Consider the following 72089-nt stretch of genomic DNA (forward strand, 5'->3'; position numbering starts at 1 on the left):
ACAAGTAGCACACTAGCACCATGCTCCTGATATATTTGGGGCATGCTCCCGACATTATTCCCTTTTTGGGTCATGTTGAAAGTTTGAAGGCACGGGCTCTAATTTGTTTTCAAACTTGCTAAAGCAGTGAAGGTTGGACTTAGTGGTGCCCTTAAATTTTCCATAACTGACTTGTATTCTAGAGGATGTCTTGGTGAGTATTGTGAAACATAACCCATTTGTTTGTTCGATGACTGGTGTAAGTAATCGAAAATACAACATTGTGTCCACCACTTCTTAGTGGAATAGTTGGGACCTCACTCAGAAAATTCGGAAGTCAAACCTGAGACTTAATGAAACCGTGTAAATCTTTATCTTTAATCATTATAATGACATTGATATATCAATAAAATGTGATAAACACGATAACTGTCAAATTTGATGTCTTACAAAACTGGACCTAAAGGCCAACTAAATTACGGCCTAAAGCCAATTAGGTGACGGTTTTATAGCCAGCTAATTACTTTATTTATATCTTTAATAACTTGAGTTCAATAACCATAGATTCCACTTCTTCAATCGAACCAGGGACATCCAGAGTTTTGGAGTTAATGTCAACATTATAAACCATTTGAGCAACCAGTTCTATAACAATTATTTGCACATTCCATATTGGTATAATTATCTTGCATAGAAGCATCTTGAAGATATAAAAGAAAGGAAAACTGAGAGATTTAATATGGTCTCAAGTCTCAACAACCAACTGCTTTAATTTTCATTCATTTTTCTTCATTAAATTGGGATGTCACGTACTAAAAATGATCCGGGGAAAGAGCATCCAATTGCGAGCCTGAGTACGAACCCTACTTAAATTGGGATGTCACGTACTTAAAATGTTCCAAGCAGATAGATCAGGCACCATATATCTGGACCACTTTCAAGATTATCAAAATTTGAAACTTCCAACTTCATTTACCTTGGGGGTGAAAGATGAAATCAACACAAAACACAGATTCCAGGATGGTCAAAATCCTCGGATAAACATCTCCATCATAAGCACCCGAGATCATGGTTGTTGATGATAATTTTCGGTTGATTTTTTCCAACTTTTGTTTTGTTTGTCTATCGATATTTAACTAATCTAACGTATAAAAATAAACATATAATTGATAAAATAAGCATAGAAAATACTTCACTTTTTTAGATGACTTTTGAGAGTAAAAAACCCCGAACTAGTTAAAAACCACCCAAAAATGATTCCAGAATGTAAGATCAAAAGTCTCACCTCAATAACTTTAATTGTATGAAGAAGAGATTGTTTATGGAATTCCTTGTTGTTTTTAGAATGGGAAGATGGTTGGTGTGGGGAGAAAAATAACTTTTCAACCAAGACAAGCAAAGACAAAACCAGAAATCACAATCAAGGGGGCCAAATGTACATAGAAATCTTATCTGTTTTTTTTTTTTCTTTCTACTTTTCTTACTTGGAACGCATAACTTATAGCTATAAATTGTTTGCATTAATTCATCTCTATAATACAACGACAATATGAGGTTTGATATTTTTACAAGGATGATCATCCCGTTGTACCGATTACTCTAAATGTAAATCATTATAATGTCTTAACTTAATGATTATAAGAATTTTTACAATTTCAAGTAACTAATATTAAATTACTCGCATTTAATGGACTTTTCATGAGTGGTTGACTCTTAATCAATCCCCTAGAAATGAGTGGCTTCTTAATATGAACCTAACCAACCCACACACCCCCTACTATCCTTTAATCTATTTTAACTCAGTTGGCCCTCTACAAATTAATGGCTTCCATTGATAGCCCCTCCTGGCCTCAACATAGAAACGTCCCTGAAGAGAAGCACACAACTATTCATCATCACATATTCTCTCTAAAAATTTTTGATAGGAAGCCTTCTCATACGTCATCTTACCTTGCCGGGGAATAACTTGATTGCTTTCAAACTCATCTTGTCTTATCCTTCGCTTAGGTAATGAGGTAAGGTGGAAGATAAGTTAGGAATGACTACATCATCTTTGATTCTTTGTTCTCTCTCATGCAACCAAAATTTAATCACATTGTATTACATATAACATTAAAACTCTAGAAATCTTTGGAGGTCCTAGGTTCGAATCCGAGAGAAGGTTGAATACTTGGTTATTTGAATTGGGATTATGTAGGTATTAATAAAGTTGTTGGGCTTCATGCCATTGTCTTTGTTGGACTATAGGCCCGTTGTTGTTAATGTTTGAGTGGGCAGTTATCGAGCTTATCACATCGATGATGTATCAAATGTCAAATATTACGACGTACGTAGATCGTATTTGCCTTCCAAAAAAAAACATACGTTAATAAAATTTCCTAAAACAGTAATACTAATGAAGTTTCACAATAAAATTAAACCCAACCCACAAATCTACAAGGCTAATAATAAAATCCTTAAACCCCACCCCCCCCCCCCCCCCCCCCCCCACAATGCCTACATTATTAGAAATAAAAGGTCTTATATCTAAATCACCATATCAAGTAGAGTAGAGAAGCTAGCTTAATTGAAGTTAGAGAGAGAGAGAGAGAGAAAGTAATTAATTAATACTAGGTAGTATAATTATCGCCTGCAAAGAGTGATTTTAGAACAACCTCTAGTGTAAGGATGAGCAGGGCCTCTAGCTCTATAACAGTTTTGTGTATAGTAAGATCTACCAGAACGAGGTGGACATGGAACTCTATTTGCTGAAAGAGCTCCATAAGATATATAACGTAATGTTCTCCAAAACAAAGATCTTCTAGCAGTATCAATCTTGCCTGATACTTCTTCTTCAATACTACTGAATCCTTCCTGATCTTCATATAGATCTGACCTTGATATTGTTGGCCATTCTAGTGAAGCTTCAGTTATTAAACTACCTAAGCTTGATTTATCTATGTGAGCTGCTTGAACAATGGGTGTAGTGCTGCAACTGATTAAGTAGATGATGATAGAGAAAGTGATGAGAAGAAGTTTGGGTTGGGAAGAGGAAGCCATTGGAATGAGTAACAAATCATTTAGAGAGAGGGAGTGAGTGATAAACTATAAAGTGTAGGTTTGATAATAGAGAGAGAGAGAGAGAGGGAGGAAAATAGAGAGAAGGGTTGGGTCGTTAAGAGCCACTCGTACAGAGTACAGAGAAAGGACAGAGACAGGTTCACATGCAAATGAGGTTGCTTCTATCAATCAATCTCTCTGTTAATTGATTTATCTCGAACCAGCATTAATTAATTCTTTGCTCACTTATTTTTCTTTGGTACAACCAACTAGATTAATGGCGTAGTAGCATGTATCAACCACTTGCTGCAAGTCCATAACGCAGAGTCTTTACTGGACAGAGACATTGTAGATAAAAAATGAGGTGTATTCATAAGTTCTTGCATTTTGTTGGTTGATATTTTTGGGCCTTTTTGGAGGGTAAAAATTACAAAAGAAGAAGAGGAGGGGGCAAACAACTTTATTGGCCCCCTTCCATAATTTTAGATGATTTATGTAGGCAGCAGTTTTGGGGAACAAAGAATAATCTTAGGGTAATAAATTCTTTAGAAAATCCATGTTGTTTTTTATATTTTCAGGGGAATATTTTATTTTAGTCTAAAACTCACTTGATCAAACATTGCCCCTAATCTTCATCTTCTTTATCACCTTCACTACAACAACTTCCCACCCCCACCATTCCGACCACCATTGCGACATCTTCTCTTTCCTCTCTTCTCAACTCCAACTCACTGTTACACTCTCCCTCTCTCTCTCGCTCGCTCGCTCTCACTGAATATCTCTTTGTCGTTCTCATTTAGATCCCTCTCTCTCTCTCTCTCTCTCTCTCTCTATCTCATTGTAGAACACTCTCATTATCTCTCTCGTTGTAGACATATCTCTCTCTCACTATTTATCTCTCTCCCGCAATCTTTATTTATCTTTCTCGTAGTCTCTTTCCTCCTCTCTTTCTCGATCTGTATAGATCTCTCTGTGGAAATCGCAGAGTTCATGGCCACGAAACGTTTTGTGGCTACGGAATCCTCGAGGAGGGTTTCACTGGAAACCCTCCCTGATGTCAGGTTCCGACAAAGGGAACACTTCCCTTTGCCGAAGTGGTGTCTGTGTGAGAGGGTGTGAGAAACAATGAGAGATTGAAAACCAATGAGAGTTTGAGAGATAAACAGTGAGACACCAAAAGACATAAATAGTGAGAGCAATAGAGATAGTAAGAGATAGACAATGAAGAATCGAGAAAGAGACTAAAAGAAGAAGAGGGAAAGAATAAGAAAACAATAGAGAGAGATGGTGCGAGACAGTGGGAGAGAGAGCAATAAGAGAGGGAGAGGACCTATACATGATACTTGTGGTTGCTAGTTAACACTTCTCCCTTGTGGGACTATTCTCACCCCCCCCCCCCCCCCCACCCACCCACTTGTGGTGTAGTTAACTTAACACGTGTTTTTTTTTCGAGTGACGTAGAGCACGTGTGGCTTTTAAGGCTATCACGTGTGGGCGTAGCTCTGATACCATGTTATGTTTGTGGTCATCCAACTCAAAACCAATTGATGATGAGGGGAGAAAATCTATACATTATATTTTTGGTTTCTAGTTACCCGTTCTCCCTTATGGGACTATTCTCACACAAGTCTAATTGTCGAAGACTAAATTTCTCAATTAACTCATGATCTTTTTGAAACAATGAGTTTGAATCACAATCTTTCCATAGAAGTATACTATGTTACCACCCAAACGAAGTTTGGCTAACTTCAATAATATTTTAGTTCTTTCGAGTTCTCCCACCGATAGATATAGGATTGCAGTTATACGACGATGGAACAAGCAACGAGAACAAGCAGGTGAACTTATCCAAGAAGTATGTATATAATACTGAACCTTGGTTAATGGAGGAGTATTGGTAGCCTGAGAGCCTGATGCCCGGTCCACAAAGCACGAGTAGGGGTGTACTCGAGTCGAGTTGTTAACGAGCTGCTCGAGTTTGGCTCGACTATTGCTCGTGTTCGACTCGAAAATTAATGAGTTCGAACACTATTCACCAGACTACTAGAAGTAATTTTTCGAACGGAGCCTCACGAACTTTCAGAGTATCGCGATACTTCCAGTACGAAGCTAAGCACCGACACCTCCTCGACAATTCAAAATATACTCTCTAAGTGAGCCACTCACTAACTTAGAGAGTCGGGGACAAACTGTAGTGGCCAAAAATCGTACTAGGCCCACTTCGTCTAAATGTCGCCTTGACCCAACCTACTTCGAATATATGTCACTTGGGCCCAGCCCACTCGCTTACTAGTTGGACATTCTCCATCGTGGAATTCGACCCACTAGAGGTCCAAACGACCCTAAGCCTTTGTGAACGTCCATCTAGACGAACAACAACTCCAAGCACTCCTTGGTCGCCCTCAACCGAGCATGCAGTTATCAATTCAACCTCAACTCCGAAGATTTCTCCACGTGCCACTTGACTATGTCAGGCAAAGACCCCACGTCACCTCAAATATCTCGAAGTCACCTCAGACTACGAAGAGCCTAAAGTTGAGGTGGCGCAATCGCACGGTCAAGCTACTCTAGACGACAAATCGACGACTAGAACGAGTCTCCCTTAGGATTCAGAGTCACCCTCGACCCCAATTATTTCGGATCTGATAGGCTCCACGAGCCCATCAGTCGCCTATAAATAGAGGCAGATTCAGACTCCAAAGGCATCGAATACCAGCTAGAAAACTACTGAATACTCTTATCTCTCCCATTTATTATCTTCTGATTAGTAATCTAGACGACGAGAACCGACCTTCAAATTCCAGTAGACTTGAAGGATAATCTTCTAGGGAATCATTCTAGACGACGATATTATACCTTCAAGCTCCATCACTTTGGAAGTCCTTCTAAAGTCTTCGTTACATCCCACTTCTCCATTACCCAGAATCTCCGATCGAGATGACCTCTCGACCTGCTCCAGGAGATCAATCCGACTAACTATCCCGTAGAGTCGAAGCTCCGACCACTTTACGAGTCGAGCCATCCTCTGACGATACAACACGATGACACCCTCAGCATTCAATCGATTTATATTTATCTCACTTATAGTTTGTTGACTTGACCGTCGGAGTGCCCTTGGCAAGACACCGTCCCGGTGTCCCCAAGACTTCACGATTTCTGCTCGTTTTTGTCTGTCTACAGGTCCAACCAGAATTTCATCCGTCTCGAGGTCTAAAGCCCAAGTTGTCGGTGGCCCACCAATCGACGATCTATTAATTGTGTGATTTTCTACCGTCCACAACGAGCTTAAAACAATGCGAGCTCGAACTCTTTCAAACATATATGAGTCGAGTTCGAGAAAGTGGACAATTACTCGAACGAGCTCGAGCTTGAGCAACAGTCAAATACACTAACCGAACTTGAACACCTTACTACTCGGCTCGGCTCGGCCCGGCTCGATTCGGCTCGAATACACCCCTAACCCTAAGCACGGGTCCGCCTCTCTGTCCTGATAGCCCGAGGGAGAAACTACCCGACAGGCGATAGACAAGGACCAGTGATATCATGGCCTGTACCAACCCAAATGGGCCTTTCAACAAAAAAAAAAAACCCAAATGGGCGTGTACGCCGGACTCCCGCCAAACGAGGTGTGCGTGTGAACATGGCAATTTCAACATAAAAAAAAAGGGAGATGCTAGAGAGCCCAAATTTTTTGGGCATTTTAGTGCCCAGCTGATGTGGAATCACTAAAAGACAAGGTTTTTTCAAAGTTTGACTACGGTGGGGACCGCTTTTATTTCTAAATAAGGAAATATGTCACCCTCTAAGTACCAATTTCTAAGTCACTCTATCATTTCCCAAAAAAAAAAACCACGCAGTCGGGGTTAGAAGAGAGAAAAGAAAGAGAGATTTAGAGAGAGACGAAGCTTAACTCCACTAAAACCCTAGAAATTTGTATTCTTTCAGTTTGATTCCTTCAATCCGATTTCAATACCTATCTCCTTCAATCCTTCAATCTTTCGAAATATCAATCCTTCATGTAATCCTCTTACATTCTTCCTGTTTCATTTACTTATTCATTTCACAATTTCAGCATGACTTCAATTTGATTTTCACTTATGATTGTTTCTGTTGCTATTGCAATTTAGTATGGTCTTTAAGTTATCCAATTATAAGAATCTAAAATTCATGCTTCACAGAAAAGTTAGATGTTTACAAACATCAAAATTTTGGCATTTTTTTTTATGCTTTATCAAATATGCCATGCTTTCAGCTGTGAATTTCGCTTCATATTATGTTTTAGATTGTTCAAGAGAAAATTTGGAGTATGTTATTTTGGGTAGTTGGTTGGTTTTTGTGTAGTGTGTAGCTTATGAAAAGATTATTTTGGGCAGTTTTAGACAACCGATGCTTCAGAAACTTAAGGCTAACAATAGTCTTGATTATTATTTTAGTCTTGGAAGATGGGTTGCTTACTTGCTTCAATAGCTCCATGAAAGAGTAGTAGAAGTTGAGGGTATCAACAAGAAGAACCATGATGAATTGGGGGAGACAAGTGGAACTCAATGAAAAGACGATCACCAACCCTAAAGTTCAATATATAACAAGTACTAGTGCATAGCAGAGACAGCAAAGAAGGGTGTCTGAAAGCGAGGTAGATGATACAGCTCCGTGCGACAACCATGGGGATATCAATTTCCACCTCGTTGGTAAAGAGAACAAGGGTGTGTATAGGATTTGCACAGTGAATCAGGTATGCATGCTTCTGCTGCCTTGCATGTATATTGCCCATGTAAGACTTGCAAGAAGAGTAAGTTCCTCTTTTGTCCATTGTGCCAAACATCTGAGCTTACGGCTATCAATTTTGTTATTTATGTAACTTTACATCTTAGATATGAAAATCTAGTAATATACACCAACATTCTTCATTCTGACAATTCCCTTTGATTTTTTTTACGTTTCTCCTGTAATAACCTCATTATATATCAAACTTCATTCGTGGAGCTCCAACAACTGCTTTGTGAGAATTCTTGCGCTAATGGTTGGTATATCTTGAGTTATCCTTATGGTTTGTGTCGCCCACGCCTTAGCATTTATATTGTCCTGGCTTTAGTCTTTAGACACCAAACCAAAGTACATGGATACAGGGTTGGCAAAGGCTCCATGAGCCCACCCAAAAGGTCTCGACATTGACAAAGACACACGATTCTCCCTACCAATCACAGTACTTAAAGACACCGTAGACCACCCACACATTCGATTTTGTCCTCACTTAGCCACCACCCGCCGTGGTGTGAGGTTTCGTTCCACACCGGGACCGGGAGGCCCCAACATCTACTATGCTTGAGCATACGGCTATAGCCCGGGCTCCAGACTCTTTCACGAGCGATGTGGGACTATTACAGTCCCCCACACACGACGATGGGTCCGTCGTCCTCGGCTTTGATACCGTTTATGACGCCCTAAACCTTAGAAGGTATCTATATCTTCCCCGTTGAAGACAACAAAATTAAGTTCACGGGGATTTTTTTTTTAGCGAGGGCTCCACGAGTCCACCCGAAAAGCCTTGACGCTTACTAAGCTTGAACGTACACCTATAGCTGGGTACTGGACTTCCTCGCGAGTGATGTAGGATTAATATACAAAGTCAAGAGTGTGTATATACTCCAAAATGGTAATAGTGTATACATACCGCGAAATAATAATCGTCTAGCCTAATGAAGTAATGGTTAATATATTATGGTGTAGCTGTTGACTGAAACAAATCTTGCATCTATAACATAAGATATGTGTTCAAGGTTTAGTATGTTCTTATTAGGTCCAATAATTCAAGAAGGAATGCACTTCTTTTTCAATAATAATCGTTGCATTTTTCTTGATCTTTTGGTCTCTTTTGACTGTAACATCTTGAATGTATACAGAAGTACTTAAGTTTCAATAATTCATAAAGGAATGCACTTTTTGTTTTTTTTTTTGTACTTCAGTACAATGATATTAAATTAGTCTGTAAATTATTTTGATGTAATGTAGGAATGTCTAAGGCACACTTACATTCAGCTGCTCTCTGTTACAGTTACTTGTTACAAACTGCCATAATAGGAGAAGAATTTACCAAAGGGGCCGTGTCGGCCCGTCATGGCCAGCTTATTGGCCACACTGATCCAGCACAACCCGCTTAGAAACTATTAAGAATTATTTAGCGATTCATGTCCATAGTTCGCGATGTAATTCCTAGTGTGAAATTGCTGAAAAGGATATTTCGAAGTGGTAAAACGAAACTTATTCTCAGTATGATCATATCGTAATATCTCGTAAAAGAAAAAAATGGAATTTCACTGCCCTGTCTAAGGTGTTATATCCAGGAGTCCTTTTGTTCGATTCCGAAGAACATATGTTTCACCTTTTACAGTTATGCGAAACAAAGGAAATATAGCGATTTGCGTGGCGAGTACCAAGTGGAAGAGTCAAGACTTGTAGTTGGAACAGTACCCTTGGCCTGCATTTAAGTTTTTATAGTTGCTGCTTTCTGATTCTAGAAAGAATCTAACCTTGTTAAATAAAATGGTACCCGAACTTGTGTTGTTTTGATTCTTTTGAATCTCCTTAGAAGGTGCTAGCTTGAGCTTCGTACATTTAATTGAAATACTTAGCTTCTACATATGTACTTGTATTTCAATGCTAAGTGACTCCCTATTTGAATCACTGGATTCTAATCCTTCTATTTTTTGAATTCATAAAGGTAGGACTACCATCTGCATCAGAACGAGGCCCTACTTCAGATTCAGGAGCTACAGGTGCGAGGTCAAGCTTCTTAAGTCTTGATCCCTTTCGGGTGGGCTAATAGAGCATTGATCATAAACCTAGTACCCATTGGGCTTGGGTGGCAAAATCGGGAACGATATCAATAACTTTTGAGTTTGGGTAGTCAGCGCTCTCCAGCCATCGCCCCACAATTCGCTAAAGGTGCCTTTCTTTTTCCTTGTTCAGATATTAAGCACAATAATGGACCAAATTAATATCTTCTAATTATACATATCTTTCTAGAAAGAGAAATCTTAGGTAATTAGCAAGAACTCAATAATGATTACACATGCTTTTCTATTACGCGTATTTTCTGCTTTAAATCAAATCCAATATCAGATAGAAATCTAGTGTTCTCTCAGAAACAATTGCATGTTTTATCTCATATTTAGTTTGAACTTAGTAAGATAAAAACTTGGCTTGCAAGTTGTTGTTGGCTTGCTTTCGACAAAAGAAGGAACTGAATTCTTACCAAGATTTCTTTACTTTATCCTCCTTCATCATTCCCTCATAAAGGGGTGACAAAAGTTGAAGTGAATTTGCTTACATGATTAAACTATCTTTCATGTACTCCTTACTAGACCACCACCACTTCCACCGCCATGAAGATCACAATTAATCGAATCCTCATATGGATTTGATTTGTCAGTCACTTTTTATCCAAACTTTGATATCTAAACTTTGTTTGTGTCTCATAAACACTCAAAACTTACTGATTACTCACAGCTTGAGGAAATCTGAAAATCTAGTTATGTTGAAATTTAGTTAAAGAATTCATTCACTGTAATCATCAAACTCTTCTTTTCTTATCAACCCTTTGTTGATGTTGATCTTTCTTGCTAATTCTTTTTCTTACCCCACCTTTTGGGTGGTCAGGTGCTTTACTGTCATTGATAGATCATTTTTGGATTCTTCATGATTTTGTTACAGAACAGTCCATGTGGATTGTTGAAATCATCTTCATTTGGTCATCATTTTGTGTTTGAACCTAAAGATTGCTGGATAAGATTAGGTTTATGCCAAAGGATTTAAGCCATGTTTGACGCGCGGGAATGGAACCCGTTCCTAGTAATGCAATACCTTACTATATTGTTTGGTTTGGTCAGGAATGGATTTGTAGCGAACTAGTGATTGGTTTTGTTCTCAAATGATTTGATTGAGGATTCCAAGGGAAAAGGAATAAAAAAGTTACTAACATGCTCGTACAAAGGAAACGATGAAGAAGTCGTTAACAAATAATGTGTCATTATGTATAGAACCTATACTAATGAAATACATACTAAAAATTTCAAAATTTAAGCCTTTACCCCATCAATAATCATGTAGAATTTAAAAGCAAAATCAAACAAATTAAAATAGCTCATAAACTTTATCTGGCCCTCGCTGTTTATAAATGTTATCATCTAGACGTCTAATCTGGGTCATTGTAATAAAAAAAAAATTAGAGTAAGATCGACGAAGAATAGAAAATTGAAATAGAATTGCTTACGTTGCTCTCAAATCTCAATATGTTGTAGAAAGTGATAAACCTTAATTATAGTATCTTTTATTTTTTCTTCTTTCATAAAGATTATTAAACTTATTTTTCCTATATAAACATTATTTCTTTCTGCTTAACTAATGAAAACATATAAAGAGGAAATTATCAACTTATTTTTCCTATATTTTGGTATATTTAGTTTTTGCTGTGTGGATTTTGCTATTATCCAATTTATGGGAAATGGGGAGCAACAAGTAGAGATTAATGATGAAGATTTATATTAACTCAAGATCATGATGCTAATAATAAGACAAAGATTAGGAAATCCCAAGCTTTAGTAGAAAGATTAGTGGTGGAGTAAATCAAGGGTAACTTTGCTTGGTAAAAAGATAAGGATTTGCAGAAGAATCTTCTAGTTAATAATGTTTAATTATGCTATTAATCATATTAATTGATTAATTTTCTCAAAAATGAATAAGTGCCTTATTGGTTTTTTGGTATGATGAATTATATATCTTTGATTAAAGGATAATTAAACTTTAAACTGTATTAGTGATAACAGTAAACTTTGTAATTTTCATAAAGAAAAGAAAAAACTTTCTTGTAGCCCGAAGAAACCTTTTCTTTAATTTCCTTGAGTTCGAACTTCAGCAATAGTCGTGCATGAAGTATTTCCTTAACTAATTTAAAAATAAGATAAAAAGTAAATTAATTACTTAAATATATAATAAATGTGTACATACTTTTTTGATAAAGCATATAGGTCATATAACGATTTTATTGTAACATTTTTATATGCTTTTATGAAAAGAGAAGCAAACAAGAACTTTGCTTGGACCTCGAGAGGAAAAGAGAGAGAGTGCCCACAATAAAGACCCACACGGTTTCTGTGAGACATTGGGGCCCAAAAGAAGCTGTATAAAAAAATGCGCAGAAATGAAATAACCAACTATCATCAACCATGTCCACCAGCCTTTAGTGTTGTGATCAAGAACTGCTTCCATCAAGATTTACCTCATGTAATTTAGGCTATAAATAAAGTAAATTATGTTTTAAATTTGTCGGACTTTAGGTCTCTTTCATTCATGATTTAAAAAAAAAGACTATCAACCATTTCTTTAGTAGTTTGTATTATGGTAGTAAGGTATGGGGTCAATCTTAGAAAAGTTATGGGTATTTGATATCATTAGATCAAGCCTTTTTCAGTCTTAGAAGCGGCCCACTATGGCCCCATTCATTAGCCCTGTTATCATGGGAAGGCCCGTTACGAGTATATTCCGAAGCCCTCTGGAGTTGGAGTAGTCAACCTAGCCATGGCCAGTTTTTTTTTTGGAAATTCACTACAATACGCATTACAATGGACATTGATGCATCAAAGATGTGATAAACTGGATTATCGCCAAACTTAAACTCTTACATAAACGGGCCTAAAGTCCAACTAATCTACGGCCTAAAACCAAACTAAACTACGAACCTAAAGCCTAATAAAATTACTTTGTTTATATCTTAGTAACCCAAGTTCAATAAACTATGAATTTCACTTCCGTTGCGAATTGAATCTGGAACTTCGAGGATTTTGAAATACAAACTTTATCAATTGAGCTATCAGTTGTTGGCACCATGACCAGTTGTGAAATACTATGCCACCGACCTTACATTTCTAACACTGTTGTTAGTGTCTGTTTTCGTCACAATTCCCTCTAAATTTTGTCTTGAGGGAGGTATCAATAACACTTTGAAGAGACGCCTTTAAAACCAGGGGCGGAGGTGTTGGTGGGCTCACCCGGGCTGCAGCCCGGGTGTTGACCCTACCATTTTTCATTTAACCCTTAGTTTTTAATAACCTTATCCAATAACTGTATAACCCGGGCTCACACGGGACCTAAGGATTAAACTCCCAAAACCTTTAGACTTTTCCTGACTTTCCTTAGTTTGAAGATGATGAAAACCCTAAGTGAAGTTACAGTATCTTTCTTCCATTCTCTTACACCATCAAGAATTCAAGTAAGTTAATTTTCTTTTGTAATCTTTTCAAATCCTAAAACCTTAATTCGAAATTAGAGAAATATGAAAGATTGAAAGTGGAACTAGTTGATTGATGACTATAACCTTCTTTAATTCACACTGTTTATAGAATCGAACATACAAAATTTAGGTGTGAACCCCAAATCCCTCTCATGGAGTAGTATAAAATCTAATATTTGAAATTGATTGAAAATTGTTTGAATAATGGTGTGTTGGCTAAAATCTTATAAATTATAGTATAATATATTGATTCAATTCTTGGCTCCGCCTCTGCTTTTGTCGATTGTTATGTTCAACTAGTTTTTGTAAGCTGTAGACTCTTTTGGATTGTCTCTTTTATTTACTGGATTTTGAAGTTCTTTGTAGATGTTTTTTAGGTTAGAATGTCGAACCATCTTCCAACCCATAAAAAAATTCTTTTATCGTTTTATAAACGAGTAGACGATGACAAATCAAATATTCCTCATCACCTAATATTGATATAACCGCACTTGAAGTCGAGGAAGAACAACCTTATAGATCTCAAAGGGTCGAGAAAAAAAGTGCTTGAAGATGAAAGAGTTTTTATACTATTTTTTGGTATATATTGATGTTGTAGTGTCGTCGACTTTTTTTGAATATTTTTTGCTCTTTTTTGGTGTGCATATCTATCATATGGGGATAGATATGTGGTAGTTATTGTCGATATACATATATATATATATATATATATATATATATACAAATATACAATACAACGATTATTATATTATATAGATAATATTTTCTATTGAAACCTGGTTCAGTTAAAAAAAAAACTTTAAATTTATATGGTTAATATGTACTTAAGATTTCAGCCCGCCCCTCAATCAATTCTTGGCTCCGCCTCTGTTTAAAACTACCTCCGAAATTTTGAAAAGGCAAGTGTCATGTGAAGAGCAAAAGTAAAAAAAGTTTGATAAGAAGAGAAGATCAATTTCTTAGGTGGTGGAAACTGTTTGATACTATATATTTGTGGTCTTCCTTTTCAGTATATATCCATCCACATTTGCTCAGTCACCATTAAAATATATAAAGGTGAAAAGTACAGTGATTCTCGTCGTGCATTTGCAGGAAGGAAGGATGAGAGAGAAACAAATTTGAGTGCAAAGAAAAGACAGAAAGAAAGAAAGAACCTTGTTAGTAATTTGTCCTTATTAAATTTTTATATATAAAGATACTCTATGAGATCTCTACTATTTTCATTTTTAAAAATTCTTGCATCTAAATTTTGTCTTTTTCTTTCAAACCCTAATATGGATCTCTTACTCTCATATGGTTTCTGGAAGCTTACAGGTTTTCATGTGAGGACGATGAGATTGGTCGGTCTACTTAATCCAATTTTATCACAAAAAAAAAAAAAACAAGCCGGGTATTTGTTTTCTACCTCAAATGAATCTAAAATCAATTCAAATCAGGTATTCATACTAATCAGACAAAAATAAACGTATCGAAATCTAAATTGAGCTGATTCATATATACTTAATTAGAAAAACCCAACACTACCATAGTTTTGTCAATTTTTTCTCGGACAAAACCGACTTGGTATTTGAAAAGAAGAAGTGTAAAGATCCTATGTGTGTTATTTCGAATTCACAAAACTTTTCATATGTAAAACAACCGCCAGTTTTATACAGTTCTGGCCCCAAGAAACATGTTGCAAACTATAAATTTAGGCGATCATAGTAGAAATTTAGGTTAACTTTTGGAGTAAAAACTATGAGAGAAGATTTTTGTAAGGTAAGAAAGTGATGAAATGGGCAGAGTGTGGAAGACATGGGAAGCTTTACAACCTTAAACCTAATATTGGGACTTGGAGCTAACATGGCCGAGCTACTTTCCCCCCTCTTCTTTTTCATTAAGTATTGGTATCTTTTTAGCATGTAATGGCTCTCTTCAGAGTTAAATACTGTATATCTATGTTTAGTGCTCAAACAGAACAATCATTATTAAAACATTTTTGAAATCCACCATAGTCCATAGATGCTCAAAAATACCTAATGTTGAGAAAGTTAAGACTTTGGAGGCTAGATTGTAGAATGGAACAAACCTTGGATGTTAAGGGCATTGAGCATCTCCAATCCCAGCCTGTCTTAGGCCGAAAAAACCACTTTTTCACCCAAAATTTTTGGCCTCAGCTCAGCCTCTAAAATTAAGCTGCAACCCCAGCCTCTCTTGAGGCCGAAAATTTGTTTATGTGTGAAATGCGTGTGTGGCGTTTTTGTTGCTGTGCGAGAAACATGTGTGGTTTTGTGTATATACAAAACACGTGTTTTAACTATTTTTGAAATAAATTTCTTTCCCAAGATTGAAAAATTATTCGGAGACCGACACTTTCATGGGATGTATTTTAATTATTAATGTGTAAGTTTTTATTGTTAATGTTGCTTTTAATTTTTTTAGTTATTTTTATTTCTTAAGTCATTTTTAATTTTTTAGTTTTTTTTATTTTACAAAAAAAAAAAAAAAAATTAAAGGAAGATCTGGTCGTTGATAATCCAACGGCCAAGATCAGCCCCCAATGTGACCGTTGGGTCCCAACGGTCACTTGGGGACAGCTTCAGTCGCCCCTAATGTTAGGGGCGACTGAAGCACCGACTCCAGCCTCCGCCCCAGGCGACTGGGCCTGGAGTGCTGGGCGGAGGCCATAAATTTGAATTTATGGCCTCCGCCCGGCTGGGGCTGGAGATGCTCTTAGTATGAAGAAGGCTTCGAGGGCTTTGTTTGTCATTTACTTATTTTTATTTTTAGAGACATTTTCTTAATTTTTTCGACAATAAATATTCAAAATAAGAAGCAAATTTCAAGATGTCCTAGCAAAATGCCGGTTTTGTGCCCTAGCGTGATTAACAATCCTTAGATTTCATAAATTATCTCTTAAATCCTAAAGTTGAAATTTGTAATGTTGGACATTATAGCAGATTACTCTTCTAGGACATCTAGTACTTCTTAAATAAGAATAACACGGTCTTGAATGAACCTGTAAGATATTTTTTAGAACCCAAATAATAAATAATTCTTCAAATTCTAAGAAGATAAAATGTCATGTTTATTTATAATTTTTGAACATTTTGAAAAGGGTGAATTTTTAGATTTCTTTTGCTTATATTTTTTCTTTTGACAAGATATCTTTTGTTACAGGAGTCTACATGATAAGGATCGAAATTCATAACCAAAACATTAAAAATTTAAAATATTTTATCTACATTTTAAAACTACTCTGCTTCTTCTTTTGAACCTAGATCGTTAATTCTAGTACAATTCTACATAAATAAATGAAAACAAAATTTTAACGTCCGGATATACTGATTGTTCATCACCATTTAAATAACTTGTTTTTATTATTCATTACTACAACATAGCTAGTTGTCATTTCTAAAAAGAAAAGAACATCGATGTAAATATAAGTAAAATAAATTTAGGCCAGTGTTTCGGAGAAATAAGAAAAGCTTCCAGGACAATAAGTTTTGGGTGGAAACAATTTTTTTTGTTTCCTCCAAACATCACCATTTTCAATTTTTTTATTCTTTCTTCTTCTCCTCTCACATCAACTAGAACTCCGACGACCTCCACCAAATTTCGGCGACTTCCACCATTAAGTCGGCAACCTCCACCGGATTCCGGCGACCTCAACCAGTTCTCTCTTCTTTCTTATTTCCTTCTTCTCTCTCTCTTCTTCTCTCTCCCTCTTATCCTCTCTCCCTCTCACGAAAGTTCTGGCGAAGGAGATTTCCCTTCCCCGGAAACTCGTCTAGATCTGGTTTTTCCAGATCTAGACGAGACGCCTTCGTCTGGTTTCCAGACGAAAGAACTCCACCTTTGTCTGGAAACCAGACGAAGGTTTCCGGCGAAGGGAAACCCCTTCGTCGAAGTTGCAACAAAAGAAAGAAAAGAGAGGCAAAGAAGGGAGAGGGCAAGAAGAGAGAGAGAGAAATTCCGACCGGCTAATTTTATTCCGGTGACTTGAGGAGGAGGGAGTGTTTGGTTTGAATTTTTTGGGCTTGCACCATCTTCCCCGGAAACTTTTCTGCTTTCCCGAAAGAGTGGCCTAAAATTATTAATTTCTTAAGAATGATTAATATGACAAAAATACTATCTTTGCAAAATTGTTAGTGGATCTGTATGTTTAAGCAAATTCCAAAAGTTAATTCATAAAGCTCTCACAACAAAAAGGAAAATTCATAAAGTTTGGATGTTGATTTATAAGTGGCCCTTCTTCTATAGAATATTATAATGGGCCCAACTTTATAGTATTACAGATATATGGGTCAGACCCCCAGGGCACCCCCACAAACTCATCAGATGGGTTGTTCACCTACACATCACATTTTAAGGAAGGATCATGTCTCATCCCCTAGCTACTCTCAACTACAGAGATTCAGTAGAGAGAGAAAGAGAGAGTAGAGAGAGAGAAACAGTGTATTGTGAAGAATACTATATAGAGAGAGAAAGAGTTCACGGGGTTGTCTTGAGATTCACTCCAAAGACAAACAAAACAGACAGACACATATTCTCTTCTTCCTCCCCCCACTACCAAACCACCCCAAGATATATACACAAAAAACAACTCCCCCCTCCCTCCCATCACCTACCCACAAAAACCCTCTCTCTCTCTCTCTCTCTTCAAAAACCTTCTCTTCTCTTCTCTTCTCTTTTTTTCTGCAAGAAAAAAGTACTTACTATTTACACTCTCATAAGAGTTCAATATTTTGTATCATCTATCTTCTCTCTCTATATATACTAGTAGTAGTTTTTATATATATATATATATTCTCTGCTAGCTAATAAGAATCAAGATATGGCACTTATGCTTGAGAATTGTGAAACTAGTGGTGTTTTACTTTGTTTAGATTCATCTACTTCTACTTCTCCAAAACCAGTACCAGCTCCTTTTCTTACTAAAACTTATGAACTTGTCGACGATTCCGCTACCGATCATATCGTCTCTTGGACTCACCATGATAACTCCACTTTTGTTGTTTGGCGTCCACCTGAATTTGCTCGTGATCTTCTTCCTAAGTATTTCAAGCATAATAATTTCTCTAGTTTTGTTCGTCAGCTCAATACTTATGTAATCACACATTCTTCTCTCTCTACTTTCTATACAGACTAGACTGCTATATAGAAACTGTTGATGTTTGGTTTTACTGAACTTTTGTTTTTTGATTTTTTAGGGTTTCAGGAAGATTGTACCAGATAGATGGGAGTTTGGAAATGAGTTCTTTAAAAAGGGTGAAAAACATTTGCTTTGTGAGATTCATAGAAGAAAAACTTGTTCTTATTCTTCTTCTTCTCATCATCTTCATCAACCTCATCAACTCTCATTGTTCAATAACTTCAACCCTAAAAATGGTAGTTTCTTACCATTTTCAGGTAAAATGAGTTCCATTTCTCAGTCTGACTCAGATGAACAACAAGTTATGAACAGGTATGAGTTGACTGAGTTGTCACGAGTCAACTCGGTTTCTACATTAACAGCTGATAATGAGAGATTAAGGAAGAGTAACTCAATCCTAATGACCGAGTTATCACACATGAAGAAGCTATATAATGATATAATCTACTTTGTTCAAACCCATGTTAGATCTGTTGCTCCTCCTCAACCTTCTCCATTTCTAGGGTTTCAACATTCTCATCCAAAAGTTCAAGTACTTGATCACAATATTAATGATAAAAAAGTAGAAGGAGATAACCCTAGATTTAATACCATTACTAGTACTAGTAGTGGTAGTACTACTTCAACAAGTTCATTAACAATATTAGAAGATCAAATTACTAACAATGACAATCAAATGAAGCTATTTGGTGTGCTACTTGATCATCATCACCCAAAGAAGGCTAGATTAGTATTATCTCAAGATGATTTAGGGTTAAATCTCATGCCTCCTTCTCCTAGTTAAAAACACAATAAATCTATGTCTATTATTAGTAATTTAATTTCTTATCTTGATTCTTTTTGTTTTTTTTTTTGTTTTGGGTTTCATTAGATTTTATTGATAATGATGACCTTGAGAGGATATAATATAAGTAGTTGAATGTTGATGTGTGTTGAGTGTTGTGTGTGTATATAAGTTAGTGCTAGGGTTATGAATTAATGAAGGTGGGTGTGTGTCTTGGTTAAAAAGTGGAGAATGGTTAAAGCTGCAACTTCCCTTTTAGCTACTAACATTCCTTCTTATGAGTTATGATGATGAGAACTATCTCATCTTCAAGTTATGATCTAATTAATTTATTCCTTGGCTCTTTTTAGCTTTCTTCTTCTTCTTCACTATTGCATTGTCAGTTGCTTATTTATGTATGAGAGAGAGAGAGAGAGAAGAAAAGAGTGAGGAGTAGTTTGAGGAGGACTATTTTCTACCATGTGCCTGCCCTTAAAATTCATTATAAATGGTCCTAGAAATTTGTTTGTGGTGAGATTAGTGTCAGGGTCAGGATTCAGGAAGAAGACTTTGGTAGGACCCCCCAATGAGAACAAAAATGATAAGAACTCTGGACCTCAGAGTTGACTGCACAGAGAATACTTTTGACTTTTAACTAAAAATGGTTCTCTTTTTGTTCTTTCAAACGTGTATTTCACATCAAGTTCTTTACTTTTTTTTTGTTTTTTTTTTGTTGAGACACATCAAGTTCTTTACTTGATACTTCTTCTTTTTTTTTTTTTTTGTTAAACTACTTGATACTTCTTCTTGGACAAGGAAAGAAAAAAAAAACAACCCTTGTCTTTGGATTCTCTTTTTATTTCTTTCTCTCATTTAAATTTGAGGGAGAGAAGCTATCTTGACCGTTATTAGATTAGAGAAGATGAAGCAATATCCTGCACCCCAAGCCCTTAAAAGAAGAAGAAAGGGATATGCATATATTTTCCATTTGAGAGTGAAATCTAACGTGACATTTGGATTTCATAATGTTAATTTTATATCGAACTGGTTCCATCGACTAAATTGAATAAGGGGATTTTTTTATCAAGGAAGCGGCTAAAGGTGCCCGCTTAAAATTGTTCTTCCCGCTCTAGAAAAAGCATCGACTCTAGTCGATATCTTTTGACTTCCGACATCTATAGACATTTTTTTTTTCGGACGGGTGAATCCAAGTAAGCTTACTCACAGATAGGACTATGATAAAACACATTTACACTTAAAGTAATAAAAGAAGTTTTTTTCTAGGGACTCTACTTTTCCTCCCTTCAATTATTTATAATTTTATATCTTTTGCTCAGAGATCATAATAGCTATCTGCATAGAAAATAAAAAGAGGATTTTAAGAAGGAGAAGAAGGAAAAGAAGATAGAAGGAAAAGGAGGTGAAAAAGTAATGAAAAAGAAGGAACAGGAAGGGGGCCTTATATATTCTTTCGAGGAAAGATAACTAGAAAACATTAATTAGGGATGTCAACGGGGGGGTTTGGGATGTCAACGGGGCAGGTTTGGGATGTCACGGTCCTTCATTTTAAAGAGTCTTTTGAAAAGATAGATATTTAACAGTCAAAATTAGGGATGTCAACGGGGCGGGTTTGGGACGGTTCATCCTCTTCCCAACTTCGTCTCGTTAGCAAACGGGTTTTACCATTACCGCCCAATAATTAATCGGGGTGGATATTCAATTACCATACCTGCCCCAGTTAAAAATTGCTAAACCATCACCGTCCCGCCCCGTTTAATATATTTTGTTTCACAAAAGTTATTTTAGTTTGAAGTAACATAACAATCGTTAACAAAATTTTATAAGATTTTGAGTATATCAATCATAAACACTACAACTACTTAAATAATATAAAACATAACATAGTTAAATTGATAATATAAAACTAAATTTTTAGAAACATAACCTTAAATAAAACATATATTTAATATATTCGTACTAATCGGTTCGGGGCGGAGTTTACTATCTAATACCAAACCCGCCCCGAACCCGATTATTATTTTTAACTTCATACCAAACCCGAACCGTTTAATAAACGGATCGGTAAAACCCGCTCCATTAGGGGCGGGTTTGGGAAAAAAACCACCGGCTCGGAGCAAATTACCACCCTAGTCAAAATAACTACTCACTCCCTAAAAACTCTCTAACTCTTTTTCTCTTTCCTCTTTTCTCCCTTCAAACAACTCAATATAATCTCGGTTATTATTTTAAATATATTTTTATTACTTCAATATTTGTATAAGACTAAAATATTTGATAATTTTGTATAACATAAATATAGAAATTTTCGTGCCCTACGGGCTATACCCTAGTTTGAAAAAAACAAGAATAGACCAAAATCAAATGGGATGTATGGCACAGGAATGGAATTTGTTATCGAGTCCCAATTAGTCAAATTATTTCTTTTATAAAATATAATTACAAAATTTATCCCATAGAAGATATATGGATAAATGTTAGATGGTTATTGACCAGTCAAGAAATCAACAGATTGAACGAAACTGGACATATGAATTCCGCACGGGCATAAGCAACTCCTCGTAAAATCTATCAGGAAGGTGGATCTAATAGAGCTCCTGCTACCGGAGCCCAACTATTGTTGGAAGGTCAGCACGAGTGTCAGATGCACCTTGAACCTTGCAGGTCCGAGTAAGCTCCACCATGAGCTCTACTTTAGTCTCGAAACAGAGTGATGAGGTCCGTAGAAGTAAGCTCGACACCATGAGCCCTCCACTGCCTCGAAGCAAGAGGAAGGTGGCACCGAGTCAACTTTTGACCCCTGAGCCCTTATCTGACCAAAGCAACAAAGTAGATATCAAGCTCGACACCTTGAAGCTTAGCACCACCTGGAGAGACAACAATGATGCGAAAGGCAGACAGAGTCAAAGATCCGCTTTTAATACACAAAATGTTATGTCTGAATATACTCACTGTTATCTTCTAACCGGTCATACTCATGTGGCTACCATCAGAGGTGGTGCTTACCATTGCATCGTCCAAGCAAACCTGTATAAACATATCAAATTTGCTCAAAATGAGACGATCTTCACTCTCACTTGTTAAATTATTTCTTTAACTACAAAAACATCCCACTGACTTGTTTATCAAAACATCTTCTCTATTTGCTTGCAGGTTCTTTTCCCGCTTGAGATCATTAAGAGAAGGAAGAGCAATCGAATTGAGAGAGATCGGAAGAATTTACCGTTATATTTACTAGAAAGATACTCGAAAAACTACTTTCCGACGTCATCAACTATAAAAAACTTATTCATTACTTTATACTTATAGTTAATTATATGCATTTTGATGTACACTAATCATTTCTACTGAACAAAAATATCAGTTAGACGTGGCGGGAGTGTAGTAGAGTACACAACAATGAAAGTGATTAAATTTCAAAAAAGAAAAAGAAAAGAAACAATGATAGTGAGTACTTCTAAAATTTATCATCATAATTTAGACGCAGAAGCCAGAGAGCCCAATTCCACTTAAAGGAAGGATATTCTATAGGCGCCACCACCTCTAACCGGTTCTCTAAAATCCGGTTGTTGCTAAAAGCGCCCTCCCCTTAACAGATTAAAACATTTTGTTGGTCTCTTCAATTTCGGTTTCAAATGCTACTGGTTTTTCAAAGGGAAAAATGGGCTACTATCCCTCAAGGTTCTCAAGTTGCCTACAAATTGTCATTTTTCTTATATGTAAATCAATGCTTACTTTTCCATACTGGACCTCTATATTTTCAATTTGTAAGCCACAATATGACGTTACCGTACATAATTTTACTTCTCCTCTCCCTACTCCTTTTATTGCTCTTCTAGTTTTTCGCTGCGTTTTAGGACGCGACAGATCTCTCTTGGGTAGCACCTTCATGAAATAAAAAATAAAATTTAAACACAAAGATGAACTAAAAAACTATAACATGAGGATTAAAAGTTTACTTCTTAACATCTTTTTGCAATTTGAAAAAAAAAATCGACTTTGTAACTTGTAAGGGAAAGGAGAGAGTAAAAAGATACATGGGATGGTGGAGAGAAAATAGTGGAATGATGGAGAGAAGATACGTGATATTAACAGATGAAAGATATAATAAGACGTGGTTTCGATTTCCTCCCAACTAATTTCTCTTCCTCTTACGATCTCTTCTTATAGTTGTTGGGTATCAAGTAAATGTGAATAAATTTCAACAAAAAAAAAAAAAAAAAGTAAATGTGAATAATAGTCTTGCAGTTAATTTGTTAGAAGTTGACATATATGACAATTTCTAATACAAATGAGGCTATAAAAGCCAATGGTAGTTTCAGAACTTGCATGGTTAGTATTACGATTTTGGTACATTGAAAATAAAATTAATGATTTATATCAGCCGTTGGATGTGAAGAAGTGACTCTATCAAACTCCTAACAAAAATAGATGGCAGAAGAGACTTATCCCTTCCATAATCGACTGACTTGTTTTATTATAATCATTATCAGTTAGTTCAGTTGTTAGTGTATCATACCCATTGTGTTTATTAACTCAGCTATGGTTTCAATTTCAGACACAATAAACTTGTTGATTGTTAATGAAGAAGTGAGGTGGTGGTCCTTGACAAGTAAAACACATAGAAGTAGAAGAATTTCATCTAAGAGCAAAACAGTTACTTAGAGAAAAGTATAAAACACTCATCCCCAAAAAGCCTATTTGAAGTTACTCTGTCATTGCCTTGGAAATCAGAGAAAACACAGAGTTGAGTTGAAGCAAGAGCTTTTCTCTTTCTCTCTTTTTTTTTACATCACAAATCTTTTCAAGAAAAGAGTAAGCAAGTAAACTTAGGAGTACTTTTATGAGAATAACAAGACAAGAAATGAAAGCCAACAATCTGAAACATGTATTCTTACACTTGACTGCTTATTGGTTGAATTGGGTAAGTAGAAAACAAACACCCTATAGCTTGTTGTGATGAAAACAATGTAGAGAGAGAGAGAGAGAGAGAGAGAGACTACTACTATGGCTAAGGAAAGAGAGAGGGAGAGAGAGAGGGAAATTAAGAGGTAAGGTTAGGGACCACCACAAACATTTAATTTTGATAGTGAAGGCATCTTTGGTATCTTATACATATAAATTTTTAATTTGTTCTGGCACCGCAATTCCCAATGGGAGTTGGGTGAAGATAATGGAAGAAGTTTATTTTCTTCTTCTTTGTTTTATTGATTTTTGAATGTGATGAGGGAGAGAGAGAAAAGATAAGATGGTGGTCTTGTGATAATGTAGGTAAAAAAAGAAAAAGAAATGCCAATCCAACAACAATATCTCTCCCTTTTGGATTCTTTTTATCCAATCAGACTACTTCTTGCAGAGAACATGTCCCTTTATTCATGTCATCTTGAAAATTTATTAACTAATTTAGAGAGAGAGAGAGAGAGAGAGAGAGAGAGAGAGAAAGTCTTTAGAATTTAGATTGCTCTAAGATTAGGGGGGGAGAAGCCAGAAGGGTGGTTTATGTTTATGTTTATGTTTATGGGATTGACATTGCAGATAAAAGGACAGACAATACCACAAATCACATGGTCCCTCCCTCCTTCTCTTTATCTTTCTTTCTCTACCCTTTTTCCACCTCTCTGTACAAGTACAACTGTCTTGGTGATGACTTTGAAATCTAAACCCTTCCATTGAAGTTTAACTCATTTAGATGTCACCATTTGACCCTAAAGCATAAAATCATATAAGTATGTACACATTATCATGTTTGTACATAGACCTCTTACCAGCATATGTTTGAATTTTGACATTTTAAAAAGTTCAAATACACAGCTTGCAAGTATGGTGATAAATGAATCATGAGATTGTTAGACACGGTCGAGTAGCAAATGGGGGTTAGTCTAGCATCACTGTTTTTACATTTTAAAGTCCGGCAGTATATATATAACTCCAAATTTATACATTTTGCAATTTTTGTTACTTATTCTTTGAAACTACCCATAAAGTTAGCAATCGATTAGACCAAAGTAGATTTTTATCTTGGGATTTGTAGTATTGCTACATGTCTAGAGACATGTGTCAGTGAAAAAAATGTCAAAATTTTCTTTGTAAAAGAAAAGAGTTGATATGTTTAGTGAAGAGGTAGAAAAAATTTGAAGAGGGAACATTCATTATCTTATAAGACCAATCTTGTCCTCTCCCTCAAAACCCCTAACCACCATCTAAATATATCTTGGTTACCCTTTATTTCCCTTATTATTTTCTGGAGGTTTGTGTTGGCTAGGGTCCACTTTTGTCTGTTTCTAATAGTATTGCTATTTATTAACTTAAATAGTTATAAAATCAAAATTGTCCTTATATTCCTTAAACTAGGTTTCCACCTCTCAGAGGGACATGCTAAGTGTCTTTCGACTAACGCTTTACGATCACAGAAATGAGAAATTTTATTTATCTCTCCATTTGGTCCCTCCCACAGCCCTCTGTCTGATGTGGCGACATATCACTTGAGCGTAGAGCAACTGGAGAGAGAATGGTGAGAATAGTATATACTCTAGTGATATGTCGCCACATCAGGCGGAGGGCTGGGGGAGAGATCAGATGGAGGAATAAATATAATTTTTGCACAGAATAAGATGTACTTTGAATTAACAACGTTCTAGAATCATATTATTTTCTTAGATCAACACTTTTTGTTGGGTCAATGAAAAGAGACGGTTTGATAAAATATGTGGAGGATTCGAGGAGAGAGTAAATTCAGGGAGAAAATAGATAGTAGTTTAAATATGATTTGGTGTAGGAGTTAGACACACACTCCGTAACCCAGAACTCTCAAGCTCGATTATCATGGAGTGATGACATATAAATAAGCTAACGTAGAAATATATGGACTTCAAGTTTCAATAGGATGATCTTAAAGGTCTTTATATAACTCTAGATCCCAAGATATTTTTGCAGTTGTAGTTATAGAGCTTATTCAATCCACGACGCCAACATATTCAGTATCCGTGTCATGTAATGATCTAATATGTGAGTGAGTCTATATAAAAAAAATGATAATATATAACTAAAGGTTATAATTCCTCTGTTTACAATAAAATTAAGGAAAATTCAAATAACTTTGTAGTAAAACAAGGATAGAAATGGAATAAAAGATCACTAGAGTATTAAAAGTATTCAACCAATTGTTCCATTATTACTTGCAACAAAAAAAAAATGTTCCATTATTATATACTGTAGGATATATTATATATATGGAACCTTCCTACTGGGGATTGGTAGATGGTTCTTCCCTGATCACTGTCTCTACTTTTCTCCCATTTCCCTTACCCTATTTCTTCCCTTTCTCTGGTGAGTTTCTGATCAAACTCAAACTCAACCCATTTTCTCTTTACCTTCCCCCATCCCTCTGTCTCTTACAGTCTTCTTCTTCAGTTCAACAAACACCCTCTTTTTCTATCTCTTTCTTGGAAGTAGCAATGGATGTGGACTTCCAAAAGTCTTCAAAAGAAGATCAAATGGAAGTTATGATGATGAATATGATGATGCAGATGGACTGCAATCTACCAGCTGAATTCAATGCTAACTTCTCCGACGACATACCCGAATTATCATCTACAATACTTCATCATCATAACTTCTCTCTTGACCCCTTTTTAAATAATCACAATCTAACATCTCCTACATCATTCAATCCATCATTTCTTGAAACTAGTTCAATTCAAGAACCAAGTTCTAATACACCACCATTTCCACTAAACTCTAGAACTGGGAATAGAGTTATTAGAACCATTAATGGATCAGAACTATCAAATTCGACCCATACCCGCAGCGGTATATCGCCTTCTTCTTCAAATAATAATAAGCATAATTCAGTAACATCAATGAGAGATATGATTTTTCGAATAGCAGCCATGCAACCAATTCATATAGACCCAGATTCAGTGAAACCACCAAAAAGAAGGAATGTTAAGATATCAAAAGATCCACAAAGTGTAGCTGCAAGGCATAGGAGAGAGAGAATAAGTGAGAGAATTAGGATATTACAAAGACTAGTTCCAGGAGGAACTAAGATGGATACAGCTTCTATGTTAGATGAAGCAATTCATTATGTTAAGTTCTTGAAGAATCAAGTACAATCGTTGGAGCGGGCCGCTGTGAATAGGCCCGTCGGGCTTGGGTTTTCGACCATGAGGTCGGAGATATCGAATTCGGATTATAGTAGTACTTCTTCCTTGGGGAAATGTTACCAGCAGCCTGTTCAAATGTTTAGCTCTACAGAGATGAATGCTTAATAAAATAATTATGGAGGTGATTAATCTTAATTAGTAGCTAGCTAGTTGTATTTTAAGTATATAATATAGATGTTTAGCAATTAAAGATGATGATTTTAAGGGGTTTGTATATGTTGAATCTTATTGTTTTCATATGAATTTAGGTTTATGAGAAGTCTAGTTAATTGGAAAATGTTGCTAAATGTGGACCTTCACATAAATTTGGCCGGACCAGATTTAGTGAGAACGTAAATAAACTTTCTCTCTCTAAATCTGACCAGACCACCTCACTTGACCGGGATTCACTCCAGAGAGGTGGCCGGTCATAGTATCACAAGTTAATTTATGTTACTCTAGATAGTGTAAGTTAATTTAAAGCCCAAATGTTACATCTCTCTGTCTTTCTCTCTTTCATTCTGTCTCTCATTGTCAATTGTCATAAGAACATGAGTGCATGGGAAATTCACGTGAAATATCAGAATTGGTGGATTTCATCCAATAATTGAACATAATATATGACCATCAACACCCTTCATCTAGAAGCTTGTGTGTTTTATGTTCCGAATTAGAAATATTCTCAGCCATTATAATTCCCGATTGGAATAGGAGGCCTTGGTTCTACTTTATTAAATATAAAAAATTGGGACAAAGGTTTAATTTAAAAAAAAAAAAAATAAGTTCAAATGACCAGATATATTTTATTGAGTTAAAAATTCAGTATTTGTATTTTTTGAAAATCTCAACTGATCGAATAAAGGTTAGTCCTTGTGTTGCACTTACAAAAGGAAACTGCAACCACTTATTCTCAAAGAGTCATAGTTTTGCGCCATATATATATATATATATATATATATATATATATATATATTTTTGAAGGGGATTATGTATTAAACTATTAATCAATGTGTTAAATTCACGATTATATAATAATCGGAGATAAACATTGAAAGTAAAGACACGATAGTTTAACGTGGTTCGGTCGGATACTCAAGACCTACATCCACGGAGAAATAACTCTTTATTATAATTCACCACATACAATTGTATGTGGGTTGATCGGTTACATAACTCAATAACTCGATGATTTAAATTCTGTAACCCAACTCATATTTATAGAGTGATTCGGGTTATCTAGTTTCCTAAGTTTCCTAACTAAACTTAGGAAAGAATGCAATATAAGAGATATCTTGAATATATGAATATATCTTCTGATTTTCATATATCTTGGTCTCTTCTTTTATCGTCGGATCTCTTCATCTCGATCCGTCTCATATATTTTGTATCTTTCGATATCTTCCATATCTTGTGTATTAGTAGTAACCATATCCAATATATCTTCCATATCTCAATACAATGTTCAAAGATAGCACCAAAATAATAGATCAAGACTTAAAGGTAGCAAAAAAAAAAAACTAGAGAAAAAGCATATAAAGTGCACATCTTATACAAAATTGTACTTCCAATTTGATACAAAAATGGTCCAAGGTTGTTCTCTAAAACTAGAGAAAAAGCATATAAAGTGCACATAGGCAATGTTGAAGTCTATCCATATAGACCACCCATAACTTTGACCCCATATGAACACTCTTATATTTTGGGCAATAGACTATTTCACTGCCTTAATTACAATTTCGTCATTATTACTTTAATCACCTCTTTCTCCAAACAATTTGAAGTCTTCTTTCTTTCGTTTTTATCTCATCTATGCTCTGAAAGCTTAGAAGGAGTTGAACAAGACTACTAGATAACATAAATTACAGACTTTGATTGCCGTACCATACACCCTTAAACTAAAAAATCTTTTCAAATAGCTAGGGATCCTTAAATTAACAGTATAATTTGACACTCTAGGGTGATTGGAATAAGAAATGTAGCTTAGTTAGTAAAAAAAAACTTATACAAGCATGAGGTCACAAATTCAATACTCATTGCTGTCAGGATTTTGTTTATTTTTTCAATTCATTATTATCTCGAACTATTACTAATTACATATGCAAATTTACGTTTTTAACAATATCAGAGAAATAGCTCTAATTTTTTTCGGCTCCGTACCTCTAAATTCGCGGCAACTAACAAACTTCTTAGTTTTTTAGTTGTTTGTGTGTGTGGCCTCTCTCTGTCTCACTAAATCTTGTATGTTGGTGCATGGTAGTTGGGTTGGGACTTGGGGGGGCCTAAGACTGGCATAGGATAACAACCACCGTCTGATATCATGATAAGATTTGGTAGCTATAAGTGATGATATTGATTTCATCAAGATAACACAACTTGCCTGCTTTTTGTCTTCTCATCATCATCATCATCATCATCATCATCATCATCATCATCATTTGATGCGGGGACTGTGTAAACTTAATCAGCACGTGCTCTTCTAGTCTTCTAGAAGCTAGCCCATGAAAAAACCATATCACGTTTTCCTCTTCTTTTTCTTCTCTAGCTAGGTTAAAGTAATGAAGTCCTTTACTTTAAGACTGGATAACATTTAATTTTGATGGTTCACAAGTTGAACTAGTAGCACCACTAACTAGACCTCATACCTTCTTTTATAGCTGAAATTTTCAACCCCCTACATAGGCTTTATCCTACTCGAACCTTATGTCTTTAAGAAGCTCACAATAAGTCTTATAATTTAGGGTGAAACCCGTCTTTGGACTCTTAGCCCATCTCTCTTTTAGCACTCTTTTTGGGTTCAAACTGAACAGTTTGAAGTCCACAGATTGGGTCAGTCAGGAGACTAAGAGGGTGTTTGATTTTTGCACTTATTAAGTGATTTTCACTTAATAAGTGTGGGCCGGCAATTTTAGGCCGTTTGTTTTTTCACTTAATAAGTGAATATCACTTGTAAGTGAGGTCAAAGTAAGTGCAAAAAAGTAAGCTCCGAGTGAGCTTACTTTTTTACACTTACTTTCTAAGTGCTAAAAAAGACATTTTTATCCTTCTCCGAATATAATAATTATCAATATGATTATAACCCAAAAGAAAATCTCAAACAATTGATAAGTAAAAAAAAACTTTTTATGACTTTAGCGATGACACTTTTCCTTCTCACTCATCCTTCACCTAAGCTTTTCTCTTAAATTTTTTTCACATCTATTCCTTTGATAGTCTTGAAACCACCCAAACTCCATGATGCAACGTAAGTTCTTTCTCCTTCATACTTTTTAATTATTTGGTTAATATTTTCAACACAAAGTATTCATAAACCGTAATTCTCTTGTATCTAAACTCGGGAGCACAATGAATTAGTATGAAATACTAATATGTAAATACTTTAAGGTCAAAATAGACAATTTCTCATTTTTATGACATTTAGAATTAATATAAAAACAAAAATCAAGCACTTAGAAGTGATGGAAAACAAACGCCACAACACTTACAAGTGATATCACTTACAAGTGATATCACTTACTAAGTGATTATCACTTAGTAAGTGGTAGCACTTACGAGTGCTAAAAAATCAAACACCCTCTAAGATTGGTCTGTGTTGTTCAAGTCCACCACGGATTAGGTCCAGTCTAAGTGTCGTACTACCCCAATCCGTGGAGCCCTAATAAAAGAGGAAGGCTCAAGAATAAAAAAAAAAAAAAAAAAAAAAAAAGAGGCGCCTATTAACCAACCCAACTCATAATTTGATAATTTTAACTAACTGGCCACATCTTTAACTGTGTGTTGCCAGGTTCGAAAATGAACGACTAGTCTTGGTATTTGGTTTACACTTTGGTGTGATAAGAAATAAAAATGAAATATTACGCATTTTTAACTGTACCTGTAGCCACGGAATTACTAACCTCATCCCCGCCCGCTCCAAGGTCTTGTATATTGGCGCCCCTACGATGGTGGGAGATTTTCACCCTATCATATTAAGCACCTCTCAAAAGAATTTTTCCTTCAAACATATGTAGATTCGTCCTCAGTCCTCACCCATCCCAATAAGAAGTAGACTACAAAGGAGAAAATTTTACCAAGACCTTCACTTTTGTTTCTCTCGGACATAAGTTTCTTGTCTTGCTACAAAGATAATTCATTCTTTCAAAAACCTTTAGATATAAAAAGTTAATTTCTTTGTTGTTCTTTTTTTGTTTTTCGACAATGGGATGAAAATGTGTCATACGGCAAAGATGGAGTCTCCTTATTGTGAAATATCAAACCAATAGAGATAATATCTAAGCTAATTGACCGGGTCGGGTGACCCAGCGGGTCGGACAGACAGATGTCTATCCTTGACACTAAAGTGCAAAGCTATCTACTCTAATAACTGTTGGATGGTCTTGGGCCTCTCTCACCCCAAAAGCTAGCTCAAGAAGTAAGGCTTCTCCCACACTTATTAACACACTCTGTGCCTCTTCCACAATCAATGTGGAATTATCTAACAATACCCCAGTTTACAAGTAGCTAAAGGCCCCAAAATCATGAAAATGTGGTCTCACGATCAAAACGTCCAAAAACCATAGGTTTCATAAGGTGCAAGTTCGAAAAGTACAAACCAATTAGGAGATATAAAATGTCAAAGTTCCAACCGGTAAAAAGTTATGCATTCAGTGTACTTGTGTATCAACAAGGTTTGTCAGCTTTAATGCCAAAAACCTTTGTATGAATATATTTCAATTTGCATATCACATTTTGTTGGATGCCTTATGCATCTAGCATTGTGTAAAAGTTGTTCACGGACAAAAACGTTACGATGTTTTTTTTACCGATTATCTGTCAAAATCTGAAAATTTATTCATAAAAGTTGTCTTACATTACAAAAATGTCATTATAAAATAAAAATGTGTTTTCAGCAAAAAAAAAAAAAAAAATTGTCGTCGCATAGCACATCTTAAAAAATGTGTTGAGTAATTTAGTACTTTGTATCTGAGATAGCTATGTGCACTTGACATTAACACATCAGTGTTATGACTTTTTGTCCCTAATCTGTTGTTCGACGATTGCCCTTTTTTTTCTTGACATAAACCATTTTTACAAGCTTGTACTCTTCGAGTTGATTCTTTAATTTGCGGAGAAAAATTCAAAGTATTTTCTTTTAATGGGTAAAAATGCAAAGTATTTTCTTTTAATGGGTAATCTCGGATGTATCTTGATGAAACCTTAGAATTGCGTATCCAGACCTAATAAAAACAAAATTGTCGTCAGCAGAAAAAGAGACTCTGTTCAGCAATTTGCACTCCTCTTGGAAAATTTAACTACGACGTTATCAGGCGGGGTTATGACCCAGCCGAAGGCAACATTTAAGAGTTTTTTGTATGGAAGCTTAGAATCCAAAATTTTGTTTGAAGGACTGTCAGGTTTGAAATTACCCAAACCTCCTTCAAGCTTATTTGAGGAGAACCTCTAAATAAGAAATTTGGGCTTAAATTTTGGTAGACTAGCATAATTGCTTATACCAGAGGTTGGGCTTGTCATTATGCACCCTATGTTCTTAATATTTTCGAAAATGATAAGGCCACCCGAAACACAAAGTCGATTTAGGAGAGAAAGCAAGATGAACAGCCGGGATTGAAGGGTCAAAGTTCTCTCTTAATGATGCTTTTAAGAATCCATGAATCTCAACCACCCATCCCAATTTCGGCTTCATTTCTGCCTATGATGGATTTCAGTGGCTGTATCGCGGTTGTAATTTTTTTTCCTTCTTCCAGTTATAACAGAAACAATACTGCAATTACAGCATACAAATTCCCCTAGTAATATTATAATGTAGCAAAACTCAGAATACTGACATATTGTCATTAATACGGTAACAAACACAATACTTACACTCATGAATACGTACATTATTGAAACTATTTAGCCACAAACAAATCCCCATCATGGCGATTTTCCGTTTGCTCTGAAATTCTTTGTTAACAGAACTCTGCACCGAGATTCCCCTCTGTAGATGAACCATATTTATCAGTTGTATACTTTACTAGATAAGTAGAACAACAAACCATGTTCAGAACAACAAAAAAAGAAACCCAAATTTTTGCTCCTGATTGGCCTCGAACTTGGACTCGCTGGGCTCTTATGTCTTAGCGTACCCGTAACTCATAAGCCAATATGTATTCAAGGCTGGAACTACTTAGCCGGATATCAGATGATCCTACGTACTAGAGTTTCCAACTGTTCATGCCATGGCGGCACAACCTGTTTTTTGTCCATGGCCAGAACTCCAGGGTTAAAAAACGGACTCTAGAATGCTCAGCCGTGGTTGTGGCTTGTTCCAGCCACACCAGGTCCATAAACTCGCTGTGCCATTGTGGACATGTGCTTTGCCGTGGGCCCTTGGCACTCAAGGGTGTAGGGACCATCAAATCCATAAAGGTGGTTATATTTTACTTCTCTGGCACCGAATTACGTATGAGCCTTTCATATTAAGTAACTCAGTTGTGCAAAACTGCTTAGGGATTTGGTTAGAAGATTACCTGGTATTAATGGTGAGGAATTTAACGGAGTTAAGGGCTGCAGCATTAGAAGGCAGGGCATGCGAAACAACCACTCAATGAACCAATTTGTCCACGTTTGCGAAACGATTTGATCTTATCGGTATTTTTGGTAACTTGATGAGCCTGATTGTCTGAAACTGAACTCCGCATCTCTTGAGCTTTTCTTTGAGCTGATTTCAGTTTGTTCATGATCTTATCCATCGATGATGATCTCTTCTTCTCCAGTTTCATCTAAACAAGTTCTTTTGGTTAGTGTTAAACAAGAATGATAAATAGCAGAGAAATTGATGCTGATGTCTACTAAGATATCCTATTAAAACCATAACCAAGTAAATCGTAAACGAAAGGATAAGTATGTATATTTCACACTGGTTTCAAAAGATTAAGACCCATTGTTTCAAATCATTTTCACTTTTACGTGTACCAAGTATAGCTAGTCTAGAGTAGAACCTCTAGTTTACGAATTGCTGCCTCAGCTTTTGCTTTCTGCAAGTTCTCCCATGCTGTAATCTTAGCGTCCTCACTTTTAGATCTGCAAAAACACGACAAAGGAAAGGGTTTGGATTACTTTTCTCTTGTAATTTTCTGTGTAAATCGACTTGGTCCACTAAACTACATTTAGCTAGGAAGTGACAATTGTTTCAGTCACCTACCAGTGCAATAAGATTGGATGATCAAGACAAGGGTTTTAAAAGATGATATTGAACAGTGAACACGCAGAGAAGTGTTTAAAAGAGAAAAATATAAATAAACTCTATTGGGATTACCCGAAGACGTTTTATTGAAAAGAAATTTTTTCCACCAATAGAAAATGACCTGAAATTAAACTCTAATTTTTTAGCTAGTAGTACGACATATAACTAAGTGCAAATCATTTTTCGTATTGCTTGAGATCCGTGGATGAAATTAGATCATCAATGGTTTTTCAGATCACTTCATCTTTATTGATGTAGATCAACTGCCTAATGACATAAGATGTAAGACAGAAGAATTCATACTTTGATGTGGATTTTGTGCTTTCTGCAGCCTCCCAAGCAGAAGCTCGAGACTCTGCAGCTTTATTCTTCCAATCCTCAACAATTGCCAAGTTGTTTTCTGGTCTTTTAGTTCCATGTTTCTTCGACCATCTTGTCACAATGACTCGGTCATCCACCTGTACATCCCTCACTTCCAATGGAGATGAATGGCGATCCTTCATCTCAACAATGGGAAGGAATGATGGAGGAGGAGAGGGAGAGAAAGAATGCCTCGCTTTGGGAGAAGAACATGTGCTACTCTCCGGGCTCATTTGAGTTGCCATATCCCTTCTTGAAACAGTAGGAGAAATCATCGTCGCTGCATCCTTACTTACATCATGCTTCCCACCTGCACGTTTCTCCCAGTGTTACAGATAAAATGGAAATATTTGGAAGCACTTATATTTCACTAATCCACAAACCGATGAACTTCAAATTCTAAACATAACCAGCAGTCAGCATATGCAAGATAAGAAGCAGAGAACATATTGTATTGGTAATCGAGGACAGGCACAAAGACACATCTATCTTCAGCAATAATGATTTCTTTGAGCAATTATCATGTGCTACCGGCACATCATTTACCAATTGAACCTTAAACATAATTTAATTTTAAATACTCCTAAGTTGCACAAGTATTTAGTTATTGCATATGGCAGAGTGAAGATTCTATAATGAGGCTATCTGGATTGAAAAGGAACCAGGTATATGGAACAAACAATTTAAGACAAGTCCTGATTTGCTATGTGCATTTGAGTTCTTACGGCTGAATATGAAAAGATGTGAAGTCAATAAGAGGTCTTTAGGTAGAATTCATTTAGAAGCTTAATTTGATAAAGATATATGTATACCTAGTGAATCAGGGAAAGACGCCCTGCTTAAAAGTTCCGTTGACCATCCATGAACACTAGCCGAACGCATTATACAAGGCTCCATACTCTCTGAATAGGATTCTCCACCACCAGCACAACCACCACTACCATCACCACAAAAATGACTCTGACCAGGCAAACCATCATTAAAACCCCCAGCTGAAAATGGAGAAGCCGCTATAAAATTGGACCTGTTCCGACTATCAAGCATGGGAATAGCAGGTGAATACATCGAATAGTAGGCAAGACCTGGTGGCCCAAGCGGCCCACTTTTCGCTTTGGGACGTCTTTGAGGCAATTGTGATTGAGATGAAGTCTTGCCACCACAATCTCCAGAAACAGGACTAAAAATCCATTTTTCCGCATCTTCCCATTTTGATGGTAAAGTCCTTACATTTTGTAAAGGTAGTAACGCAGCACCAGCATTCCTTCGACCACCATTTGCAGCCAAAGGGACTCTTTCTGAGCTCCAACCTTTCTGCATCCCCACATTCCCTGGCCTATAATTTGGTGTTCCAGGACTCGGAAAGGCACCTGATTTTCGTGAAGAAACAGTAGTTTTTTTCATCACAGTTAAACGCGGAGAAGGACTAGTACCATTATTACTTCCTAAATTTTTTAGATCTAAAGAAGCAGTCCTTCGCCTATCCGGCTGCTTCGCTGCCTGAAGCGCTTCAGATGTGAGCAACTGATGGTGGCATTCTGGGGAAGGAAGGAATCAATCACAAGTCAAAATTGGAATTAGAGAAAGAAATAAGAAAACATAGTGTTAAGAGTTTTTCTACCTCTAAGAGCTTGAGAGATATAGTTTTTAGCTGGATATAAATTGGGTGAAAGATCTTCTGTTTCTGTTTCTTCTTCTTCTGTTGCCACCAAGTGAATAATTGAAGATGAACAGTTAGTCACTGAAGAAATTGAAAATTTAGGGAATCTTTTATCTTTTTTCCCTTTTTGAATAGAACCTAATTTATAGCAGTACCTTTAGCTTTATCTCCGTTTCTTGCAGGATGAGTCTGTTTACGCACTAAAGATCTGGATAGACTTAGATCTGGACCACTTGAATAGTCCTGGAAAGATTTAAAAAAACTCATGAGATGAAGTCATTTTCTTGATTAATAAAGACACAAATTCGAAACTCTCGGTTATATTTTGAATGCTAAAAGATCAGAATCTGTCTGTTTTTCATAGACAAGTTCCTTTCAATACTTTCCTTTTCGACCTCCCGCCTTTTCTAGGTCTTAATTTGAACTACTATAAGACAAACATCAATAATAATCACTCTCAAATCTCAATACGAAGAAGAAGAAGAAGCTTTTACTTGTTTTTAGTCATTCAAGAGTCCAACATTTTGGTGAAATTACATAGAATTGACATTCAAATGTTAAACAAACACAAATCATCAAAAAAAAAATCAATAGATTTCAGTGAAATCATGAAAATGCAAAGTTGCAGAGATGAAGAATACATGCAAATTCATCAAAATCGAATGAATGATGAATCAATTCATCTAGTATTTTTAGTTGAAAATCGCTTCCTAGTCAAAATTTGAAGGCGACGAAACGGAATAAGAGGAGAAGAGATAGTTGAATCACCTTGGATAATTCGGAGATGAGAGAAATCTCGTGATCATGAACATCGGAAGCAAATGAAGAACGATCAACACTTCCAGAAGTGGAAGAGAAAAGACTAAGATTGGATTCAAGTGTCAAAATTACAGAATCGGGACTGTCGTCACGAGCTTTGAAAAACGATTTAGTAGTAGAATGTTTTTTCTTCTGTTCGTGAAACCCTAGCCCCATCATTTCACAGTCCTCAATTACTAATTCTCATGAGTGAGAAAGAGAAAGAGAAAGAGAAAGAGAAATAGAGAGAGAGAAAGTGTGATGAGTGTGGGAAAACTGAGAGAAACAGATTCTTTTTCTTTACTTTGTTTGGTTTCAGCCCTGAAACATCTGCTTGAGTTTCGGGTCTCTGAAATTGTTTATAGTATGATTTTTTCTTTGTTTGTCATCTTCGCGTGCTTGGGAAGTCATGAAAACTAACGTGAATTTTTTAGTCAAGATTCTTTTGGGCGTGAATACTCTTTCTCCTTATCTATTTTGACTCATATATTAGTTCAACAAAAAAAAAAAAAAAAATTGACTCATATATGTTGATGTCAAATATCAGCTAGAATTCAGTTCAACAAAAAAGAAAAAAAACTAGAATTATTATTTATACATGTAAGTTTTATTACAATACAAATAAGAAATCAAAGTTCTTTTTGTAAATGTCGGCATACTTTAAGGGGTATGATTCCGTGTCTCGAACCTTTGACTTATTGGGTGGAAACCAACTTGGTAACCACTTCAACCAAAAGTTGTTGACAAATGGGAAATCAAAGTTGGTACATCGTTCTAAATTTTATTTTCAACTTAAATTCTAGTCCATTTTGCTAACATGTCTGCTGGAGTATTCTGCGTCGATATAAGCAAAAGTTATGTGATGGAACTGAGGAATTAAATTCCTTATCTCCTTGATGTGGTAGAGGGATTGCTACTGTACTTCGCTCTTTACATCTTTAAGGTTATAGGTGAGTTTTTAGTTGTCATTTTCAATATTGATATTCTTGTATTCAGGCCCGGTCCTGAGATTTTGGAGGCCCGAAGCGAGTTTTAAAAATGGGGCCTATATGCGTTTTACAAGAAAAAAAAATTTGTACATCAGAACTTTTTGTGTTTTCTTTGCACATAATGTGAGATTTAAACATGAAACTTCTGTTCACAATTAATTTGCACTCTGAATTGAATGATTTGGTTGAGTTACTCGTAAATCGGCATGGGTTCGTGGAGAGCCCTTGTCGGTCTATGAACGACCTCACAATTAAGTGGTTCAGCAAATTCAGAATTAGGTGAATCAGTATATTGTTTAGTATTTTTTTTTAACCGAAAAAATATATATTAGATAATGATTCTCCAAAAAAAAAATCAATAAGTTTCAACCTTCTTCTTTTGTGTTTGAGGGGATAGTGTTGATTGTGGTTTGATTGTGATTGTTCCCCTGGAGGTTTCATAATGGTGGTAGTTGTTGTGTTGAGGTTTAGTAATGGTAGTAGTCGTGGTTGTGATGGTGGTGGTAGTGGAGCTACAATGGTAGAGGTTTAGTGATTGTGGTGGTGGTAGTGGAGGTTTAGTAATCGTTGTGGTAGTAGAAGTGTCAACTGAAGTAATTCTTTTTTTCTAAATCTACAGTTTAATGGTGGTGGTGATGATAGAGATAGTTGTAGAGGTTTAATAACCGTGGGTGTAGTAGTGGAGGTACAATGTGGAGGTTTAGTAGTTGTTGGTAGAAATCAACTAAAGTAGAAAAGAAAAATTAATAAGAAAAAATTTGCTTATGCTTGAGATCGAACATGGGTTGTTTGGACTGCTTAAAATGTTTTCTACCAATTGAGCTGATGTTAATTTCTGGTCAAGTTTGATCATTGTTTGTATAAAGATACAAAAAATCGGGGCCCCTTCGGTTCTTAATTTTTTACCTTTCATGAGGCCCTTTGGCCCTGGGGGCCCGAAGCGAGGCTTTGCTCGCTTGCCCCTCAGGGCCGGCCCTGCTTGTATTGATTGTCACCCATTGAATGCCCATAAGAATAACCATTGCTTCACTTTCTTTACTAGTTCGAGCTCTGGATGAAGATGTTTTTGTTGCTATAAATCAAGTCAAGTGATCATGAGAAATGAAACTTACGCGAATATTTATGTCAACCTTAATAAATAATGCGTCCGATTTATTTTTAAATGCAATTCAGCTTCAACTGGAGGGCACTATTTAGTATTGTTCGAAATGTTCGTTTAAGTGTGATGCCTACTAATATTCGCCGGGAAGGCGAGAACCTGATTTATAACCTGAGTTGGGGTTGTAATAACATTTTGGAAACATCTATTACATCTGGCTTTCCAGATAAACCAAAGGATGGTAGATAAGTGTATATTGTTGTTAGGGCATTGGGAGTACTCATGTTATTTCCAAGTAAGAATCCAATCATTAAGCGAGAGAATATTAATATTAAAGTAAAACCAAATATTTCTAACAAACGTGCAATGTAGTAGGGCATGTTCCACAGTTTGAGTGAGAGTACACGAAGGACAGTGAAACAAATTATTAATGTATCTTCCAATACGCGAACGTACGGGTAAAACTCCTTTGCAACATTTCCAAAGAAATAAAGTAATACGAGGTATAATGTTGAAATGCATTTAAATTTCCAATTGGCCTCCGTACTTGGGTTGCTAAGGTGGGATATAGATAAGTGTTGGTACATTGAAGTTACTATTGGTTGAACCCACAAATCACATTATCAATATTACTCAAAAATAACTCCTCAAAGTTCTCACATGGACACATCGGTAACAACATTTTACTCTTTTAGTTTTCCCGGAAATTTGGTACTCACAACAAGGGTTTTGTTAGGTGAAAAATGATAACTCAAATTTTCATAGTCTTCAACTCCTTAGGTATTTTGCAATTTACAATCGATTGCAAGAGATTTTACAATCGTTTGCAAGAAGGGTGCAACTTGTTTGCAAAAAATTGCAAAATGTTAAGCAAAAGACTACAAAAAAGTCGCAAAGTATATTGGATTTTTAACTAAACAAGATACATATATTTTTAACCAATAACAACTACAAATGTTGGATTTCTATCTAAACAAAGTATAACTTGTCTTTATAACTTTGAAAATTAAAAAAATTGGACCTTCGACTCAAGTTCCTATATTATAACTAAATACAAAAAACTATTTTGTACATGATTAGTGTTCCTTAGGGATGTGCCATGTTAGAATGATGTTTAACTGTCTCGTTATGTCAGTTCCACATGACTCGCTTACAAACAGGTGAGCCACGTTACATTTTATTTTGGAAATGGACTACATGAGTTACCATTACAAGGCATTGATACAACATGAGAAGATAATACAAAAATATATTAAAATTCACGAATATAATAAGCTTAAAATTGTCTGATTTGAGTCCTAAAGGTCATATACATCTGCCCCTAAAAGGCAACTTAAAATGACTAAAACTCAACTAATCTACCTCTACTTTATTTATACCCAACTAATCGCCTGACTTGAGCCACGTTTTTTCTGAATCAACAAGATTCTATGTGAAATTCGTAATTTGTTCAAATTACTACACAAAAATAGATCAAGAAAAAGTGAAGTAAAAACGACATTCTAGATTCTACTAAAAATGTTAAAAATTCTATTAAATTGTATTAAAAACAAAAATCATTCACGTAGTCATTGTTTTATTGTTTATATAATTGTCAGCTTGCCTCGAACTCTTGACTTCCAACGTGGAATATAAACCTCTTACCACTCGAACAAAGGGTTGCCGGCTAGTCATGGTTATTTCGTATATTAGAGAAGTCTTTTTTTTAAAAAAAAAAAATTATTAGAGTAGTCTAAATAAATTGTTCTGCTTCATAAAAATCTTTTAGCTTTGTTCTTGTGTATTTTCACTATTTTGACTATTTCAACAAAAAGAAGGTTGGGTTAGGAGGTTGAATTGAGGTAACATGGCATATTGATTAGAAATAATTGATGAGAAGCCGTTGGTATATATATATATATATATATATATATATATATATATATATATATATATATATATATATATTGGGGTATTATTTTTTGTTGAAATATATATTGGGGTATCTAACCCTCAAAACCGGCTGTCCAGCTTGTTAATTATTTGCTTAGAAACTCTGACACCATCTTAAGAAGAATCCCAGATGTACAAATTATTCTATAATTGCTATTACCCATCTAATAAGAGCTGTTGTAAATTAACTAAGAAACTCTAACGCTATCTTAATCACTATTATTTCAAGGGTTAATTCTTCTCTCATCCCTTATAATTTTACTAGCTTCTTTTAGCTCTTTTATTTTCTCTAAATACAATGTTAAACTATTTTTTACTCCCTGTGTTTTTTATTTCAAGCATAACCTATTAAGTTGTTTTGACGACAAAACTTGCACTCTTTTCGCGCAATAAATATTGCTAGCACATAAAAAAATATTATCTAGTTTTACACTAACGTTAGTTGTGTTTTAATTATGTAAGAAAATTAATTTATTCTATCGAAATTCTCTAATTTATGGTTGGAGTTAGACAAATGTTCGTCGTCATTCACTACATATAGATCTAAGCTACTCAAGCGCTTGAGTAAGAGGGTTATCTTGTATTCGTTTGGTTATCTGATACAAATATGGATTATATAATATGTTGATTCTTCATTGAGATTTGGGTTGAAAGATACAAAAATATAGCTTATTAATAAAGTTAATATTCTAAAGAAGTTTACATTGGGTTCTCTTGTGTGTTGGGTTTGTAACTTTGCACTTCCCCATAGACTTAACTTAGTCTATCAATTTTGGAACAATAGAAAATGGACATACTTACCATATATCTCTAACTCTGAACTTTCAAACAAAAAAAAATCTCACAAACACTCATTTTCATAGCATCATATTGCTAATTAAATTAATCTAAAAAACAAGTATAGAAATTATGAGCACCTATTTTCATTGGATGATAATAATCACACCTATAAAATAGACTACGTACGTACAATATACATAAATATTTTCAGATACAATATTTTTCTAAATTTTTCATAATTCCCGAGTAAACCTAAAATTTTTCCATTTTCATTAGTATTTTTATTTATCCAACTCAAAATACAAACTATAAAATGTCTCTTCCACCTATTATATTAGATGTTAAAACACATTTGTACTGAATATATTACTATGAAACTATATCTTATAGACCTTTTTTATTTAACAACAAAATTCAGATTCTGATCTTCCCACGTAATTGAGAAACAAACAAATTATCATCTTATCAAAATAGAATTAACATCCCACCTAACACATATGTATATAGTTGAGGTCCTAAAATTGAAATTTATGACAAACCACAATTTGTTTAGTCACTAATTATACTTGTCCAATTTTTTTTTTCTAATCTTTATGAGTTCATGCTTGATAGGAAACAGCATTTTAATTGTCTTTAGTGAATGGGTTGGGCCTCCCCAAAGATTCCAATAAATAATAATAATATGCATGCAAGACTGGCCAATTCTTGAATGTAGGTCCCTTCCTCAGTCCCTCTTAACTATATTTCCATTAAAATCTATCTTCACATGCCTCACAGCTACTTTACCACAAAAGCCACCGAATAATTATTCTTTCAAATTTTCAAATTCTAGTTCTCAAACCGTACCAATTTCGATATCCCCCCGGTACTTTACCTAATTGATGCTTGCCTTTAATTTTTGGTTATACTGTTTAGGTTTAAGGTTTCTTGCGACAAACAACACGAAGATACGTACAAAAACTTTACTAGAATTTACATAAAAATTTATCTGGTAAATACTACTTGCAGAAAATCGAACCCGTAACCTCCATCGTTATAGTTTTACTTTCTGAATTTACATCTTTTCTAATTGAAGAAGTGATTATTAACGCGAAGTTCTTTTTTTTTTTGTGTGCAAATAACACGAAGTTGAATAACAGCATTTTGAGTTTGAAAATCAATTGGTGTTTTAACAACAAGGAATAAACTCTCATCTTCGTAAATAAAGTTGATTTAGTTTTGAAAATTAATGGTTAGACAGCTACAACTTTGAAAAGGGAATTTTGATGTACAAAAGTTAGTTGAGAATATGGTACTTTCTATTTTAATGTTTGGTTCAAAGTCAAGATCAGACTTTTAATTTTAAAATAGATTGTCACACGTCTTTAACAGATAACAATATACTACTAGTTGGGACACATAAAATATCAAGATGATTAAAACCTAATAAAACTTGAGGTCCTCAACATCATTGCATGTCTCTTCTTTTGCCTTTTTATGAACTTAGATCTTCCTATGTGCTATTGGATTTATCACTATTTCACTCTTTCTGTTTAGTGGACCCCTTGATTTCTTCGTCGTTGTCCACATATTAAGTGCGACGTTATTTTTAAGTTCAGTAGTCTCTATTTTGTCGGTGGCACGTTTGCTATACTTCAATGGTGTCTATGGTCCGAACCTTGTCGTTCTATGTAGAAAGCCAAGCAACCCATGACACCACTAGAGCAATTTAGGTTTCTCTTGAATCTTAGATAATGTTTGCTCTTACAGGTATATATATCAATTTAGGAGCTTGCGAAATCGCATTGGTTTCAAAAATTTATATGGACTCCCTACGTGGTTCTCTACTTGACCTTCGACTCATCCTACTGTCATTGAGCTGTTATAGACATGTATTTCTGTAAAATGTCGGTGAAGAACAGTGAAATGATCCAAAATGGCCAAGCAGTGCTCAAGTATATATTCATGCGAATGCAGATGATATAACCCGTAATGAATCGAGAAAAAAAACACGTAAATATTTTCCCCTCGTGTCAATATATTTTATTGTCAAGGATCTCGGTGGAGTAGATAACAAACACATTAAGCTAAACTAACACATTATCTTTATGTAACCTAACTATATTGACCTTCAATGAAGGTGCAAACAAAAAGATTACAGAAATGGGGAAGCTTAATCTACAAATAATATAACAATCTAAGTTCTCAACTCACCGATCGACAAACCACTCTTCTCGTATATGTACAATCACTACTAATTTAGTTCCTCTAATCAAGTTTCTTATTCACGGTTTACTTCACCAAGGCCCCGTTAGTGTCCGCCTTAAACATCGCCTTTTAGCTCCGGCTTTCTGATTCATCATCTCTAAGGCCTGCAAAAAACAAATAAAAAGAAAATGCAACATCAAGTCACAGTTTGTTTTAACCGATGGGCTTCGTTAACTAAATCACAATGCATTCTCTTATCTATATCAACTTGTCATGTGCAGAATATTGCATTTATTAACGGATTAATATCTCTTACATGTTCGGTTTCTTGATGCACCTAGTCTTTGATGTGTCCTTCAAGTTAACTAGTGTGGACTAATTGATAATTTGTTTAATAGATAACAGAATAAGAAGGGATGATCCCATAATGCAGTGATTTCAGATGGATCACATCAAGTAAGAGGTAGTTTCATTGGTAAGTACTTTCATACTTTCATGGGGCAGGATATCTAGTTTTGGTTTATCATATAAAACAAGAATGTTTGAAGTCATCAAAGACAGAGAAAATCGTAAACCGAAACTTTGACTCTTAACACAAATTATAGGGACTTATTTGATTAATATAACATATCACTGCAAGATAGTCTATCACCTAAAAAATAAAGGGTTTCTAACAAAGTTCAGCTTTTCCGCTACTAAAATGGTCTGTTGTGTTATTCGGCCCAAGTTGAGGAGATGGTGTTACTTGATCAGAATACATAGGTTCGACCTCTTTGGCCTGTGGACTAGAGTAGTTCTGGAACATTGTCCTTCAATGGGTAATTCGTTAAACTTCACTTGATATCCTTAGGACTAGTAGGTCATACACGAGTAAGCCCTAATACTGACTATGGGAAGCTGGCATGACCTTATATTGACTAGAATCTTGAGAATTTACACAGACTTCTATTCCATCATTTGGTGGTAAGGTAATGAAATTACATACCTGTTTCTGCATCTCCATAGTTTCAGCCTGCAACAACCCAAAGATGATCAGGGAAACGATGGAACTAAACTTAATAAAAAAAATGGAAGTATGGAACTAAATGCAATAAAAAGGTCGATACTCCACAATTAGAGCCTACCTGTTTCTTCTGCAATTCCTGGTTCTCTTCTTTCAGTTTTGCAACTTCTTCCTCGAGCTCCATTGTATAAGCCTGGCAGACACCCAGAACCACAAAAAGTTCACAAAAACAATAGACAATATGGATAGTCTTTGTTATGTATTTTCACCTCTTGAAATAATTTTGCGAGATATTAACATGAATATTCCCACGCTAATAAACAATTTAAGTAAAAGGTATCTTCATTTTCAATGCCAATTCCCAAACAAGAGCTAGTGAGTTATCTTCATTTGTTATGAGTTCTGCCAAATTCTATATTGTGGCGGCTTACTGGTGTTTGACCATTTAGTGGCTATGACTAACATAGTAAATGTGTTTTCTTCCTCGCTTGATGAACTTACTACTCTTACTGAGGGAGCCCAGAACCTAAAATTGCTGTAAGTTCGAGGCTATTCAGGATTTATTCTATTTATGCCCTAAGCCGGTCAATATGACGGTTGCTCATTTTAGGTGAACCAGTACCACAGAAGAGGTAATTTTATAACGATTAAGATACTGAGCATTGCTTATCAAAGAGGCAGGTGGTCATTTTATAAGTAGGGGTCTAAGTCAAACCTTACTTCTCGGGGAGTCGGGGTTAAGGCTCGAAGACCGACCAACATTAATACCACAGCCCAGGATATACAGTCTTAACCCAATGGTCCGTAGAAGTCAAGACGAATGTGTGAGGGGATTTCACATTCTACTCGTCTAAATGTCATAGTTCGAAATAAATGAAGGTTTTGACGTGATCGTGTGTAATTCACTAGTATATATGTACTACTATATTGGCAATAACCCAAAACATAGTGAGAATATTACCGAAGACAATATAAAGAGAACGGGAAACAAACAGAAATAATAAGTGTATAATGTCAAGTTCAACATTCACCTGCTTACGAGCTCGTGATCTTGCAGCTGATTCTCTATTCTTTATCATTCGCCTCTGCCTCCTCTCGACAACTTTTTCCACAGCACCGCTACGTTTTCCCCTTAAGGTTCCATTAAAAACATAAGGACCCGGCAATAACGTAGAATTATTTCCATTAATCTTCCCAAACCCGTTTGAAGATGGTGGATTTGCAGGCGTTACCGTTGCAATTGTAACAGCCCCTGCTCCTAAACCACCAACCCCACCACCACCAACACGACCACCGCCACCACCTTGAACAAACCCATTGGTCATCATAGTTTCCCCTAGTCCCACAACACCACCTCCCATTCCTTGGTTAGCCAACTGACTGTTGTTCGCTAGATTCAACGGAGAAGCATAAGGAACAGGAGTTTGCTTTGGAAGGATTTGTTGTGGCTGTCGGTTTTGTTGTTGCTGAGAAGTTATAGTCCCATTTAAATTGATACCCAAAGTCGGGTTCTGATTAGTGAGTGGATTATTGTTCTCAATAACACGACTAACACCAATTCCATTTGCCCGATTTGGTTGTCCAAATCCAAGACCTAAACTACCATTGTTATTAGTACTGTATAGCTCACCATAAAATCCATTACTATTTGGTCTTCCAACTGATTGAGTCTCTTCCCTTACAACCCCTGCTCTCACCAAAAAATCCTCCAAAGTCATCTCTCCTAAAGTCTGTTGTCTTTGCTGTAAACCCGTTCCCCCATTAACAACTACATTCTCATCTTTACCACCACCACTACTACCACCACCACCACTGCCACAACCACCTCCACTTTCTTTATATAAGTCTCTCCAAACTTCATCAACAGTCTTTGTACTCAGAGTTCGGGGTAGCGTTAAAGATCCCTGTCTTTGAAGATTTGCACCGGGAACGCCTCCATCGGAGCCACCAAAGGAAGCAGAAGCCATACCCATGACTTGAGCCTCTTCAGCTGTCCATATATTCCTAAGTAATTCATCCATATTCATTGATCCAAAATCCTTCCCAACTCCACCCATAGAATTTTGAAATTCATCAAATGTCAATGAGTAGATGGATGTTTGCCTAGCCAAGGGGAAAATTCCAGGAGCTCTTCCACCACCAGCACCACTGCCACCACCATTACTCTCCGGTGGCCCATCACCCATGTTCTTGAAGTTCAAATTTGACCCCATTTTTTAATTCCTCAAATATGATCAGATTAAATTACTAAACTGAACTAACTGTCTCATCTAGGCTCTAGCTAACCACCAAATAGACAACCAGATCTAATACTTTTCTTACTTCTTTCTTCTCTCACTGTTCTCCTACAACTTCAAATCCAAATCCAAATTGTGATAGCAACCCAGCAAAACCCTAAAACAACTTCAAAATTTAGATAAAACCCAAGCACAACTACAACATCTATACCTAATGACAAAAATCCACAGATTCAAACATTCAACCAAAACCCATTTAAGCTCAAAAATTAACCAAAACCCCTAATTTTAACATCCCAAATCTAGCTAGAAACTATCAAACAACAACAATTCCCACAAATCAACAAATATAAAGAACCCAATTCTCAGATCAGGAAGCTAAAATCAAGTAACTTTATACACTAGAATCTAATAAAACAAAGAACTTCAAAAAACCTTCAAATTTTTTACCAAATTATTGAAATTAAAACGTTTTTATTCCAAAATTATGAACAAGAGTGAGAAAAGGGATACAATATGAAAAAAGATACCTGTTTTTTTCTCCTTCCCGTTTTTTCGGGTTCTCTCTCTCTCTCTCTACACTTTCTCTCTCTACTGTGTATTTTCTGTGTCTTGTTCAGTATAGGTTATTATTGCCTAGAGATAGTGGTGCCAAGTGTCGAGCGATCAATTAAAAAGATTAAAATATTAGAGAGCCAACAACTTTATAAAACGTGGACCACTTAAGTTGCTTCAGCTTTTTTATTTGACATCTAACCAATAAGAGAGAGCTATATGGATCAATCTTGATCGCTCATTTTAGTTTTTGACAAGCCATTAGATCAAGATATTTCTTTTGTCTTTTTTAATTCTTTCTATATTTGGGAAGTATTAACTTAAGTTTTGAGGCACATTGCCCATACCCTTTACTCCTTTAGACTTCGCCAAGTGACCATGTTATGCCTCAAACATCTCACTAACTGTTTTTCAACTAGAAGAAATTTCTCAACAAAAAAAAAAAAATTAAAAGAAATTGGGGAACATAAAACTAATTATTTTGATTGAATTAGTTAGTCCTAACTATAACTATAGAGGGATTGAGCCATTGGTCCAAAAAGGGGGCCAAAATGAAAATTTCACCCAAAGTTGCCTAAAAATGAAAGGGAGGTCCAATGTGTCAGTTTGGGGGGTCAAAATTACGTAAAGGGCCCTTAGAAAATAAAGTATTTACCGTTCATGCTATCGAAAATTACAAAATTGCCATCGAAAATTCTCGGGAAACGATTTTTTTTTCTGAAAATTATTTTATTTACTGGTAAAAAAATTTGAAAATTTGGGCGGGAATTTGAAATTTCGTTTGAAAATTTCAAAACTTCGAAAAAAAAAAATTTGAGACCGGGAAATTATTTTATTTACTAGAAATTTTTTTCTGTACTAGACACTTTTGCTGGGCGGGAATTTAAAATTTTCAAAAAAATTTCAAAATTTGCCCGGGAATTTAAAATTTTCAAAAAATTTGATATTTTGGCCGGGAATTTGAAATTTCGTTTAAAAATTTGAAAATTTCGAAAAAAAGATTTCATTTGAAAATTTCAAAAAAATTTGAAAATTGGAATTTTTTGTGTAAGGGAAATTATTTTATTTACCGGGAAGAGATGGTTTGCTGGGCGGGAATTTGAAATTTCGTTTTCAAATTTTTAAAAAATTTTGAAACTTTGAATTTTTCGTATACTGGTAAATTATTTTATTTACCAGACATTTTTTTTTTTTCAGGGAAACGTCAGCATGTCCCGTCCAAGGGCAAGAGGGAAATAAAAAAAAAAATCTGACATTTGGACCTGCAACTAATTTTTGGGCAAGAGTGGATTTTTTTTGGGTTTACCCCCCACTTTTTGGACCCCTGGCTCAAAAATCCATAACTATATCTTACGGAGAGAAAAAGGTTGGGATTTCGCGGTTGATCTTTTGTGTTTTTTTTCTCATATTGTAAAATGATATCACTATTAATGGTGATGTATTATTCCTTATACTATATTTGTTCCATGTAGAGGTGTTTGTCCTATTTCTAAGAATTATAGGCTTTGGTATAAGCTCAATGTATCTATTTTAGGTGTGAGATATCATTCCATTCAAAACCAAGAAACCAACTCTTGGGGGTTTTAGAGGTCATTGTCTAGTGTTGTTGTTGGTAGGGGGAAGTTTTAGGATTTTTTCATATAATAAATAATGTTTGTATTGATATAAAGAAAAGATAAGAGTGAGGGATGATGATATGACTTGAGATATCGTAGTTTAAATGCACTATTTACATTTAAAATAGTCAAAACCTAACTCCTCATCCTATAAGATAAGTGTTTGAGCAATGACTACTCATTTCCAAAATAAGCTCACTTTCTTAAATTGATATTTTTGGTTAGACTTAGGTGTATGTGTTTTGTATAGATTTAAAGTGAACCACATATCTTAACAAAAAAGAAAAAAAAAAAAAAAAGTGAACCACATGTTTTCCCAGCATAAATATTTGGTGTCTCCATCTAGGAGACCTAAAGATACAATCAACAGAGGATAGGGTGTAAAATATTAAATGTATATGATGACTTGGCCCGATTAATAGTCTATCTCTACCTGTTTTGTATACACGCAATGTATGTATTCGTTGTCAGATTTATTCTATACTTCAGAGTTGAGATTTAGGGGGTGGTAATGGATAGGGATTTAGAAGCACATTTATGGACAAAGTGTCTCATAGACATTTCGAGACTTTTTAAGACATTTCAAGACATTTATCTATAGACCAAATGTCGACATTGAGTTTGTAGACAAAATGTCTTGGAGACATTTCAAGACATTTGGTTCATAGACAAAATATCTTGTAGACATTTAAAGACATTTAATCTATAGATAAAATGTCTTGGAGACATTTCAAAATATCGAGTCCATAAACAAAATGTGTAGTGGATATTATTATTAGTATTATTGTTTTAATTTTATCATTATTGTCTAATCATATGTGATAATATGTTTGTATTAATATTTCAAATATACAATTTTTGACTTCTGTAGATATATGTGGACATTGATGAACATTTGGTGGATTTTATTGTTTTAACATTATAATTGTCTTATCATATGAAATAAAACATTTTTGTTAATATTGTAAAATATATTTTTCGAAGTTTCGTAAACATCTGTGGATATTTGTGCACACTGATAGACATAGACATTTGATAAATATTTAAATATTATTAGTATTATTGACTTATCATATGAAACAACAAATTTTTATTAATACTTTAAAATTATGTTTTGTTACTTTTGTAGACATATGTGGACATTGATGGACATTCATTATTTTAATATAATATTATAGTAATATAGTAATCTAATAATAATAATAGTATAATAATAATAATATAATAGTATAATGTAGTAATATAATAATATAATATTACTATAATATAGTAATATAACAATAATATAATATTGTAATATATAAATTATTAATGTTGTTATATTATTATATATTATTAATCTAATTTGATGATAATAATAATAATGATAATAATAATAATTTTTATTATCTTCCTTACCGAAATGTCCACAGGTGTTTTCCATATTTTGAAAGGCATTCTCTCTCTAAAAGTTCTCCAAATTTACACTAAAAATGTTTCTAAATGTCCATAAACTAATTTGTCTTGAAATGTATGTAATTTCATATCTCAAACGAATAACAAAGACATTTAAAGACATTTGAAATGTCTCAAATGGATAACACAGACATCGGGAGACATTTCAAACGTCTCAAATAAATAACACAAAAATTTCAAGACATTTCAAATGTCTCAAACGAATAACAGAGACATTTCGGGACGTTTGAAATGTCTGAAACGCATAATATAGACATTTCGGGACATTTCAATTATGCCGAACCAATAACACGGACATTGAGGGACATGAAAATGCCCCCCGATGTCCTGAACCACTACCCCACCTTAGATGTTGTTCGGGAACAAAAAGGTGAAGTTTTTTACTTTTTCTTTTTTATGAAAATTGCGAAAGAAATGTTGGGTTTATTCGTCTCCAAGTGACTTACAAAGTATTCAGGAACTACGACCAATTCCTTTGGCGTATCATAGTTGTTCCCAAAATTTTCATGTGCTAATTGCAACCTTATTCGCATTACGAGGACAAAAAGAAAAGCGACAATCCTTAAAAAATTGCAATGTATCTCTTATATCGATTATTGTTGGTTTAACCCTGCATGGTATATCATCTTCCGAGCCCGACACACGTCAATACCACATTCATAGCGTCACCTTCAACAATGCACGTATATTGATGTAGATCTTAGCTAGCTTTGTAGCTAAATCAGCTGCCTTTGCTTCAACTTCTATGGTCGAAGAGGCACCTACAGATTGCACCCAAGCCATTACAAAATCTCCCTTGAAATTCCTACAAATCGCGGCTAGTCTGTCGTGTCCATTGATATATCTAGCATCAAAGTTAATTTTTAATTCCTCCCTACCAAGAGGCTATCAATTTGGGTTGTGCCCTGCTTCTTGGGTATTTTCTATATTCACTTCTTTGTTGTCTTCGAACTCTCATTTAATCTAACAACAATCAATATGATCTGCTAACTACAGTGTGATTGTTCACCAAAGTTAAATTTGTTTCTTGCTTCCATAAATACCAAGCGACACATATCCTTAGCTCAATTACCTTCTCTTCTTCATTATCCGATAACCAACCACATAATATATCAATAAAAATCCTACTCCATTCCCATCTTAATTCTAAAGGTGGACAAATCCATGTTTCTCGTGCCATACGGCATGTTCTGAATATATGATTGATATCTTCGTCTCTTCTAAATATAGAAGAAGTTTTTTGCTTGAATCATTTGGATAATTAGTCACGTATAAATTAAAAGGAGTTGATAAATTATTTTGGTAGAATAATTTAACTTTTTATTTCATTCCTTGCGGAGATACTTGACTTTAATAGTATAATAATTTGTTTATAATTTTCATTATCATTGTTGTGGCAAAAGTAATGTGATAGTGGTGTGGTGTTAGTGGCGGTCGTTGTCGTAATAGCAACGGTAGTGATGTTAAAGCTAGTGACGGAGGCATGTGCTACTGGTGATAGAAGTAGTAGTGGTGGTGTTGAAACCTTGGAGGTGTGGTGGTGGTTGAGATGTGATAGTGGTGGACGGACGGTGCTTGAGGCACGACGTTGGTGATGATGGAGGGACGATGGTGGCGTTGACATGTGATGGTGGTCAAGGTGTAATGGTGAACGTATGGTGGTGTTGGAAATATAGTGGTGGCGGTGGTGAAAGTATGGCGGTGGTGGTGGTGGAGGTATGGCGTCGGTAGTTGAAGTGTGGTGGTAATGGTGAAGCTATGGTGGTGAGTGAGGTCGGGTGGAGGTGCGTTGATTACTGAGGTGGAGGTGGTGGTAAATGGTGCGGTAGATGGTTTGTTGTGACAGTAATTGTGGTGGAGGTTTTGTTGTGGTGAAGCCGAAGTAGATACGATAAATAATTTGGTCAAGTATAATTCATGTACACGTTGAACCTAAGAAACTTAATTTTAAAGTCAAAAGGAAAAAAACATTAAAAAGAGGAATTCAAGTCCAAAAATTTTGTTTTACCAAATTTACTTTTCAATTCTTTTTTATGGTGTTGAAAACAATTTGTTTTTCTACTTAAGTAAGCAAAGACGTTACTTGTTTTTGTGTTACCAAACTTAAATATGCGAAGGTGTTGTTAAACTTAACTTCTTACAAATAAAATAGGGCTTTTTGGTTTTACCCCACAACTAAGTGGTAGTTAATTTTACCTCATTCAACAATTGGTAATTGATTTTACCTCCTTGTACTTGTTAATTTTGGTAAAGACACTAACACAATGTTTGACATGTGACAAATACATATGATTACCAAGAATAACGTCTGCTTAATGTAATTTGAGTAATTCTATTGCCTTACTTTACTATTGGATTTAGTCAAGAATACGATCTGTAAAGATTTATTTTGTCGATAAATTGTTTGATTTGTGATTCCAAATCATTTAGCCAGACATGAAGTATTTTGCCCAAAATAATAAATCCAATGTGGTAAACTCACTTGCCAATACTACAACACAAAAAAATGGGTTTTTTTTTTTTAATTTTACCTCCTCATCACTAATTGGTAATTGAGTTACCCCCCTCAATGATTAGTAAGTGAGTTTACTCCCTTGAACTTACTATCTTTAACAAAATACTGAGGTCATGTTTGTCGTAAAAGAATTGGAATCATAAATTAAATTATCTACGGACAAAATTAGTCATATCTTTTACGAAACCCAACACTAAAGTAAGACATTATAGTTACTAAATTTGTATCATTCGACCATCATTCTTGGTATTCATATTCAATTTACACACGTCAAACATCGTCTTAGTGTTCTTAACAACATTAGTAAGTTAAAGGGGAAAACTCAATTACCAATTATTGAAGGAGGCAAACTCAATTACCAATTAGTATTGAGAGGGTAAAGTTAAAACACTTTCCAAAAAAGAACCCAATTACTTATTGAGAAGGGTAACCTCCAAATCAACCTGAAGCACTCTTTTGGCATATCAGTTGCAGCCTGTTTAGTATTCTTGGCAACCAAGGGAGTATAACGTGCGGTTTCAGGCATCTTCATGCACCAGAGGCGCCCCGCTCCTATAAGTGTTATGTTGGTTTCGGTGTACCGATTCAACGAGTTGACTCAACGAGTCTATAACCGAAGCACTGCTGAAACTGATTACTACTTTGATTTTATTTGTATTTCAATCAAAAACACTTTCTTTCCAAATTAATAGAGAAAAACTAAGGAATAGAACAACTCAATATCTTTCGTATTTTTAACCGATAATGTCTGTTATCCAGAACAGATGATTCGTAGTCGAATCTCACTATCGATTTAAGATCGGAAAGATGAATTGTATTCCTTCTGTGTTTACTAATTTATTACTTTAAAATCAACATACTTCTGATTTGAAAAAATCAGAATGCCTTTGATTAAGAAATCAGATAGACTAAAAAGAAAAAGAAAAATCGGAAGATAAGAAGAAGAAGATTTTTAATCGAGGCGAGGTATTCCTCTTTCCTTAAGACAATTGACGCCCTGTATGGTACCAAAGAGTTACCGGCGTTTGTCTCCCAGGATACAACGATTAACCTTTCGATTCAATGGTACTTCGAATCAGAAAGCAGTCGAACTTGAAAGTATACTAACCTGTGACTTAATGCAAATGGACCAAACTTCTTGCTTATGAAACTCCTTGAAAACTCTGCTAAATCTTTCTCTTAGACACTCTAATATGATCTTGTAACAATGCTAGATACTCTGGAAAAAACAGAATGAAATTTGGAGTTCATTTGGATCCTATAAATAGGTTTCGAAGAGATACATTCATAAGGGACACTTCTGTTAGGTTTAGGGACGCATCTTTTGGGAGAAAGAAGTGACGAATCACTTAGTTCCAATAGTTACTTGTCCGGCTACGATTAGCACCGTCAGATCGCTGTCAAAATCTCGGAAGAAACGCCCTCCATTAGATCATGAGATGCATCCCGAAACTTATCCCGACATCTGAAGGAAATCAACCGTTAGATTAAGGTTCTGGAGATTTCCCACTCCGTGCCCGAAACGGGCTTAACCAGATCCGTTGGATCTTGCGCATTTGCCCGGAGCGAATGCCAGCCGTCTGGTCTGGGTGTGCTCGCTTTGCGTAAATGATCCCCAAACCAACTTTTCCTTATTGCGACTTAGTCCATAAATTAACCAAACATTGATCAAACTTCAGACTTGAATATCTCATTCATCCGTAATCGGATTTGAGTGATTCTTGGCTCTAAACTTAAGAGCTCGATGAGACGAACGCAATGGTGTCCTTCGTTTCTGAGTTTGACGATTTGAACTGATCCGAAATCGGCTCCGATTCCAACATGTTAAAGGCATCTCCTTTACTCACAAATTTACTTTCAATTTTTTCTTGAGGGAGCCGCCTTCAACACTTACGTGGGGGCCTTTAAAACTACCCATAAAATAAATATAGCAAAGTAGTGAGTACAATCAGTATTAGAATTACAAATAAGAAAACAATTGAACTCCTAGAGCTTCAACACCTCTTCTAATAAACTAAACTTGTATTGTGCTTAGCCATGTTTGGAGGGACAATAGATTTCCTTTCACAATACTTGATTTACTTGTGCAGCTAGGAAGTTTTATTGGCTCCCCATTTGTGTTATTTCCGAGTTCTGGTTATTGGTGCCTGCAGTTTTTAGAAAACGGCTAAGAGTGCCCTCTCTCGTAAAAAAAAAAAAGCATCTGCACATTTATGTCTGACCCAAACTCCGAGCTTCATCGATATTTTTGGTCTTTGATGTTCACTTCCATTAGGATTTTGAGACTTTCAATAGCTATCAGTGTAAGAGCATCTCCAATGGGACACTCAATCTCTAACACTTAGAGTGCCACATAGACTTTTTGGAGTTTTTGTTAAAAAATCATCTCCAATGGAACACTTTATTAGACACTCTAATATGAGGTGGACACATTTATTATAGAGTGTCTAGAGAGAGAAACTCTAAAATGAGAGTGTCTAGTTGAGACTCTCTAAGTGTTACTTTTAATTTTCAACCAATAGAAAATCTTGCTTTTTAACTACTTTTTATCTATTGAATTGAAGAAGGACATGTGTATTAAGTATAAACACTTTAGAGATCTCCATTGGAGACCAACAACAATTAGAGTGTCTCTATATTGACATTTAGGAAAGAGAATCTCTATTGGCCCTTGACAACTAGAATTTTTAGAGTGTTTGTTAGAGTGTCCCATTGGAGATGCTCTAAGAATCAGAACTATCGGTATGTTACATCGATTCAACTGTTGTTTTGGGTGATTGGAGAGTGGTTTGAAGGCTTTGAAATGGGATTTTATATTTTTATGTAGTGGTTTTGGGGATTTTGGAGATGGAGACGACGACAAAGAAGAAGCTTTGAGGATGATCTTAGTCTTTGTTATAGGTTCAAATGGAAATAAAGAAATGGACTATGAGAATGGTAAAAGGCGGTTTATAGAGAGATGAAGAGGATGACAAAAATGGAGTTTGGCTAGAGATTTGAACAGTTTACTGTTGTTCCGAAAAAAAAAATCAGTAAAATTTTTTTTTTTTGGAAGTCGATCTACGATCAGTAAATTTGAATCTGTTTTGGTTGCCCGTTGGCTAAATTTGAATCTGTTATAATTTTGTTGTTAATGTTAGTGTCCTTTACTTTTGTAATTGACATTTATTTGATTAATGGAATCTCCCGTTCAAAAAAAAAAAAATATTAAAGATGCTCGACCCTAGAATGCCCCTTGGAACGGCGGTACTAATAGAGGACGTTGTTCCAAGCGAAATGACCACAATCAAAGAGTTCTTTGGGAAGGTCCAGCTCGCATATGTAGATTGAATGTGGAAGGCCCATCTAAGTGAGGTTGGTGCTCATTTCATTTAGGTATGGAGTCTCGACTTGATGTTTTAAAGGCGTTTCGGAATAGCCAAATTGAAGGTGCCTATACAATCCCCTAATGACTTCGTTAGAGTTCTAGTTAGCAAGTTCGGTGCACAACTTAGTCGCACGCAAGTTCCAAACTTGTATGAGCATAGCAACAAGAAAAAGAAAAGATGTGTAAAGAAAGAGGAAGACGAAAAAATTACTTACATAAACTTATGAGATTTAGATAGAGAAATCTAGAGATAAAAATGTTGATTTGTAAGAGAGAGGAGCAAAGAAATGAAGGTGATTTGTAAAATATGGTTATGGGTTCCATTTATCTACTTTTTCAGTGCACTTCCACTTAATTTGCTAGTACTTTCACCATGGCTTTACTCTTGATCTTCTTAGTATCAGTTTTATAGGCAGTATTATTGCCATTTTGTTGTTGGTAGATAAGTTCTGAAGGCGCTCCCTATAATTGCTATACACCTCCCCAATTATACTAATGTGTTGGGCCAATAAAACTACTCTTGAGGGTAGTGTACTATAGTCTAACACTTAACTTCACAAATCTTGTCATTTACTCTTTTTTAGCCAAACAAATTACATTCTTTTTGTGTTAAAAGAAGCGGAACAAATTAGATTTCTTTTTTTTTTGTTAAAAGAAGCCGAACAGATTACATGTAAAAGAAAAAGGGTTATTTTTCAAAAGGCCCCCTATTTTGTCACTAGCTTCTCGCGTAGCTCCCTCCCTACCTTATCAAAAATATCCAGATAGTTCCCTTTTTTTCGTTACCGTTAGATGTGCGTTAACTCTCTTTCCTCCATCTCATCACCTCTCTCTGTCACGTTCATCTCTCTCGCCACCTTTTCTCGTTACCATTAAATGTAACACTAAGTGCCACAAAGAATATAGACAAAAGTAAAATAACTAAAAAACACAACACAAAACATTTAAAGGAATATTTCCCCTCAAGTGTTTTTTTTCCATTATATGGTGAGTGGCATATTAAATCTCACTCTTACATATCTATAGTTCACAATTTAGCAAGTAAACCCTAAACCTCATACATATGAATGTTGACATTTCATATTAAATCTCACTCTTTTATATCTATAGTTCACAATTTAATAAGTAAATTTTGCTTATTACTAAGAAACTTAAACATATAAACTTCATGTTCATTTACAAATCTTTCATATTAAAACAGACCTAGTCGGGTTAGGGCGGGAATTAGACCGAGGAACCCAGAAACTGCTCATCTATTCATCTAAGAGCATCTCCAATGCAAAACTCAAAAAAATCTTTATTCATCGTATGTGTCAAGTCTCAATTGAAATTCTCACTCTTAGGTGGCGAAAATAGAGATCTTCAATGTTTATTTTTCTCCAATGCAAAACTCTAAACTTATCTTATTTGCTTATGTGGCATAGTTATTTTTGTCAATTTAAAATTAGTTATTTAGAAAATATAGATGACTCGATTTCTATTGCTTGAAAATTTAATATTGATGAATTGGACAATTAGAGATATCTCAAAAGGTCACTCTAGAAATAGAGTATCCTCTTGAGATATCTCTATTCCACCCTCGACTTGTCATCCTAGAGATCTAAATGGAGTGTTGCACTCTCTAAAAACCATGTGGCACTCAGAGTTTCTACGATGGAGTGTTGCATTGGAGATGCTCTTACCGGAACATCTCACCCTAGAATCTAGATGCCGGACACACTTTTGGATTACGAAGTACTATAAGCGCCCCACAGTACTGCGATTGGGGCCCTTATACATACAAAATTCTTGAGAAATTATGTTGAAATGGACTTCCAAAATATTGATGCAGACACTCACGTAAGGGAGTGTTGTTCTTTGTTGGGACAAGGAAGCAAGATCTGTCAAACACGTCGCACAGTAACACTTGTTGAATAGCTGTCTAGTGGCAAACATCAACGGTCAGATTCGTATGACAAATGGTGGGACGCAAAAGTCGATCCGTGAGGAAAACCGGTGAAGGAACCGAACCGTGAGAAGTGAGATTTGGTTCCCCTAAAATCTGTAAGGGGGTAATCGGGTGCACGTGAGGAGGTGAGTGGGGTTTTAAATGCGATCGATCGATCGATCGATCGGTGACTGCATGTGAGTTGTCTTAGATTGACACGTGAAGAAGGTTAGAGAGAGAGACATTTGACTGTTGATGGGGACGTTGAGTTTGACACATGAAACCCTAACGGTTGGTCAGTGACCGTTACCATCTATTAATTGAAGTTGATGTTAATGATTGATGGTTAGTTCTATACCCGCCACACATTATTGTCCCGGGCGCCTCATTTGACCATGAATATTGAATAGCTGGTATAATTTGGCTTGGAAAGGGCGTCTAGAGCATTAGTATAGGGTGTCTGTGGAACCACCCTTGCTATCACCAGTGGCTTTTTATCGGTTCGGGCGGCATAGTCTATGGACTGAGGTGGACCATTCCTAGGTTTGGCCAAGCTAGTCTTGTCAGCCCAGTTTGGGACCAATCGGATATGTAGCCGGATCCGGTTGGGCAACAAGCCTATACTTTTGTATAACTTTCTACCATGTACAACGTGAGGGTCCTAGTTGGTAAGTGAATCTATTTCGCAATACAGAGGTCCCACGTTCAATCACATTGAAGTGCAAATCTAGGAATATTAAACTTTATTATAAATAAAGTAATTTGTGTGAGCTTTAGGCCATTTAATTTCGTCGGACTTTAGACTAGTAGTTATTCGGCAATTATCGTGTTTATCACATCGTATCGATGTAGCAATGCCTCTGTAATGACCATTGTAATCAATAATTCAAAATAAATAAATAAAATTTGTGCAACAGACAACTGTGTGGTAAAAACAATATTTTAGAATGTAAAAATATAGTCAAAACTGTTTTTAAAATGTCAGTTGTAATCAAAATATTAGTCTAAGAGGTCAACTACCGCCTGAAAATGTTTTATACTATCAAATCAATGTTGAAAGAGCCAAGTTTGAAAGGGCATTCGAGATTTGACAGTGATAAAACAAATTTTGAACTCAAAATCATATGTTGTTTAATGTACAATGTGCTATGATTATACGGTATAGTGAGTGTTATAATGTACTATAACATATTATAAAATTATAACGTCCATAAATAATAGATTACGCACATATATAATATATGTAAAATAAAAAAAATTTCCGAGCCTTGAGGGTCGGGCCTAGGTAGTCTAACGAACTCAAATCCTAACTCAACCTCAGACAACCCTAGGTCATTAGGCGCCCTAAACCGTCAATCGAAACCGAGAGAGATACAAAGGGTATGATGTAGAACTAGGATTATAAGTTAGGGTGTGCTAGCTTAAAATTGAAGGCCAAAAAGATATTTGATCAAGAAAATAGGAGAAAAAACTGAGAACCAAACACGAAACTGCATACACAATATGGGCTAAAGAAAAATTAACTCTAAAAAGCACCGAACAAAGAAACTCACGAGCCGAATTCTAACTCATGATGTTAGAGACCATTTGGTTGGGCTACATTAATTGTTTGATTTAGCCCACCAATTTAATAATTTATTACATTTTACTCTTAGACTACAATAAGGGACTATCAGTAACTCCACAGCCTTTGACATCACTGTTGGGTGGTCTGGGATCTGTCTCACTCCAAAAGCTAGCTCAAGAGGTAAGGCTTCTCCCACACTTCTTAACACACATTCTGCCCCTTCCACAATTAATGTGGGATTAACATAACAATCTCCCCCTCGCACATTGGCTCTTAACTTCGATAGTTATTGGGCCGAGACTTTTATTACACGGACTCTGATACTAGTGTTGGGTGGTCTTGGGCCTCTCTCACCCAAAAAACTAGCTCAAGAGATAAGGCTTCTCCCACACTTATTGACGCACCCTCTGTCCTTTTCACAACCAATGTGGGATTAACCTAACAGGTACTAGTGGAAAAGTGAAAGATGAAGATGGAAGATAGGGGAGGACTTTTGCAAAAAAACTGATAAATTGGGGGGTTACAAATAAATGATCCCCATAAAATTTGAAAGATGCACAACATCTCTTTTAAATTTGGTCACCGCTCTCAGAATATAATAATAAAAAGTTCCTTTGTTTACCCCAACTCTAATTATCATTCCTTCTCCAATTCGATATAGTCGTTGGCAAAGAGCAACGCCGACAATCATTAATTCTTTTAAAGAAAAAATTTTCTCCTCTTCTAGTCATCACCTCCGCTACCATCATTTCTCTTTCCATTCCTCTCTTTCTCTCTATCCTCCCTCTCCCTCTTCTTCTTCTATTAGTAAGCTACTCGATTGAGGATTATCCTCCAAACCAGATCGAGGTCCGGTGAAGGGAACCTCCTCTTTCCCAGAAGAGAGAGAGAGAGATACGGTGGTGGTGACAGGAGATGAGGAAAAAAAATTTCTTACTCTGGATTTTTCTTAAAAAAATTTGTACCCAAGAAAATTTGACAAAATTCACTTAATTTCTCTAAATGGTGGCCAATATATGGACAACCAATTATATTATATGGCCAACTATTTTATGTGGACAACTAGAAAAGTTAGAATTTTTATATGGACAACAGTTTTTAAAGGGACATTACTCTATTATTTTTCACTTTTGTCCTCTAAGAATTAGAGATTTTATTTGAAGTCCTCCCTCTTTTCTTTCATAAACCCCTAGACCTTATTCTTCTTCTTCTTCTTCTTCATCACCAACAAAATTTGTAGAGAGAAACTTTGGAGACATTGTTGATCATGACACCAAGAAAATCAATTGTTGAAAAATCTTCCCCAAACATGAATTGTTGAACAAAACCAACCCAATCCATGATAGACCTGGTATTTTTCATGAACCCTATAACCCCTGAAATCAAAAAATAAAACCCTAGAACGTTGATTTTTGTTAACAAAATAACAAGCAGATCTGCTCGTGTCTCGTGGCAAACTACAAGAAATTTGCATATATTTTCGTGGCAAACTACAAGAAATCTGCTTATATTTTCGTTTGAAACCCCAAGAAAAAATATAAAATTCTCTGGGTTTTTCACAAAATTCTGGTAGTCGTCTCTTTAACTTCGAATTCTGTTCATGAAATCGTTTTCGATTCGTCCAAACTACAAAAACAAATGTAAAAATAAAATAATAAAATAAAAGTTTTATCTCATCAATATCATTAATTCTTACTATAGAAACGACTGGAAAAAGTTCTTTGAGTGGAGATTGGGATTTTTATCTTCCTTATCCATTTAGGGTTTGACAAATAAAATAGTAAAGTGGTAGAAAGTGTAGTTTACGTGCAATAGCCGTAAAAGAAGAAGAAGAAGAAGAAGGCGATGATGATGAATGTTAGTTATGTTTTCTATTTTTAACTATTATTTTGTTAGTTAATGGTCCTCAGATTAATTACTGTTTTAATATTTAAGGCTTATAGAGTTGTCCGATTTATTAAATCAAAGTCAATTAAGTCAAATATAGTTAACTTGCACACGACCTAAAAATAGTTGTCCATATATGATAATTGGTTGTCTATATATTGGCCACCAAAATTTTTACCCCGGATTATCTTTTTGTTTTATGAAAAAACTAATCCAAATTTTTGTCCTAATAACCGTTTCCTCCATCCCAAAACATAAGTCTTTCCTAATGGTCGATGTTTTGGGGAAATAAGAAAAACTTCCGGGGAAGAAGGTGGAAAATAAAAAAAACTTAAACCAAACGCACCCTACAAGTCGCCGGCAGAAAGTCGTCGCCCAGATATGGCCGACGACTTCATCATCTTCTGTCTCTTTCTTCTCTTCTCTCTCTCGTCATATCCTCTCCCTCCCTCCTTCTCTCTAAGTTCCGACGAAGGGAACGGTCCCTTCGCCGGAACCGTAGAAGACTGGAGTTTATGGTGGTGGGAGGGAAGATAAGCAGAAGAAGAAAATAAAAAGTTTTAAAAGTAGACAGTGTTTGAAAAAAATAAAAAAAATTTGTTTCCATCCAAAATTTTCTTCTTTATAAAAAACATGCCACACACAAGCACCGTACCACCACCAACAGACAACGTAGCTCCAACGGCTTCATTTTTACAATGTCATCATCCTCCTCCTATTCAGACTTACCCCCACCCCCACAAACCAAAGCTTTGATTCATGGAGTGCCGTTTAAAAAGTTTAACTGGGTAAGCTTTCAATACCTCTCACCAATCGAAGACTCTTCTCCCACTTTCCCTATATATTCTCATCATTCAAGACATCCTCATCCAGTTTAACCTTCAACCCATTTAATTAAACCATTTTTAATGTGCTTTTAGAAAATTGATTCCAAATTATATATAAAACATGTTAATGTTAGTTGTTTTGAAATGATCAATTAAACCTAATCCAACTTGTGAGATTTCTCATATAATCATATTTATTTATTTTTTGTACAAGTGTGACGTTGTAAACAATTTGACGGTAGATGTAACAATGTTTTCAACTCTTATTATCGATAAATAAGTCTTATTTGTTTTTATTATCGATCAACACTTCATCTGAAAATTGTACCTGTAATAAAAATAAAAAGATAAGACGAGAAAGAAGAATCCTAGAAAGATTTTATTGGGAGAGAAATCTATTGACATTATAACACCTTCATCGGTAAACTGATATTTGCAAAGTACGTAAAATACTCCTGACCAATTTTTTCTTTATAAATTAACCGGTTATAGAAGCCAAGATTCCTACCAACATTGGGCTTTTATCAATGCACATAATATATATGATGGTGGTAGATCTTTTTTTGGTCGAAAATAGTAATATTTTGTTGATAAATCTAACAACTGGTCCACTACTACCTAACTAAGAAGATATCTTTCAACAAAAAAAAAAACTAAGAAGATATCTATTCAAGTATTACTATGAATATTATTTTGATGAAATACAAATAGAATGTTTCACAAGAAAATTTTGTTAAGTTCGAGAAGAAGAAATGGTATATTGCACATGAGTTTTCTAATCGGAGATGCTCTTAACTATTCGAATTTAGACAAGTTAGGGGGGGTAGTGGAGCGGGACTTTCACAGACTTTCATAGACAAAATGTCCCGTAGACATTTCAAGACATTTCGGATGAGTTATTATAGACAACATGTGTTCATAGACATTTTCAAGACATTGAGAGTTTGTAGACAAAATGTCTTTATAGACATTTCAAGACATTTGATCCATAGACAAAATGTCCTGGGGACATTTTAAGATCTTGAGTCCATTGACAAAATGTGTAATGCATATTATATTTGTGCTAATCAAAAATATATTTTTCGACTTTTGTAGACATCTGTGAATATTTGTGGACATTGATGGACATTTGGTAGACATTTATTATTTTAATATTATTATTATTATTATTTAATCACATGAAATAATATATTAATACTAACATTTCAAAAATATATTTTTCGACTTTCGTAAACATCTGTGAATATTTGTGGACATTGATGGACATTTGGTAGATATTTATTATTTTAATATTATTATTATTTTTTAATTACATGAAATAATATATTTATACTAACATTTCAAAAATATATTTTTCGACTTTCGTAGACATCTGTAAATATTGTGGACATTGATGGACATTTGGTAGACATTTATTATTTTAATATTATTATTGTTGTTTGATCACATGATGGACTTCAAATGTCTCTTGTTTTTTTAAAGACATTTTGGCTTCCAAATTTGTCCCAAATCCTTCACAAATTCATCAAACTATGAAGTCCACCAAAGTCTGGGACATATTTTGTCTACAATCGAATGCCTCGGACTTTCATAGACTCTCAAATGTCTGGATTTGAATGCCTCAGACTTTCGTGGACTCTCAAATGTCTGGATTTGAATGCCTCAGACTTTCGTGGACTCTCAAATGTCTGGATTTGAATGCCTCAGACTTTCGCGGACTCTCAAGAGTCCGCGAAAGTCTTGCTCCACTACCCCCCCCCCCCCCTAAGTCTTGAATTCATCTTTTTTTCCAATGACCAAGAAAAACGTTTGAACATCAATACTATTTCCATATAGAGTACAAGTTTGAAATATTATAATACTTTAAAGTACACATTATTGTGTTTCTTACCGAATGTAGAGTTACAATAACACATCTTTCAATTTTTTACGAAAGAGTAACAACATCCACAAAATAAACACGCGGTTTTAAAAAGTCGGTTAGGGATCATAAAACAAAAAACGAAAAAAAGAAAAAAAGGAGAAACCTCCCGTTTCAAGAACAAGAAACCGATTCAGCCAGTTTCCCGATTTTCTCTACCATCTCTTGTGATAATTTTCGGATGATTCTTTTCTCCTTCTCAGGCTTGAAATCAAACCCGAAAACATCCGTTACGTCTTCATAACTCCAACCGGCTCTTCTCAAGGAATCAGAAAAACGGTCCGTTTTTAAAAGTAAAGCATCATAAACAGCTTGGCTATCTAATAAAACCATTTCTCCTCCTTCTAAGAAACAAGAAGACGGTTCATTTATTATTTCCGTTACATCCGGTTCACCCCAACCGCTTTCTCTCAAAACCGACCCGATCCGATCCAAATATTCATCCACCCATTTCGGTTGTTCTTGTGATTTGGGTTGATAAATCTCAAAAAAACGGTCATCATTTGATGATAACGATGATGAATCTGACGATAAAGATGAAAATGAAAATGAAGAAGATGATGATGATGAATTCCTTCGTTTTCGATCAAAAGCGGCATCACTCCAGAATTCTACCCATCTTGCAGTTTTCTGAAAATTCCCACCGGAATCTAAACTCTTTCTCCGGTCAAAATTTGATGAAGATCTGATTGATTTGTCACTTTTCATAAAAAACCCAGGATCATCAAATTGAAAAACAGATACTCTTTCGAAGAAATCGAAAAGATCAGACCCACAACAAGAAACTCGATTTTCATCAACAAAGAAGATAGGGTTTCCAGCTAAAGTGGGATTACAAGGGATATAACAGTGATTAAAGAGGGGAATTAAAAGAGGTGCCTTTTTAAGTGATTTTCGAGCAATTCGTAAAGATTTTTCAGGGTTTGATGGTTTGGGTCCCCAAGATTTGGACCAGAAAGTATTACGAGCAATTTGGAACGAAATTGAAGCAATGGGTAGGTCAATTAGGGCATGAAGATGATTCCTAGATGAAGCGGCGGCACGCCAATCAGGGAAACCAGGGCCGACGGGAAGACCAGCTGAAAGAACAGCTCGAAGATCAGGAGGAAAAACGAAGCCAAATTCAGCTTCAGTACGAGCAAATTCTGCATCAGAGAGTCCATCTAGAACTGTTATTTGGGAGTTTCGGAGGTGAGAGATGACTTTATCAGCTAGAGAAGAGAAAGAAACTAAACTTTTCCGATTAGGAATGGTGGCTGTGGTGGTGGAGGGTACGGCAGCTCTGGCAGAGAGACGGCGGAGACCTGCTATGTGGGAAGGGTTTAAACCCGTCATTCTCCTTTCAACGTCGACCATGGTGGTCGGTGGGGGTGGGGAGAATGACGGATTTTTAACCGGAGATTGAGCTATGTGGTACTACTCTGTTTTGAGTTATTGTGGTTTTTGTTTTGGGGGAGTTGAAGATGAAGTTATTTACTAGATGATTTGTTTGTGGTGGGGGGATTTATAGAGAGAGAGAGAGAGAGAAAGAAGAGCGGATTTTATAGCTGTTGAAGAGGAGAAAAGAAATGTAGCTGTTAGGATTTAGGTGTGGGTTTTAGGACCCACATTGGATTCTCCTTGGTGGCTAATTTCATTTTCTTTGAGTGTCCTATTAATTGTTAAACAAATCTTTTCAAACATCAAAAAGATAGTTTCTTTTGTTTAGCGGGTATAAAAGGTATAATATGTGTCTTGGGGACACATAGAGTACTATAATCTCAGACTTTTGTTGATAAATTTGAAAGGTGTAATCTTAACTACTCCCTCCGTCTCTCAAATTAAGAGACCCAGTTTCCCTTTTGGTTTGTCTCAAAATAAGATACTCATTTCCTTTTTCATCATATAAAATTCATTAAATTTCCAACAGTACCCTTTATCTCTATATTACACGTTTGTGCTCAAATATATATTGGCCAACAACCAAAAAGGTAACTAAATCAAAATTACTTAACTAAGAATACTTACTTTATTTTTTTTTTACTACGAATATAGAGCTCAAATTTTGTATTCTTTGTCTAAATCAAATTTTGGCGGCATACTTTTTGATTGATTAAATCTAATTTTACTCTAAAAAACAAAATTTAAGTTTCAACCAAATTTTACCACCAAAAAATTTAAATTTAAGTTGGATCTATATTTACCTCTAAAAAAATTTCAAGTTTCAACAATTTTTTTGTGAAAATATTTGTGTCAATGGAGGAATTCTATAGAAGTCTATTTGTATTTGCTTGATTCTTGGTAACAATCTAACTTGGAAGGAAAAATACCATCCAATTTAAAAGAAAAATACCATTTAATATTAGGAACAATTTATATTGTTACCCAAAATAATTTGACCATTAAATTGAAACCCAATTTTCCTCCACCTATTTTCGGTAAAGAAATTCATTTTAGATTTAGTCTAAAATAGGAATCACACAAATCTGAACATTAAATGAGGGTATAAGTGGAAGAAAAAATACGTGAAAATTTTGAAGGATTTTAGGTCTGGGTCTCTTAATTTGAGACGGAGAGAGTATTAAAAATGAGAGTAAATTCTAAAACAATTATTCCCCTTATTTTATATATGTCGATGTTTTGGGGAAAAAAAAAATAGTTTTCGAGAAAAGAAGGTGAAAAATATTTCAAAACACACCCTTCAAGTGGTCGGGTGGTGAAGGTCAGCGATGTTTGACGATATAGCCGGCGATTTATTGTCTTCTCATCTTCTCTCTCTTTCCCTCTCTCTCTCTCTCTCCCTCTCTTCTTTTTTTCCTTTTTCCCTCTCCCTTTCTCCATCCTTCTCTCTCTAAGTTCAAACGAATGGAATAATCCTTTTCCTGGAACATATAGAAAGAGAGAGAAGAAAAAAGAGGGAGAGAAGAGACAAGAGAGAAGGATGAAGAGAGAGAGAGAGAGAGAGAGAGATGACGGTCGAAGTTGATTTTCTTCTTCCCCAAAACATCGACCTATATATATTGTGTAATTTGTTGAACATAAAGGTTTTATGCACCCAAAGACAAGTAGTGGTGAGTGAATTTCAAAAGGTTCATTTTTGGTATTTCAAAAGTAAGATAATTTGTTTAAGATCTGACTCATTCCGATTGCTGAAATGATACTAATACATGTTAACGTACAAATCAATTCAGATTTCTAATTCATATAAAACAGTACTATATAAGAAAAGGTAATTCACTGATTCAGGAATTTTCATGTAATTAGGATTCGTTAAACCTGTGCAAAATGAGAATGCAGAAAACCAAATTGGCGCTAAACTAAAAGTTACATCAATATCGAGATACAAGTCTAACATAAAACACGATCTGAATGGCCCACACACATTGATGCAGAAATAAGAGATCCTTGTATCATAATGCTAGAGGTGACCGTTGAGCATGATTCTTTTTTTTTTTGTGTGTTGAGCATGATTCTAATCACTGACACCTTAAGATATGGGATACCACCATTTTAAAGTCAAAATGAAGCAAAGCACATGACTTATTACTTAATCTAATCAATTAAGTCCAAAACCCAATATCATCTGACCTTTTTAAAATCCACATTTTAGTATTGTTTTGATTAATTTCTTTGTTTATGAGTTGCTTATTGACTAGAATGACCTAAACGACATTTATATTAAAAATGTGTATAATTAAGTTTCTAGCCACACATTGAAGAAGGGCAGTCAACAAAATCAAATACAACGGCTATGCTCTTTCAGCCAGATATTCCTTATAGCTTCTCTATGTTATGTGTTCAGTGCCCTAGAATGAGAGCTTCATATCATTTTAATATGTGGAGATGGATATTGGACCATCCTATTAAACCAGATTACGAGGGTCTTGAGTTTCTTTATTGATTTGAGGATTAGATAAGTCTTAGTCAGTGACGCGTTAGATTATAGTTATGAGTTGAACCTAAACCAACATTAATATACGCGAGTAAGATTATAGTTATGAGTTAAACCTGAACCTTCTTTTGGAGTCTCTAACTTCACAAAAAAAAGTTCCCACTACATTTATGAAAGGAAAATGTCCTTAATCTTTAGACAATAGTCCCATTGTCTACTATGCTCATAGTCTAGGCAATTACTTTCTTAGTTTTGAGCATAAATACTCCCAATAAAGTTTATAATGCTTATCTTAATGTGTACAAGGGGAGAGTCTATAATCCATTTTCTCTCACACTAAGGTAAGGAAGGGGCCACAAATGTGACAATGAGATCTCTAAAGTGAATACACTCCAAGAGTCCAAGTGGACCTTGTGGGCAATGTTGCTTACTTGTCTCCTCTAACATCTCAAACAAATCTCTCAAAATCTTAAGTTTTGATAGTTGGATACTCAAATCATGCACGTATGATTGTCTGTGAGTACATTACACCATTGCTAGATTTGGTTTGCCAATTGAACTTGTCTCAAAAGGACGAAAGAGGTACTGCCCTAAATCAAAAAGACGTTAGTAAGGGCCAAGACAATTTATGTACCATCTCCCTTTTAACCACAACTAGTGGGCAAGTATGGAGTGTGTAAACCACCCACACGATTGGTCGGGTTGAAAGGAAAAAAGAACCAAAAGGAAAAAGCTAGAAAAACGGTGACGACTTCAACTCTAGAGAGCTAAATACTACTAATACTTAATAAGTGGAACTAGGGCAAAAACTCTTCGGGATCTATAGACTGCAGTATCATAATTAGACTAACTAATTGATCCAAGGCGCATTTTGTAGAGACAATTTCACCCTCAACAAAAATCAATAAATTATTCCAAAATCAAAAAATGAAAATAAAAAATTACCTAGGCTTATTAGTATTTTACTAGTTGAATTTTGGTGGGATATAAATATATAATTGAACTTTCTTTCCACCCTGGTGTTGCACCACAAGTACAATTTGCAACTTCCGTTAAAAAGAAAAAGAAAAGTAAGGGGTTATAGTCTCTCTCAATTCTACAGAAAACAATAAATAATTAAAATTTATTTCCTAATGACATCCTAATCCTACACATTAGGGGGCTAATCCTACTTCCTCCTACACCCTTAATTCCTAATTTAAACCGAATCAATCAAACACATGAGTGGTTTATATTCTTCGATAAATATTAAAATACATAATATAACTCTCTCATTTGCAATAATAAAACGAGCAAGCGTGCTTAAAAGAGTAAAATCATTTTTTTGTGGAGATGCAAATATCTTATGGGCCCATCACTTTATGTAGTTTTATTTATTTTTCGAACGGGAATGGTTGTTATTTGTAGAGTAAGAAGGATCAAAAGGACGGGTATAAATCAGCCCTAATTTCATTGGTGAGAGAGTCAGCACCTCGTGTGCTTCAAATTTAACTATATATTATATATGCTAAAAGAGAAAGCCATCTTTCTTTCTTTAGGTTGTTAGGGTCTATCTGAACTGTTAAAGTCTAAAAGAAGTTTCATACTTCCATTAGGAAAGGAAGTTAGATCATTATCATCATTCATTTTTCTTTAGATAAGCATGTGCTAAATAAACTAATGACCCTCACGACGTGGGGACTCTACCCAAAACACCGTAAAAGAGTCACGTATAAACAAAAGTAGATTCGTAAACCATTCGACCGAGCTAGGACAGTAGCAATTGCATTAGCTTCACGATACACATGGGGAACAAAAGGAAGGTCGGTTTTGTAAGAAAGGAGAATTCTATCCACGACTAACTTTACAATGCATATTCATCATCTATAAGCACAAATGGACGTCAAATTTTGCAAGATAAGATCTGACTAAAAATAACAGTTCATCACAGTGAATCTCCATAAGAAGCATTAGCCCAAACTAAGCAAGCAGTGATGGTACAAGCGCGATGAAGAGGAATGGAGCGCATCCAGCCTAAACAGGACCGAGGTAGTATTCTGGAAGAGTCTTAACTCTTTCCAACCTAAACAGGACTGAGGGAGTATACTGAAAGAGTAACTCCTTCCCTGATGAAACTCCATCAATTGACCGCCCGTAGAAACAGAAGTAAGAGTGGACAAATGGTCCGATAGGGAGGACAGGAGCCTGATCAGTCCACTGGACTGATTCACTATTACCAATGACCCACCTCATACTCCAAGGAACAAGCTCAGAACTGCTTAAATTCCTTTTCTAGCTCAAGGAAAGGCGAAAGTTAACCGTCCAAAAGGTGGATCAAAGTACATGGCAGACAATACGCACCAGTGGGTTTTGGATTCACACTATCTCTAACACGAAATGTGATTCCTAATGATTGAATTTTGTTCTTACTAAGTGATTGTGCCACTCTTCATCTGGATGAAGCAAAGAAAGCATTACTGATTTCCCTACCATTCATTGTTTTCTTCTTTCCCTTTATGTTGTTGCCTAAAACATGAAGGCAATGGTTTTATAGTAGAGACTGAATTAGAAAGTCTGTTTCCTTAATATTACCACACCCAAAGCAAGTGCAGTTTTTTGCTTCTGCTGTCAAACAAAATTCACATTCTTGATTGGGATAACCCCACAAGTCTTAACATTAATTTAGTGTTACAAACCTTTTCTAAGGCACTGGAAGCTACATACCGAGAGTACTATTACCGGACCATATGATAACCAGGTAACCTGGGATTCACAACCAAGCCCACTCCGTACCGAGCTTATAATGCAGACGCACAGCTGAAGCATGTGTTGGACTGGAGAAATTAGGGTGAACTCATTAGGCCTCCAATAGATTATTAAAAAGATGATCACGCTTTAGTATCTTCCGCGACTTCTCAACCTGTGAAATCCAAAAAATCAGAGTCAATTTCCAGTAACTTGGTAACTCAAAATTAT

General features: G+C 35.4%; 6 protein-coding genes and 1 long non-coding RNA gene across 10 annotated transcripts in view; 3 read left to right on the forward strand and 4 right to left on the reverse strand.

The window, feature by feature from the left end:
* Window positions 1-6877: 6877 nt before the first annotated feature.
* Window positions 6878-11834, forward strand: LOC147545011 (uncharacterized). The gene is made up of 3 exons (XR_015224334.1): window positions 6878-7036; window positions 7452-7750; window positions 9737-11834. It is a non-coding gene; the product is annotated as an uncharacterized LOC147545011 (long non-coding RNA).
* A 5847-nt stretch (window positions 11835-17681) lies between these two features.
* On the forward strand, window positions 17682-19481 carry LOC147545012 (heat stress transcription factor B-4-like). The gene is made up of 2 exons (XM_086638401.1): window positions 17682-18392; window positions 18496-19481. The coding sequence occupies exons 1-2, from the start codon at window positions 18120-18122 to the stop codon at window positions 19219-19221; spliced, it is 999 nt and encodes a 332-aa protein (XP_086494527.1). The 5' UTR covers window positions 17682-18119; the 3' UTR covers window positions 19222-19481.
* A 6966-nt stretch (window positions 19482-26447) lies between these two features.
* LOC147545013 (uncharacterized) lies at window positions 26448-27642 on the forward strand. The gene has a single exon (XM_086636829.1). It carries the CDS (start codon window positions 26448-26450, stop codon window positions 27486-27488), a length of 1041 nt encoding a protein of 346 aa, XP_086492955.1. The 3' UTR covers window positions 27489-27642.
* A 5484-nt stretch (window positions 27643-33126) lies between these two features.
* LOC147545014 (Remorin family protein) lies at window positions 33127-37908 on the reverse strand. 2 transcript variants are annotated; one of them, XR_015223223.1, is made up of 8 exons: window positions 37370-37908; window positions 36757-36844; window positions 36563-36640; window positions 35757-36479; window positions 34888-35254; window positions 34340-34421; window positions 33827-34120; window positions 33127-33318 (listed from the first exon to the last, which is right to left on the reverse strand). XR_015223223.1 is itself a non-coding variant. In XM_086633404.1 (8 exons), the coding sequence occupies exons 1-7, from the start codon at window positions 37577-37579 to the stop codon at window positions 33914-33916; spliced, it is 1755 nt and encodes a 584-aa protein (XP_086489530.1). In that variant the 5' UTR covers window positions 37580-37898; the 3' UTR covers window positions 33127-33336; window positions 33869-33913. The 2 variants fall into 2 exon arrangements, 1 of the variants encoding a protein (XP_086489530.1); XM_086633404.1 differs by having other exon boundaries at window positions 33127-33336; window positions 33869-34120; window positions 37370-37898.
* Window positions 37909-44198: 6290 nt separating this feature from the next.
* Window positions 44199-48294, reverse strand: LOC147545015 (ABSCISIC ACID-INSENSITIVE 5-like protein 5). Of its 2 annotated transcripts, XM_086633488.1 has the most exons (5): window positions 48157-48294; window positions 46421-47783; window positions 45511-45582; window positions 45372-45398; window positions 44199-44550 (listed from the first exon to the last, which is right to left on the reverse strand). In XM_086633488.1, exons 2-5 carry the CDS (start codon window positions 47600-47602, stop codon window positions 44476-44478), a joined length of 1356 nt encoding a protein of 451 aa, XP_086489614.1. In that variant the 5' UTR covers window positions 47603-47783; window positions 48157-48294; the 3' UTR covers window positions 44199-44475. The 2 variants fall into 2 exon arrangements, with proteins under 2 accessions (XP_086489614.1, XP_086489615.1); XM_086633489.1 differs by lacking the exon at window positions 48157-48294 and having other exon boundaries at window positions 46421-48154.
* Window positions 48295-65150: 16856 nt separating this feature from the next.
* On the reverse strand, window positions 65151-66815 carry LOC147545016 (uncharacterized). Its single transcript, XM_086638023.1, has one exon. It carries the CDS (start codon window positions 66617-66619, stop codon window positions 65378-65380), a length of 1242 nt encoding a protein of 413 aa, XP_086494149.1. The 5' UTR covers window positions 66620-66815; the 3' UTR covers window positions 65151-65377.
* A 4859-nt stretch (window positions 66816-71674) lies between these two features.
* Window positions 71675-72089, reverse strand: part of LOC147545017 (CLK4-associating serine/arginine-rich protein) — a 4923-nt gene continuing 4508 nt past the window's right edge. For both annotated transcript variants that reach the window (XM_086638064.1, XM_086638063.1), the window contains exon 13: window positions 71675-72033. In XM_086638064.1, the coding sequence (XP_086494190.1) occupies window positions 72009-72033 (25 nt within the window). In that variant the 3' untranslated portion in view covers window positions 71675-72008. The remainder of the gene's footprint in view (window positions 72034-72089) is intronic.

The sequence above is a fragment of the Eschscholzia californica genome, unplaced genomic scaffold (genome assembly GCF_041429995.1).
Source record: "Eschscholzia californica isolate CP2 unplaced genomic scaffold, dmEscCali1.0.p SCAF_4, whole genome shotgun sequence".
Lineage (NCBI taxonomy): Eukaryota > Viridiplantae > Streptophyta > Magnoliopsida > Ranunculales > Papaveraceae > Eschscholzia > Eschscholzia californica.

Excerpts from the sequence above, each read along its gene's own strand:
- LOC147545012 (XM_086638401.1), top strand. The coding sequence starts at position 18,120 with ATGGCACTTATGCTTGAGAATTGTGAAACTAGTGGTGTTTTACTTTGT. Across the intron at positions 18,393-18,495 it reads TTCGTCAGCTCAATACTTAT|GGTTTCAGGAAGATTGTACC; the intron begins GTAATCACACAT and ends TTGATTTTTTAG.
- LOC147545013 (XM_086636829.1), top strand. The coding sequence starts at position 26,448 with ATGGAACCTTCCTACTGGGGATTGGTAGATGGTTCTTCCCTGATCACT.
- LOC147545014 (XM_086633404.1), bottom strand. The coding sequence starts at position 37,579 with ATGATGGGGCTAGGGTTTCACGAACAGAAGAAAAAACATTCTACTACT. Across the intron at positions 36,641-36,756 it reads AAACGGAGATAAAGCTAAAG|AAGAAGAAGAAACAGAAACA; the intron begins GTACTGCTATAA and ends TGGTGGCAACAG. Across the intron at positions 34,121-34,339 it reads CAGCAATTCGTAAACTAGAG|ATGAAACTGGAGAAGAAGAG; the intron begins GTTCTACTCTAG and ends GAACTTGTTTAG.
- LOC147545015 (XM_086633488.1), bottom strand. The coding sequence starts at position 47,602 with ATGGGGTCAAATTTGAACTTCAAGAACATGGGTGATGGGCCACCGGAG. Across the intron at positions 45,399-45,510 it reads AGGAATTGCAGAAGAAACAG|GCTGAAACTATGGAGATGCA; the intron begins GTAGGCTCTAAT and ends GGGTTGTTGCAG. Across the intron at positions 44,551-45,371 it reads CTATGGAGATGCAGAAACAG|GCCTTAGAGATGATGAATCA; the intron begins GTATGTAATTTC and ends TGTTTTTTGCAG.
- LOC147545016 (XM_086638023.1), bottom strand. The coding sequence starts at position 66,619 with ATGGTCGACGTTGAAAGGAGAATGACGGGTTTAAACCCTTCCCACATA.